Genomic DNA, 70,853 nt, shown 5'->3' on the forward strand with positions numbered 1-70,853 from the left:
CATATTTATGCCAGTTCTAGATGTTTAGGAAGTTTCTCCAATATTTTACGCAATTTCTAATTCAATTCTACTGAATGAAAAAGGGGAAACTTTAAGTGCAGATTCCGGGAAATAGAGTTGTCCCCGAGGCTCGTACCCAACTTATTACGTTTAAGACATGCCATAGAAGGAAGGGTAAAGCCTTACATACCTTTTTCGCTTCATACACGTCTCCAAAATCAAGTTTCAAGTTCGCCAAAATCTACAATTTGGTCACAATTACCAAATGTTAATTGTAAGGCTTTAAGATTTCAATCTTAACCAATACTTGTCTACAAAAATTTGGGCAGCATCTCCCCTATAAATACACCATCCCCAAAATTCAACTTAGCCAATTTTTTATCAACAACAATCCGGGAATTCAACCCGGCCAAACTATCAACACAATGACAACAACCATGACTACAAAACACAATATAACACAACTAGTCTTCTTTCCAACATAATGCAATAGCTTTCATTCCAACTTCACATTTCCAAACCAATCTCAATGTTTTTACATTCATTACTAATCAAGATCATTACAATATAATGTACGTAAATTTGGTACGCCGCCTCATTTGACCCGAGGTGGGCCCATTGTTCCCGGATTTTCCCTATTGCTCCGTTTGACTTATTTTGGGAGTAGAATCCAAAGGAAACTTTTGATCCTCGTTCCGATTATCAAACGATAAGTACTGTACCATTCTAATGGAAATATGTATATGTATATAAAATATGTATATGTATATAAGATATGTAAAAGTATATAAGACATGTATATGTATATAAGATATATATATGTTTATAAAATATGTACATGATATACGTATATGTATACGATGAAAGATCCAGAGCGCTATAGACGCTGATATATGTATATGATACACGTATATGTATATGATAAAAGATCCAGAGCGCTATAGTCGCTGATATACGTACATGATACCAGTATATGTATATGATAAAAGATTCAGAGCGCTATAGACGCTGATATATGTACATGATGTATGCATATGTATACGGGGAAGATGGGAATAAGGGCAGAGCGTTATACACGCATATCCACCTGATCAGTTGGCATTACATGACATGATATCGTCCCGGACGCGGGATGCCCGGACGCGGGATGTGTATTTATGGCTAAATGGATCGGCTGCCGACGCCTCGGCAATATGACATGTTCTATTTTTATATATATATGAACAAGAAAAGATTTTCAACGGAAAGCTAAGCTATGATATGATACGCTATGATACGCTATGCCATGATATGCTACGCTACGACAAGCTATGCTATGATATGATAAGCTATGCTATGATATGACAAGTTACGCTATGGCATGATACACTATGACACACTATACTATGACATTGACATGATATAACACGATACGACATGCTGTAGTAAGACATGACATTACACGATATAATATGCCATGATAAGACACGATAGGATACGACCTGATATGCCACGATAGGATACGATAGGGCACGATAGGACACGATACGACAAGATACGACATAATATAAGTTCTATTTTCTACGTTCATGGAGGGGAAACGTTTTTAAAAGGGAAAGACGAGCCATGCATGATAGCCGCCCAAAAAGGGGCCTTCCTATGTACAGGTTACTTTCTTGCCTCGTTATATGTCCTGTGACTCCATGATATTATTAATCGCACTCTATGTTATTGCTTGCATTGTCTTCCATGCCTTACATACTCGGTACACTATTCGTACTGACGTCCCCTCTTGTGGACGCTGCGTTTCATGCCGCGCAGGTCAGCAGACAGGTGGACGTGATCCTTAGAAGCTCTACCAGCCACACTTGACAGCGCTCCAGTTGTTCCGGAGCCTCACTCCAGCGGTACTATTTTATGCATATACATTCGGGCTTGGTAGCACCCCGGCCCTTTCTATGTATAAGTGTACTATGTCTAGAGGCTCGTAGACAGATACGTACAGTCAGTCAGGTACAGATATATGTATAGTGTTTTGGCATGTTAATATTGTTGTACAAGGTAATAACGGAGTTTATTAGTTTATGTTCAAGGAAAAAAAAATGGCTCGGTTTACACGGCTTGCTAAGAGGTACAGGTAATACGATAGATAAGGGGTGCTCGGTACAAGTATCGGGTACTCGTCACGGCCCCTCACACTGATTGTATATATAAATCAATTTTTTAAGGAGGAAAGTTCAGTAAGGAGAAAGAAAAAGAAGGGCTTGTTTGAAAACTCTCTTTGATTACAAGTGTGTTAGTTCGAATATATGAATCCTCCTTTATTCATTTAACCCAACTCAAATCATCGCATTCTATAAGGTATATCATATTTTTAATGCAGATAAAGGATTCTCTAAGTTAGAGACTTGTCGCTACACCGACCCCTCCAAGTATACGCAATAATTTTGAAGACAAAAGTTTGCTCCTTAGAACTTGCGCACGAATTTATGTAGCAATGAACTTCGTATTAGCTGCATTTCAAAAACTAGTGTAGCCAACAACCATAAGAAAGAATACAAAGTAATGTGATTACAACATAAGCAGCCAAGTATTATCTTTTGCCGCAATCTCTCCTAGTCAACCTCTCATGACCAGTAAAACAAAAGCCGATATATATAGGACTCATCCCAATTAAGGATGTCGACCAGCAGCTTTGCCACAAAGAAGAGCATTAGTAGGTATGTCATATTCATTAGCTAGACTTTGGGTTGGGTTGTACACCCTCAGGTACACCTGCTGCCCAAGATATTGTTTATCCCACATAGCTGACCTCAAATTCCACATTCCTTGGTTGTCCATTGACACCAATATAGCAGTCCAAGATTTTGGATATACCTGCAAGAACCATTTCGTGTCATACTTAGAACTATAATTTAAGTTATATACATGTCAGTGCAAAGAGTTGTTTTTACAAGATCATTGTAGTTTAACCTATTATAATAAGTTAGTTACCATTCGTATGTTATTTCCAATCAATGCCCTTATAAGTTGACACAATTGTGCAAATACTTTTTACAATATTCATGCATAGAACTTAAAACTCTGAAATTGAAGTTACCTGTGTAGTATGTCTAGTCAGAGCATCAACAAGATTGTACTTATTTCTACTTGCTTGTGTCCATGTGCCAGCTCCGAAACTGCAGATTTTTAGCAATAGTTAAGGATTAGAACAGTTTTCCCCAATGATCACTAGGAGAAATGAAAAACTTTGAAGTATTATGACATACCCTGCAACCCAGAAATCATAGCCATCAAGATGCCAGGACTGCATGGTGGCTTCATTGTTTTGGAAAACAATTTCGATGAAATCATGGTGAGAAGCTGGAAAAACAGCTGTGGCTAAGTAAGGTGATCCGCCAGAGGGAAAAGCTTGAATGGAGTTCAAGCTGAATACTCCAGGGATGTTGAAGTGATCAGCAAGCTTTAGTGGAGTATCAGGATTAACATAAGAGACACTATTGACAGCATATCTCAACTTTCCGTTGATAATAGGTGCTGAATTAGCCATCACAAAAGTCCTTGATATTGTAATTTTTCCATAATGGAAAGTACCCTGAGGATTTGGCCTAGCTGCATTTGCTGTCAGATTCCACCTTCAATTCAGACAAAAAGAGAATTAGGCCATGGAGAACTATAAACAGTCCTAGCTATCAAGTGTCAGCTGTTCTTGAAATGCTTCCTAATCATATGTTAATTACATTTTTGAACCGCTCAAAAAAATAGCCAGCAAATGTATATGTTTTGTATATTAAGTAATAATACATATAATATACATATTGTATACATTTAATATACAAGTAATGTACATAATGAGTGTATATTTTTGTATGGTTAGTGCCTTCAATTAATTTCGGCCAATGGGCCAAAAATGAAACAAACCCTAATTTCCTCTAATCTTAACTTAACCAAGACTCTATTATATGTTAATTGTTTAATTCATCAATGTACTAGTGCAACAAACCAGTGAATATGCATGACCATTCTTGTGGATAAAAGGTACCTGAATGTTCGGGCTTGCAACATAGACCAATGCATTTGGCCGGTTGGAGCAGGTGGCACAGGTCCAGAGACAGGCGTCCGAGAGTTAGTGTAGTGGAGAACTGAAGTGGCAGTAAGAGCTATCCTGGAGAACCTAGTAGACGCAACAATGTAGTAGTCCTTTGGAGGTTGGTCCAATGTAACAAGGACAGACAAAGATTGACCAACATGGACATCAATAGAATCATAGATGTTCTGCAAGACGTGGGATCCTTCAACCTCGACAACCCTCATCTTGTGGCCCTGAATTCTGAAGTTAATGGAATTTTTCAAACCTACATTTGAAATCCTGAACATATATGTTTTTCCTGAAGATGGAAAGACACATGGTGTTAACGAGTTGTTCTAATTGAGGATTAGTAACCATTCAGTAAATCAAAGACCACAGCAGAAAATTTCAAGAAATGCTGAGAATGACCTTGATCACCAGCAAAGGTAGACTGCTTTTGTCCATTTATGAGGAGACCATTTGGGTATGGAAGAGACTTCCCTGAGTCCAATAATTGCCTCAATACCTACAAATACCAAAGAGAACATATTGAAAACATCACGAAATTGGACAATAAACTCTTCTACAGTCAGACCTCTCTATAACAGTCATCCTTTATAACAACATTTCACTTATTATGTTATATTATATTATATGTTCTCTATAACAACATTTCTCTATAATAGCCAAAAAATTATCCAGACAAATGATGCCTATTATAGACTTTAGACTAACTAAATTACTATCTAATATGAGAAAATGCAAGAAACAGGCCAGAGGCTCTCACCTTATGGCTGCTCTTGTACCAATCACCAATAAGTAAACTGAAATCTCCAGCAGGTTTAGCATATGGAACTGGGATTACGGATCTTGCATACACATTAAGTGCACCGAAACCTCCAACAGCTCTGTGCAATTGAGTTGAAGGGAAGTATGTATAGCTTCCAATCTGGTCTTTCGTTTGGAACTTGTAAGTGTAATTTGAATTTGGAGGAATGGGACAGTTAGTTCCCAAAACTCCATCTTGCCAAGAGTTCTTCCTTTGTTTGATCCCATTCCTAAACAGGAAAGACATGGAAGACTTTATACTCTTATCCCAACATATCTATCACTATGACTATTAAAAAAAAAAAGCCTCAAGACAGTATATTCCTAAGCTCATAGAACAAATATGTCAACAAATTACTACTCTTTTGGAATGTCTATAAGATTAATAAGAAATATCTACACCAAATTCAAGCAATCATACATTTTGGGAACAGATTTGAAAAGAGACTCACCATGTCAAGAGAAGAGGTTCATCCAACTTATTAATCAGATTGAGGATTACATTGTCATTTGTGACAAGATCGAGTCTTGGACCAGGAAATTGACCATTAATGAGGATCACCTATAAGTTCAAACACAGAAACTCATCAGAAATTCAAGTTCTTGATTAACCATACAGCTAGCTGTAGAAAAAGGGAAACAGTAAGAACCTGCTGACGAACACCAAGAGGAGAAGCAGTTCCATAAGAAACAGTCCATGTGAAATATTTATAAGCATCCTCTGCTTTTACAACAGAGACACTCCAAAAGACCAAGACTCCACAAAGCAGATGAAGCAGAGCAACTTTCCCCATTGCAGCAATGCTTAAAGAATGAACACTCAAAACCCTTATACCTGCAAATTCCCAATTCACATAATAATTACTCAAACTGATCAAATGTACATTAACAGATTTCAGTAACCATAGTTATAGAGAAAAGGAAATAATACCAGGTTTGAGTGGGGATGAGCTAAGTATACTTCTAAAAATAGAAAGAATGAACAAATCAAGAATGTATCTGTGTTATAGATCTAGAAAGGATTGTGTAAGCAGCACATAAATAATAATGTGAGGAAGTTGCCAAAAAAAGAGCTTCAGTTGATGGGCCTATATAGACAATGCCTACTTCATATTCGGCGCACTTCACGCGATTCCGCGTTATTATTACTACTAGACATTACCCGGTTTATTTTCCTTTTGATTCACTTTTGTTTTTTTGTTTTTTTTGCTAGTTGTAAAGAAGACTGGAAAAACAAGATTAGTGGAAGTTGAAAGTTAACTACCCCAGAAATCTCGCCGCCCATCCTGTCAAATATTAGACCTTTTTCTTAAGGATTTCATGTAAAATTGTTTAATAGTATCATATTTTACCATGGTAAAAATTTCTAGGCGTTCTCACCTCTCTCTTTTTTTTTCCACTTACTAATGGTTAATTTCTATGTATTCTCACACCTTATTTTTTCACTTAATTATGGATGCGTTCATATATATACTATCTAAGAAATGTGAATAAGCACACAGCTGGGCGTCAACATGCCAGCTTGTGCTGTGTGCTTATTCAAAAGTAATTTTGGTGTTTCTGCTCAGGCTCCGCCACATCAGCACGTCTATGTTTGTGTGCGTATGTGATTTCCACATTTTGCCATTGTGGACCCTCTTTTGTCTTTCCTTTTCACATCTCTTTGGTTCTCTGCCTCAAAATAGGCTTTGAGCTTTTCTTTCTCTTACTGTGTAAAAATATTGCCCACATTTTTAATAGAAAGAACCCAATCAACAGAACATGTAATATTATCATACCTATAAACTGAACATGTAATATTGATATATTTTTTAAGGAATATTCCACACTTAGCTCTCTATTGATTTAATTGGGTTGGCTAATGATGAAATTAACATTATATTTTTAGGAAAAAGTCCTGAATAAAATTTTAAATTATTTTTAAAAAAATAAAATATCTGGAAATATTAATAGAGTAAAAACCTGTTTCTCAAAGGATAATCACATACTCAAAATTTATACTCCTATAATACCAAATAAAAATTATTTTGTATATCAATTCAATATTCATACAAAAATTAACCATCAATTTTAACATTGTCACCTGCGCTTGGGCCCGTGCACAACACGGGATTATATAACTAGCAGGTAACTTTGTGCCTTATAACATTTGACTATGTGATAGCAGTACTTATCAGTTTTATCAATTGATGTTTATTGGAGAGATTTTACTTGTTACTAGTTGGTATCATTTTTTACGAACTGTTATTCAACGTAGAGATATACATGTGTTTGTTGGTTAAGATTTATCTAAAATTATTTTTTAAGCAATCTAATAGTATAAATATCTTTTATGTCATCAGTGCATAAAATTTAAATATATTTAATAAGAAAAAGGAGTTTCAACTTGAAGAACAGTTGTCAAGATAGTCCATAGAATTTAAAGTCGTAACTTTGAAGTTTGAATTGCAAATTGCGCTATCAAAATTAGAAACTTAAAATTTTATTTTTAAACTTTATTTCTAAATGTATTTCACTTTTTTTTCTTGCCTTTAATATGTGAAGTGTGTAAGTATAGTAGGGGTTGAGTTGGATCTGTTGTTTAATTGGGACTGTTGAGTGTTGAGAGATTTGAATACCGGGACGTGAGCCCTCTGAAATTTTTTAAAGCAATCCAGCATGCTATTGGCTTAATTTCCTGGGGTAGCCGACACTACCACTTGCTAGTTTCTTTTCTCCTTTAGTTTTTTCTTTTTAATCTTTTATTGCTAGTTTTTTTTTTTTTTTTTTTTTTTTTGCTCTCGCTTTAGTGCGGCTGAAAAGTTATATATTTTAAAAGATGTAGTCAGTTAATTGCTGAGAATCGATGTCAGCTTTCACATGTATATTGTATGGTCAGAAATCAGAATCCAAAAAGCTTCATTATCCTTTTTTGAAAAAAAAATAATCATTTTCTTCCTATAATACTACTACTACTTCTTTTTAAAATTTTATCAAATTAATGTCCATATAGCTAAAAACTTACTTTTGAGCCTAAATTTAGGCAATTATAGAGATCCAAAAAAAATGTTAGTAATACTATTTGTTTTGAGAACAACTCATTAATGAACACCAACATCCAAGAAGATTGTTATGACTTCAAAATAGAATATTTGTCGAATCTAACAATGACTCTTGAAATTTAAGCGACCCCCATACGTCCAGAGGCAGTGATAGTGCAATACTTACGCTTTCTTTTCGTTCATTTTTATTTGTTCATTATATTAAAAAAAATTATTTATTTTTACATGTTTAACTTAAAAATTAAAAAATAATTTATCATGTTATATCTATTTTACTTTTATTATTAAATATTATAAATATTTCTAACTCAATTCCTAAGATATAATAATTAGGAATGATATTATAAAATTATCATTGTAGTATTACCATTTATTATTTTTATTTAATGGGTGTGTCACGTCAGAACAAATAAGCACTGAAAGAGGGAGTATCAAGTTGATCTTAGTAAAGTCAAAGCAATCAATGCCCAAGTAAAATAACAATTTCTCCTAGCACTTTCTAATTTTGTTATTTAAAACTGTCCACAAATAGTCGAAAAATAATTGTCTACAACTAATCACTATATATTTTCTTTATTTTAGTGTCAACAAAGTAAGTATAGGTTCCATTTTATTGGAACAATTGTCAACTTCTTTAAAAAATAATTTGCTTGAACCTGTTTCTATTTAAAAAAATACAACAAGCATTGTTTTAAATAGCGAGCCTAATTTGGGATGAGAATAACATATTATACAGTTACTAGTAACGAGAAATAACAATTTGAATTGAGTCCATATTTGTTTGATAGAATAAATTATCATACGGCAAGTAGGAAACTTCCTATGCTTGGAATTTAACAAATGATGTAACAAATAACAAAAAACAACAGTTGCCTTTAATTTCTTTTCAGCTTTAGACAGAACTTAAAGTCAAAGCCACTCTAGAAATGAAGTTTCCATAGTGGTACTAACCAATACTGCTCTCAAATTGCGTGTATATCTCAATTATTTATCGTTTTAGAAATTCAAAAGAAAACAAAAAAGGAGTAGTTTGGTGCACAAAATATTTCACGTTATTAAGGCACAAAATATTTCACTTTATTGACTGTTTTCACGGGTCGAACCCGTGACCTATAAGTCACGGAGACAACTAATTATATTTTTTCCTAGTTGCCTTAGTAATTGTTCTTAGAAGACTGCAATCACCTCAATTATGGGCAGATAACGCATAAATAGAGCAAACATTCAATGAAGATATACTATATCTTATTCCATCTGTCCATGTTTGACTTGACACATCCCTTAAAAGAAACTATAAATAAAATAATAATTTACTATATCACCCTTAATTATTATAAGTCATCTCACTCATTGAGAAATGAATTGAAAATAATTAGTTCTTAATAATAAGGATAAAATATATATAAAATGATAAATTATCTCTTGGTTTTTCAAATTGAATAAGTAAAAGTGGACATCTATTTTTGGTATACTGGACAAATAAAAATGGACGAAGAGAGTAAGTAGGCGTTTGGCCATGAAATCAAATATTTTTCACTTTATTTGGAATTTTGAGTTGGAGTTGAAGATGGAATTGTGTTTGGTTATAGTTTTTGCGAAGAATATTTAATTATTTGAATGTATTAAAAGTGAAAAAAATAAAAACATGATTTAAGTGTTTTTCAAATTTTAAATACAACTTCAAGTTGTATTTGAAATCTTCATGGCTAAACAATTATTTTCAAATAAAGTGGGAAAAAAAATTGAAAAAAAATAAAAAAAAATCACGGCCAAACAGGTCCTGAGACATAAGTAAGTGTGGAATAGTTAAAATCTCCCGATTAATATTTTTTTAAGGGCTTGTAAAAGATTAACGGAACAAATAATTTGAGACGGATTGGAATATATCCTTTGGATACGGACACGTTTTAACTCAATATAATTACTGGCAAATGACAATCATCAGCAATAATTAAGTGGGCCCTAAAACAACTATCGAGTTCATGGAATCTTGTAAAACAAGGAAGATAAAGAAGCTGAATAAGAGCCCGTTTGAATGGATGAGCTTATAAGTTATTTTTAATTTTTTTGGGTGTTTGATAAAATAAAAAATAGCTTAAAATAAGTTAAAAAATACTTAAAAGAAGTTAAAAATAATAAATTTACACTTTTATCCCTTACATTTTTTTATAATTTCAATATTACCCTCACTACTAAAAACCCTAAACTATCATTTTTTCCCTCTTTCTTCGATTATCACCCTATCTCTTCCTATTCTCTTTTTTTTTTTCTTCCTATTCTCTTCTTTCCTCTTCCTCTTCCTTTATCCTTGCATAAATTAACTTAAATAATCAGTTTATATTGGAACTGAATTAAAATATAAATTAATTTAATTTGAACCAATTTAAAATTAAAAATCATATAGTAATCAACTTTTTTATAGTGTTATAGCTTTAAGGGTATTTCAGTCACTTTTATAGAAAAAATGTTTAACAACACTTGTGTACCAAACACATCAACTTATTTTCAGCTTAAATACTTTTATCCAAACATGTAACTACTTATTTATGAAATAACTTTCAAACAACTAAAAAATATTTTAAGCACTTATGCTTAAAAGTCACTAACTAACTGATACTTAGTTGGCCAAAAATAATGATGATTTAGTATAACATTAAAAATGAATATTACTCCATAGTCAATAGAGAAAGAAGGAATATATGCTAATAATGATGGGGAGCCATGTGAGGTGGGTGGTTGATTTGTATGTGTGTGTTTAATTGATCGGAAAATATAGAGTGGAGTGGGGTACCACACGGAATAGGCTTTTCCGTGTGAGCCACCGCCATGCCTCCAATTAAGGGGGCACATCAAATTCCTTTTTCTTTTAAAATGAAAAAAAAAAAAAAAAAACTAGAAGAGGTAGAAAATTGAGGAATAATTTTTGAGACTCCATTTTAAGTTTGATTTAGTAATATTAACTTTCTTTTTAATTTATGTTGTTATGTTAATTTTTTTTATAATAATTCTTTTACTACTAGCTGACTCCATTTCATGTACCTACAAATATATTTACGATGTAGTTGGTATGAGTTTGGGTTGTTCTTTAAAATGCTCATTATTAGGTATTAGTAGCTAGTGCTACAAGCATGCGGATATGATCCCTCTTCGCTTCCTTTATGCATCAAAGTATCGGATTACAAAAAGTTTAACGTACAAATGGGAGACACCAAATGATCTTTCGGTCTTATGGCTCCTTTACGTCAAGATTACTTGACATATTTCGAGTGCCCAAACTAAAGAACAAGGGATAGTTTAATTAGTCCGATTATTAAGTACGATCAGTGCAAGTTCAAAAGGTAAAATTTGGAAATAATACTATGCTAGTGTGTTAATTTATGTTATTCATAATTAAGTAAATAAAAGTACGTTATATACCCCATCCATCAAATTTTTAGATGAAAAAGTTACATTTATGTATGTTCTCCTAAGTGAATTCATAGTATACGATGAACGATGTCTTAAAAGTTTGAATTCAACCTTCTAACTTCTTAACAGAAGGTTCTCCAGCAGCATAACCTATTGATTCGCCATCCCAAGTAATTAAAATAACGTGAGATAGAAATTGAACCTTGAGAAGAGCAACCACATGGAAATATAAATAACTAAAATGCATGGCGGCATAAATACGCTATAGTCTTTGTTCCTCAAACAGATGAAAAGGAGAAAAGAAAAACATATAATGCATTCCTATAACTTTGATCATGTGACATCTGTTTCTTATCTTCTCCTTTCCGCTAATTGTTTTTTCCACACATTGTATTGGCAACTACAATTCGGCTTTCTTTAAGCAATTGGAAATGCATCATGTGCTAGTGGGCAACAGGGACTATTCATTTTGAGGAAGAAAACAAAACCATGGAGAATAAAAGATCTTGAGAAAGTAATCAACCTGTTTTCTCGAATTGGAGTTGTGGAATTGTGCATTGTACCACTTTGGCGCAAAAATCACAATTGCGTTAAGAAAAAAAAAACGCCTTCACGTTATTTACTATTAATAGTCTTACAAAAAGAAATCTACCTGTTTTAATAAGAAAATTCCAATCAGATTCTAGCAAAATTTTCTAACTGCTCATACACATAATTATTCAAACTCCGTTGATACAGCTTTGGGATCTAAGAGCCTGTTTGGATGGGCTTATGCCTATAAGGTGTTTGCAGCTTATAAGCTAAAAAAAAATAAGTTGGGTAGTCTAACTTTTTTTTTTGGCTTATAAGTTGTTTTCGGCTTATAAGCTGCTTTAGATAAGCTAAGTCAAATGGGCCTAATTATTTTTTTGGGCTTATTTTAAGCACAAAATGATTTTAAAATAACCAGTCAAACACTCAAAAAAACTGAAAACGGCTTATAAGCAACTTATAAGCCAATCCAAACGGGCTCTAAGCCTTGTACAGACCTTTTGGAATTGGAAAACCATTACTATCTAGGGCCTGGGCTTTTAGTTATCAGAATGTCAAGCCCAATTAGTCTTGCAAATTCTTGCCCATTGTCTTTTGGGAAAAGAACACAAATGACCATTCGAGTGAAACTATTGCATTTTTTGTGCGGATTGCCCTTCTTTTGAGGTGGTCTTTAATTTTTTCCCTTCGCCTAACCTGAGGTTCTGGGTTCGAACCCCAGCTTAGTAAAAAAAAGAAGGATTTCGCAAAACAGAGGTTTGGATTCACAAGGCATAATTTTGCCTTCAAAACTCTGCTTTAAGGCAAAGTTTTAAGGTAGAGTTTGCTAAGGCATAGTTTGCCTGCAAAACTCTACCTCAAGGCATAGTTTGTAGGCAACCTCTGCCAAGAAATTTTTTTTTTAAAATTTCGCCTGAGCAGGGGTTCGAACCCGGAACCTTGAGGTTTTAGGCGAAGAGCAAAAGTTAAATACTTTCATTTTGATGGACCAAAATAAGGGCATTCCTGCGAATTACACCCGGTGGCCCAAGAACCTTAAAAGCCATTTTTTAGTCTTTTCAAAATAATTTCATTTTCTAGTCATTTTTCAACTAATTCCAACATATGTTGTATATAAATTGTATCGTTGTTGTATATGTATCACTATTGAATATGTATAGAAAATGTATCATACGTATAAAAACTGTATCATTGCTGTATAGAATATGTATCACTCCCGTATATGTATAGAAAATGTATCATACGTATCGAAACTGTATGATTATCGTGTAAAATATGTATCCCTACAGTATATGTATAGATAATATATCATTGTTGTATAATTTGTGTATAATAAATGTATAATCAACGTATAATAATATAATAATGTATACACGCTAATGATACATATATTATAAACTATTTACACAGATTTACAGCGGCAATCAAGGATTATAGGACAAAAAAAGGAGACTGCCAAAAAATGAAGGAACACAGTTGCATAATTAGCATGTGAATCTCGAAAGACCGTAAACTGGAAACTATGGCGGCTCTCTTATTCCGACCGAACAACCATGGCACCATAGGGAAACTTTTCTTCAGTTACAACTCCAAATTCCTATATATGATAGACATACCGAGCAACATGTTAATCTATCCTTCTAATTTTCGAGTTACCAAAATTTAGATTAGCATAAAAGCTAAATTTTACAGATAATTGAACAGACAAAATGTCTAACCGGAGAAAATCGAAGGAACAAAATGTGAGAATTTTCAATTATGTATGAATATCAAAGCCCTAAATTTGAATGAATGAATATTCATATGTAAGTGTATATATTTTGTAAAGAGATATAGAGAGATCCGAAGAATATTAGCGGATTCAGGGGTTTTTGCCGTCAACTTCTTTATGTATCACCATATCGATCATTGATGCTTGGGTTCCTTCAAGTGTCCGTCCTTCGTTTCAAGTTTTGGCTATCATTGGCGATGGCTAGGAAAAAGTGAGAGGGAAAAATGGGAGAGAGAGGGTAAAGTGATATTTTAGATTTTGGCTAGAATTTGTCTTTATTTTGGCCCTAAGAGCTATTTCAGATCATTTGCTTAAAATGAAGCTTTTTTGGGCCTTTTCTTTTTGTTGGTGGTCACACCATGTTTTCCCTTGTTTTTTGGACTATTTTAAACTTTTTCTTTCTTTTATAACTTATAAAACTTTTAGAGCACGAGTAATAATTTATTTTGATTAATTTTTTTGAAAAATATTATAATTTAAAGTAACAAATTATTATAAAGTTAAACAAAGTTCAATAGTTTGTCCGTAAAATTATTGCGTAATATCTTTAATAAATAATAGACTCAAGTAAAATATTATCCAGAATATTAACCTTTCAAAGGTTATATTTATAGAATCTAAATAATATTTTTAGAAAGAGCATTTGCCTAAATGAGATTTTAATTTTTGGGCAATTAGTTTAGCGCATTGAGATAACGATCATTGCTTCGTGGCGCGACCCTGCATGACCTCCACGTTTCGTTCACTTGAGCGCCATGTGTTTATCTCAAGTGACTTTCTCAATTCTTTGACTCTCTCTGCCTTCCTTCACATTTCTCCTCACCGTCTCTTCACCCTTTTCTTGAACACACACAATTCCTATCTCAAATTCCTCCTACAGAGCACACAATTATTATTCCCTTCATAACCCCCTTTTTGTCCATCAGCTTGCTTTGTTTGCAGCCTTCAATATGCAGAGTACTTCAGCAGATTCTCTGCCACCTTCACCAACTCATGAACTTGACAATAATTCAGGTTTCTCCGTAACTCTTTAAGAACCCCCCGTGAAATATATACACCCTTTTTGAAGTGCCTTTTTGTCTTATAATGTTTGCTTTATTTGCAGAACCTATCCTGCAGACTTCAACAGACTCTCCAACACCTTCACCAACTTCTGATGTTGGCAACAGTACAGGTTTAATCCAAGAGTTTATGTTTTCGGCACTAATATTAGTGTAGTTTTTTTTTAAAACACATTCAGGCTATCATAATGTGATTTCAAGTATATCTCTATGTTAAGCTCTAATCCATAGCCGGATAAAAACGATGACAATGGTAATAATTAACCTGATGGAAATGATAACTAACATATAGCCATAGGTTGAATTATATTTTAACTATACTATCATTTTATATAGCTTAATCACTAATCAGATCGGATCCAAAATTTGAACTTCATTAGTTATGGATTCTAGGGCAACGGCCTCAAGTGTTAGTAATTGGATTTTGGATTTAATATTTGTACATGTTTAGTACGCGGTTTGGGCAAATTAAAGCTACCATGTGTTAAAGCCTACCTTTGTCCCTGATCCTAATGTTATGATTTGAATCCCAAATCCGACCTTTGTAAGCAGGTTCCCATGAAAGATTGGAGGGTCACAGCTGGACCACTTAAATACCAACCTCCTTAGACAGAACCTACTTACGTCGTAATGTAAGCGAAGAATAAATAGCACACACAGATTTATAGTGGTTCACCCTCAATGTGAGAGCTACGTCCACGTTGCTGCTGCAGATCTTATTAAAGAAGAAATATTACAAGTGTTTACAACACTCAATCTCACAACCCCAATCCCAATTACACTCAAGAATTTTTGAGATGTGTTTTCTTCTTCAATTTTTGGTATGTTTAGAATGAGAAGAAGTGCCTCTATTTATAGTTGAGATTTCAAGCAAAAGAAAAAAAAAATCTCTACTTTCACTTTCGGCCAACATCGTTATGATGTCTCCACTTTCACTTTCGGCCGACATTGTTATGATGTCTCAACTTTCACTTTCGGCCGATTTTCTTCTTTCCCACATGGGTGGACCTCAACCCAACACCTAATTAATCCATTAGCCCTTCACAACCCTCTTGGCTTCTCTCTTCTTCGATCACCTCGGCTGGTGCAATTAAAGTTGCTAATGCGAATGTTTTACATTTTTCAGGTATAGTCAGAGATGTAATTTTATGGAAGAGGAAGAGTTATAGTGTTGGGGCACTATTAGCAGCTACAACGATATGGTTGGCACTTGAAGTCTATGGATTGACGTTTATAACGCTGGGTTCTTGGATCGCCATGTTCGTGATTGCTTTCATCTTTCTTTGGGGAAACATACATATGCTCCTGGGAAAGTAAGCTACTGCGCGAAAGTTTTTCTTTCGCGTTTCCTTCATGTCATTTTGGTGTTATGGTTTATCAATTTCACATATTACAGAATTAGTTTTTGTAATGTTACTTAAGTTAACTGCACTTTACCCACCTTATAACAATACTCTACATCTCTGTCAGAGCCAAACCTGGAATTAGTTCACTGTTGCATAGCTAGTTGTGTATTCTAGTTTGGCAGTTGTTAGGGTCGTTTCTTTTGATTTTCCTTGTATGTTGAGCCTGTTTGTGTTGATGTAAGATAGCCAGTTGAATCCCAAGTCAGGTTATGGTCCTGCATCCTTGTAGTGCTTCATTGGTGATTAATGAAAATGTTAGTTACCCAAAAAGAAGGAGAATACTCTAAAAAAATAGAAGTAAAATACAGTAATTATTTTTACCATATTAAAAATATTGGACCTTATCCAATAGAATAATGAAATCCCAAACCTTTTCCTCTGTAGAGACTAAAATTTAGTGATTTAATTTTACTGTTAATTAATTACTGTGGTGTCACAAAACTTAAACTATAAGTGTAGTTTTCTGATTTGTATGTTATCTTTTTTGTTATCAGCTGGTCACTTACTCGCTGTTCTTACCTCCGTTAGTTGTTTCTGTAAGGATTGACACGAAGTGTGTTTTTTCCTCTTTTGATCCCTATTGAGAAGCAGCTAATAGTACTGCGGTGATTATTTTTGCAGAGAGCCCCTGGACATGTCAAGGATGTACATAAGCGATGAATCAGCTCTAGAAGCGGACACCAAACTTCGTGAATGGGTTGAAAAAAGCGCAAGGCTTTTGTTCAGCGTGAGTGCTGAGAGAGAGTGGTTCGTCTTTGCCGGAACTGTAGCTTCTTTGGACTTGCTTTCGGTCTTGGCTAACCACTTTGATTTACTTACGCTTCTCTACATTGGTAATTACTACTATTACTTAACTAAGCCTCTCTACATGGTAATTACTAGTACATAATTAATCAGTCTTGTACTAATTTACCTATGTTCGAATATATTAATTGTGTGTTTAAGGAGTATATATGGTAATGCAGGAGTTCTGGTGGGGCTGACTTTACCAGTGGTATATGTGAGATATGAAGATAGGATTAAGGAGTTGGGGCAGCGACTAAGGGGCCGATCTCACACATATTACAGCGCCGTGACGGAGAGATGTCACACATATTACAGCACCGTGGCAGAGAGATGTCGCACATACTACAAGATCATGGCGGAGAGGGCGAAGAAAATGAAGAGCAACCTGCAGGAGAAGAAAATGAAAAAAACCGAGTAGTAAGTAATTTGGGTTTGTTTTCACTTGATCATTTGTAATAAATTGGTGTGGAGTTTTATAAAATGTACCGAAAAATGGGATGGAGTAGTCTGTTTACTCCTGCTGTAATTAGGTATCTCTGCTTGAGGAAATATACTAAAGCATATGTAATAAACGTTAGTTGTATAAATTTTAACTTATGGATTGTTTACTCTGTGGATCTGTGGCGCAATGGTAGCGCGTCTGACTCCAGATCAGAAAGTTGCGTGTTCGATTCACATCAGGTTCAATTTCATTTCATTTTGGTTTTCGATTCTTGAGATATGGCAGGTTGGTGCCATGAAAAATTTAAGTAAATTAAAGCTGATTTACTTTTTTTAAGTAAATTTAAAAATTTCCGATACATATCACTTACAAAAATTTCAGAGATCGATAACCATTATTCTTTTTGAGCAGACCGGAAAGTTCTTTCTGTAATTAGCAAAACTCTTGAGTTATGTGAATAATTGATTTAGAGGCAGAGTATTCTTGCTATAATTGTTATCTTCATAATTACATTATGAATAAAAACATGTACCTAAATAATTTTTTTGTTATGGATTTCTTTGTTCTGCTTTTTTTTTTTTGTTCTTGTAATTTGCCGATTTAATGAGATTAATTCAATACAATTGTCGGGCGATGAAGATGATGAGCGGTCTAAGGAAGATCAAGAATACGGAAGGTTATTGGCAATTCATTTAGGAGTAGTTTACCTAATAAGGGAAGGTTATTGGCAATTCATTCAGGAGTAGTTTACCTAATAAGAACGTGTCACGTAATAAATGAAATTTTAAATTATATTTTTAGGGCCTTACAATAAGGACAATTTAGGGTCAATAGGTTGACATCAAGGACATTTTAGAGCAGGTTGACATCGAGGACATTTTAGAGCGAATAGGTAATAGAGGACATTTTTATACCAAATTCGATAATTTAAGGACATTCTAGGTCTTTTTCCGTTTATGTAAGTCTATAATTAATAGGAGTTTAGGCCCACGGGGCTGGGTCGTGACATTTGCTCCTACTATTAGCATGTCGTCGACATAGAGTAGCAGTATCATGTACGAGTCTTCAAATTTCTTGAAGTAACAACAGTGATCTACCTCGCACCTTGAAAAATCAGCTTTCTTCATAAAGTTGTCAAACTTTAAATACCACTGTCTTGGAACCTGTTTTAGTCCGTACAGACTCTTTTGAAGTTTGCACACCAGATTCTCCTTTCCTTTGAATTTGAATCCCTCCGGCTGTCGCATGTAGATTTCCTCGTTTAGATCACCATGAAGAAATGTAATTTTCACGTCCATCTGTTGTAGATGTAGATTTTCCTTTGCTACGTAATGACCTGGATATATTAGCATAGTGAAGAATAAAGAAGCGACGAATAGAATTATAACACGTGGACGTACGAGATTAAATCTGAGTTAATGAAGGTGAAGGGTTGTGATTGCACGTGAGAATCTTATAAATAGACACCGAAAGGAAGATTAGTTTGGGTATGTTTCTCACCTCTTCAATTCTCTCTCTACTCCTCTTCTCTTTCCTCACGTGTTCTTCCCTTCCTCTTCTCTTCTTCTTCTTCTTCTTCTTCATGACAGATTCATGATCACATTAATGGATTCTCCATTTATCTAGTATCATTTTATTAAGCTTTCAATTTTATTGTATTTGAGTACCATTTAGTGATATAAAACTGAAAATTGTCCTAAAATTTATTTACTTTTCGCAATTTACTTAGTTTGAGTTTAGATCCATATTTGGATCATTACAATTGGTATCAGAGCCTTGTGGTATCACTGTGACAATCAAGTAGGTGCAAAAACAATCAGATTGGTTGATCGAAATGCTGAAAAAATTCCAGGAGCGTGAAATTTGTGTACATAGCATCGATTGTGACTGCGACATATGTATCGGAAGTGAAGGTTTTAACTACGATGAAACTGTATTTTGTGTATGCAGCCTCGATTGTGAGTGCGTCATCTGTATCGGAAGTGTTTGCTTTAATTCCAACTCTAGTTCAACTGGAAAAGACAAGTGCGCTTTAGTCGAAGACAAGGTGTTCGATGAAATTTCTCAGAGGGATGAACCTGCTCTGCCTTGTCATTGTGCAAGCGATGAAGTACTCCTTGTCCCTCTTATTGGACATGATCATCTTGTACCTAGTGGAATCGAGCCAGTGACATTTTCTGAGAGTTTGTCTGAAGAGCTTTCGGATGCAACAACTCTTACCTCTACGATGAAAGCTGATTTGGAAACTGAACAAGTCGGGGAGGCGCAAGTGTTTTCTAAGAGTCCTCACCAAAATAACAACCAGCAACTCAGTCAATTTGCAACTATAGTTATGGATCCTTTTGCTAGCTTGGTCCTAGGTGGTAAGTTTCCTTTTGGTCAAATACTCGTTGTGCATGTTAGTGTCAATTTGGATGATGGTCATATGCTCGAGACTTATTATTGCTGTCATATGGGAGCTTGCACATATTTCTTCTATGCGTCTGAATCATCAACTGGGACTAGCCCATTTTGTAGTTTTGTTGACAATTGGTTCGACACTGGGCAGAATTTCGAAGGCAAATTGATCGACTATTTGGTGAAGTCTAACAATTGGTTCGATACTGGGCAGAATTCCAATGGGAAATATAGCAATTATTTGGTGAAGTCTAAAGAATCGACTTATGAAGACCAATGCAGCTTTTGTGTTGTCGATTGCTTGAGCAGGGGGTATCATAGTCGAAAACATGAAGGTTTTGACTTATGCTTGCAGTGCTTCCAAAATGATAAGTTCGACCTTGAAACTTGTTGTTTAGATTTCATCCTAATTGAGAGTGCTGAAGTTTTGGAAGATATGTTTTTAAATTCATTCTCTATGAAGAACCAGAGTGATATATATGTTATTGCAGAAACATACCTGGTTGAATTGTTTAGGGATGATGAGCATAGGGATGATGCTTGTAAGTTGTTCAAAAAATTGACAGAGAGGTATATAGATGCAAATCTCCCTGTTTTTGGCTAATAAACGAATCCCTGGCTTTGAGATTATTGAGGGTCTAGATCATGGTAATCTGCCCATGAAAGACAAAAAGCAGCTCTATAAGAAGCATGCATCTACTGCTTTTGGATTTTACTTGGAGGATGGGAGCGTGAATTTGCAGCTTTATGCTCATCTCTTCTCAAAGTTTATTGTTTATCTCAACTTTTCAGATCTCCCACTTGATCCTGGTATACATAATGACCATATAATCAATGGTATCATCATAAGTATGTTTAAAAATAGAATTTCTTCTCATGAATTAGTAGCTACATTGTGGGGTAAGCAAGTTCCTGACCTTGTGATGAAAGATGGAGGTAGAGTTGAATCTCAAAATTTTGTTAGAAAGATGATGGATGTTTTATGTGGAGCTTCTGAAATATGTATTCCTGCTCTTATTTTGCTGCATAATTGCACTCATTTCCCTCCTGTTATCTCTAAATCCAAAGGTGGTTATGAAAGGGAGGATCAAGTACATGAGCAAGCTACAAATATCCTCGGTGTTTTAAATTCCGAGCCTATGGATAGGTCTGAAGAGAGATATGATGAGACCAACTTAAAAATGAATCTGTTCTTAAGATCATCTATATACCATAAGGATGAGGATACTCAGCTCCTCTATAGTTTTAATTTCATGGTCTTAAATACTGCTGAGTTTGTTGTTCTGTGCATATCCAAAAGCTTTGGGACAATGCTGATTTTAAAGGTGGACCAAAGGTATAATCACATTGTTGAACTGATACAACAGAGTGCTCAAAAGATAAGGAGAGTTCTTATGATGTATAATTTGTTTCATTTTCCATTTGATCCTAGTTCAAATGTGCTTACTAGCATCTCTAGTAATAAAGGAATGAACTATGCAGTCAAGTTGTTTAAAAGAGTACCTCACAAAATTGTTGTTTTCTGGAAAGTGGTGATCTCTTGCTATACCGAAGGGTTATGGTCTCATGATGCTGTGAGTGCATTTTCTGATTATTCTGGCTATATCCAGACAAATACAAGTGAGATTCAAAAGATTCGGCAAAATTTGGAAAAGAAATGGCTTGAGCATTTGGTGAAGTTTGTAGATTCAGATTTCGAGTATTATTGTGATTCCGGGCATAGTGATTGTCCAGAATATAGCTATGATAATAAAAAACACGGAGACTTTAATCCGTGTAATGAGTGTTTCGGCTACAACAAATTTGAACCTGAGATGGCTCTTTCGGTCTTCACCATCTTTGAAGAAATTAATTCTGCAGTAGCTGCAAGCAGGAAGGCTTGGCATATTAGGGATAATAAGTGGCACAATTGCTGGGTAAAATCTGAAGAATCAGCTTCTTGGGACCACTACAATTCATGTCTAACTGGTTGCTCACGAGTGGGTTGCCATAGCCAAACACATGAAGCTTTTGATTTGTGTGGTAAATGCTTCATCAGTGGCAAATTTGAAATTGGCATGATTCCTTCAGATCTCATCTTTGTTGAACTGGTTGAGGAAGAACTTATGAAGGGGATTTTTCTCAATTTCCATATGACCCCGGTGGTAGTCTTTCTTGGGCATATTATTGTCTAATTGCTTACGACGATTTTCATTCCTCAACAGCCACTACACCTTCGTTGAGTTTCAATAAAGTGCTTGAACTCATCATTGCAGAGGATAGTTATCTAAGGCAAAAACCAGATCATGTGTCACTGGAGTTATAGTCCCAAAGGAGCAGAGGCTACAAATAGAAGAAGCTGCTTATAATTCTCAAAGAACAGAGACTATAGATGATAGATATATAGCATTCTTAAGTCTTCTCCTTGTTGGTTCCACGTATATTCTTGTGAGTAACAAGTTTCCGTCTGATCCCATAGGTATTAGTGTTCTATTGGTGGCCTTTCACATCAATTCCAATTCGATCCTGGTGGCTTCCTCTATGTATCAACACCTTGAGGGCAAGGGTGTTATTCAACAAGGGGTATAGATAAACAAAAATGTAATGATTTTCAAATTTCCAGATTTTTGAGATCATCCTTGAGGTCAAGGATTATTTGAAGCAGCAGGGAATGTAATGACCTGGATATATTAGCACAGTGAAGAATAAAGAAGCGACAAATAGAATTATAACACGTGGACGCACGAGATTAAATCTGAGTTAATGAAGGTGAAGGGTTGTGATTGCACGTGAGAATCTTATAAATAGACACCGAAAAGGCAACAAGAGGAACGATTAGTTTGGGTATGTTTCTCACCTCTTCGATTCTCTCTCTACTCCTCTTCTCTTTCCTCACGTGTTCTTCCCTTCCTCTTCTCTTCTTCTTTCTCCTCTAAATCTTAACTTCTTCCTTCTTCTTCTTCATGACAGATTCATGATCACATTAATGCATTCTCCATTTATCTAGTATCATTTTATTAAGCTTTCAATTTTATTGTATTTGAGTACCATTTAGTGATATAAAACTGAAAATTGTCCTAAAATTTATTTACTTTTCGCAATTTACTTAGTTTGAGTTTAGATCCATATTTGGATCATTACATGCTACCAGTCCAAGAACAGTTCTGATAGTCACCATCTTGACTACGGGAGAGAAGATCTCCGTATAGTCTATGCCTTCTTTCTGTTGAAATCCCTTTGCAACCAGCCTTGCTTTATAACACTTGCTTCCATTGGGTTCTTCCTTTATCCGATAAACCCATTTGTTTTGCAATGCCCTCTTATCCTTTGGCAACTCGGCTAACTCCCATGTATGATTTGCCGATAGTGAATCCATCTCATCCTTCATTGCCAGCTCCCACTTAGTCGATTCATCGACTTGCATTGCTTCTTCATAACATTCCGGCTCCCCTCTATCAGTGAGTAGAATGTAGTTGAGGGATGGAGAGTACCTGTGAATCGGCTTCCTGATCCTGGATGATCTACGCAGTTCTGTGATTGGCGTCTGTTTATTTGTTTCAGAATCAACACTTTCATCAGCACCTTCTCGGATTGTTTGTTCCTCTGCCTCGGCTGTACCTGGCTGCGGCTCAGGTGTCGGGAATTCCCTCAAATCGACTATTTCTGATTCCTTGTCCTGACATTCTGAATTTTTTTGCAACTTGTCTTTGTACAGTACCTCTTCGTTGAAGACAACATTCCTGCTTCGGATGATCTTCCGATTTTGTTCATCCCAAAATTGGTAACCAAGCTCGGTGTCACCATAGCCAATAAAGTAACACTTCTTTGATTTTGGATCAAGCTTGCTTCTAGCCTTGTCATCATTATGAACATATGATAAGCAGCCGAACACTTTCAGAAATGAAAGATTTACCTTTTTGCCACTCCAGACTTCTTCTGGAATTCTGGGCAGTGCAGAGTGTATTCTCATACTCCGAGCATGCTCGTTCAACGTTCGGTTCATTCTTTCGGCTATTCCATTTTGTTGCGGCGTTCCAGGAATAGTCTTCATCATCTTGATCCCATTATCGGCACAGTACCGTTTGAAATCACCATCGGTGTATTCTCCGCCGTTGTCGGACCTCAAACACTTGAACTTGAGGTTTGTTTCATTCTCGACCATGGCTTTCCATCTTTTGAATACACTAAACACATCAGATTTATTTTTCATAAATAAACGCATACCTTCCTGGTTGAATCATCAATGAAGGTCACGTAGTAGTGTGATCCTCCAAGAGAGGGGACAGTGGTAGGTCCCCACACGTCTGTGTGCACCAATTCCAGCTTCTCGACCTTCAACTCCCTGCCTGCATTTGAGAAGCTTATTCGCTTTTGTTTTCCGAGAATGCAGCTCTCACACGTATGAAGGTCCACCGTCTTCAGCTCCGGAATTAAGCCATTTGTCACCAACAGCTTCATCCCCTTCTGGCTGATATGCCCCAGCCGACAATGCCACAAATCTGTCTTCTTTGTGTTGTCAACCACAGCAACAGTATCACGACAACTAGTCGTCATGTAGAGAGTGCCAATCTTCTTTCCTTGGCCAACTACCATAGCACCTTTCGCCACCTTCCAAGACTCATTACTAAAGTTGAGATCATATCCCTCATCATCAAGCTGACCTACTGAGATCAGGTTTCGCATCAGCTTTGGAACATGTCTAACTTTTGTAATCTTCCACGAGGATCCATTTGACATCTTCAAATTAATGTCTCCCGTGCCAACAACGTCTAGCGGTTCTCCATCGGCTAAATAAACTTTACCGAGATTCCCAGCCACGTAGTTTGTCATTATATCATGATGTGGGGTGGTATGAAAGGACGCTCCTGAGTCAAGCACCCAAGAGTCATCGGGCTGTCAACCGATAGCAACAACACATCGCCAATGTCTTCCGTAGCAGCGTTGATTCCAGCCCCCTTGTTGTCCTCATTCTTTGGCCCCCTGCAGTTCTTCTTGAGGTGACCTGGTTTTCCACAGTTCCAACACTCAAGTGTTCGTCCTGGTCTGGATTGACCCCTGCCATTCCTTGACTTCGATCTGCCCCTATTTCGGTTGTAGTTTCTGTCATAATTTCTGCTTCTGTTTTCAACATTAAAAGCAGAACTCGTCGATGCCTCTCCAGAATCTGTCTTGCGCACCTCCTCAGCAAGGATACGATCCCTAACATCGTTGAACTTTAGTTTGTCACTGCCGACAGAATTACTAACCGCTGCTCTCTTTGGCTCCCAGCTATTTGGTAGGGATGCCAACAAAATTAGAGCTTGCACTTCATCATCGAAATCAATTTTTACCGATGACAATTGATTTACAATGGTATTGAATTCATTTACGTGTGCAGCAACATGAGCATTTTCCATCATTTTTAGATGAAATAGTTTCTTCATGAGAAATACCTTATTATTTGCCGAAGGTTTCTCATATATGTCAGACAATACCTTCATCATATCTGCGGTGGTCTTCTCCTTTGCCACGTTGTGAGCAGCGTTCTTTGACAGCGTCAGCCGAATGACTCACAGAACTTGTCTGTCGAGGAGATCCCAATCTGATTGCTTCATCTCCTCTGGTTTCGGACTCAAAGGTTCATGAAGCTTTCTGCCATATAAATAATCTTCAATTTGCATTCTCAAGAACGCAAAATCTGTACCATCGAATTTACCGATGTCGTGCGTCGTACCATATTCGCTTCCCATCATTTCTAAAATCACAACACAACCTGTTGCTCTGATACTAGTTGTTAGGATTTGAATCCCAAATCCGACCTTTGTAAGCAGGTTACCAGGAAAGATTGGAGGGTCACAGCTGGACCATTTAAATACCAACCTCCTTAGACAGAACCTACTTACGTCGTAATGTAAGCGAAGAATAAATAGCACACACAGATTTATAGTGGTTCACCCTCAATGTGAGAGCTACGTCCACGTTGCTGCTGCAGATCTTATTAAAGAAGAAATATTACAAGTGTTTACAACACTCAACCTCACAACCCCAATCCCAATTACACTCAAGAATTTTTGGGATGTGTTGTCTTCTTCAATTTTTGGTATGTTTAGAATGAGAAGAAGTGCCTCTATTTATAGTTGAGATTTCAAGCAAAAGAAAAAAAAATCTCTACTTTCACTTTCGGCCAACATCGTTATGATGTTTCCACTTTCACTTTCGGCCGACATCGTTATGATGTCTCAACTTTCACTTTCGGCCGCTTTTCTTCTTTCCCACATGGGTGGACCTCAACCCAACACCTAATTAATCCATTAGCCCTTCACATCCCTCTTGGCTTCTCCCTTCTTCGATCACCTCGGCTGGTGCAATTAAAGTTGCTAATGTGAATGTTTTACATTTTTCAGGTATAGTCAGAGATGTAATTTTATGGAAGAGGAAGAGTTATAGTGTTGGGGCACTATTAGCAGCTACAGCGATATGGTTGGCACTTGAAGTCTGTGGATTGACGTTTATAACGCTGGGTTCTTGGATCGCCATGTTCGTGATTGCTTTCATCTTTCTTTGGGGAAACATACATATGCTCCTGGGAAAGTAAGCTACTGCGCGAAAGTTTTTCTTTCGCGTTTCCTTCATGTCATTTTGGTGTTATGGTTTATCAATTTCACATATTACAGAATTAGTTTTTGTAATGTTACTTAAGTTAACTGCACTTTACCCACCTTATAACAATACTCTACATCTCTGTCAGAGCCAAACCTGGAATTAGTTCACTGTTGCATAGCTAGTTGTGTATTCTAGTTTGGCAGTTGTTAGCGTCGTTTCTTTTGATTTTCCTTGTATGTTGAGCCTGTTTGTGTTGATGTAAGATAGCCAGCTGAATCCCAAGTCAGGTTATGGTCCTGCATCCTTGTACTACTTCATTGGTGATTAATGAAAATGTTAGTTACCCAAAAAGAAGGAGAATACTCTAAAAAAATAGAAGTCAAATACAGTAATTATTTTTACCATATTAAAAATATTGGACCTTATCCAATAGAATAATGAAATCCCAAACCTTTTCCTCTGTAGAGACTAAAATTTAGTGATTTAATTTTACTGTTAATTAATTACTGTGGTGTCACAAAACTTAAACTATAAGTGTAGTTTTCTGATTTGTATGTTATCTTTTTTGTTACCAGCTGGTCACTTACTCGCTGTTCTTACCTCCGTTAGTTGTTTCTGTAAGGATTGACACGAAGTGTGTTTTTTCCTCTTCTGATCCCTATTGAGAAGCAGCTAATAGTACTGCGGTGATTATTTTTGCAGAGAGCCCCTGGACATGTCAAGGATGTACATAAGCGATGAATCAGCTCTAGAAGCGGGCACCAAACTTCGTGAATGGGTTGAAAAAAGCGCAAGGCTTTTGTTCAGCGTGAGTGCTGAGAGAGAGTGGTTCGTCTTTGCCGGAACTGTAGCTTCTTTGGACTTGCTTTCGGTTTTGGCCAGCCACTTTGATTTACTTACGCTTCTCTACATTGGTAATTACTACTATTACTTAACTAAGCCTCTCTACATGGTAATTACTAGTACATAATTAATCAGTCTTGTACTAATTTACCTATGTTCGAATATATTAATTGTGTGTTTAAGGAGTATATATGGTAATGCAGGAGTTCTGGTGGGGCTGACTTTACCAGTGGTATATGTGAGATATGAAGATAGGATTAAGGAGTTGGGGCAACGACTAAGGGGCCGATCTCACACATATTACAGCGCCGTGACGGAGAGATGTCACACATATTACAGCACCGTGGCAGAGAGATGTCGCACATACTACAACATCATGGTGGAGAGGGGCGAAGAAAATGAAGAGCAACCTGCAGGAGAAGAAAATGAAAAAAACCGAGTAGTAAGTAAGTTGGGTTTGTTTTCACTTGATCATTTGTAATAAATTGGTGTGGAGTTTTATAAAATGTACCGAAAAATGGGATGGAGTAGTCTGTTTACTCCTGCTGTAATTAGGTATCTCTGCTTGAGGAAATATACTAAAGCATATGTAATAAACGTTAGTTGTATAAATTTTAACTTATGGATTGTTTACTCTGTGGATCTGTGGCGCAATGGTAGCGCGTCTGACTCCAGATCAGAAAGTTGCGTGTTTGATTCACGTCAGGTTCAATTTCATTTCATTTTGGTTTTCGATTCTTGAGATATGGCAGGTTGGTGCCATGAAAAATTTAAGTAAATTAAAGCTGATTTACTTGTTCATGTAAGAATGCTTATTTAATTTTTTTGATAACTAATAGTTAGTCTAAAATTGTTAAAAGCATCTTGTAAGTATCACTTACAAAAATTTCAGAGATCGATAACCATTATTCTTTTTGAGCAGACCGGAAAGTTCTTTCTGTAATTAGCAAAACTCTTGAGTTATGTGAATAATTGATTTAGAGGCAGAGTATTTTTGCTATAATTGTCATCTTCATAATTACATTATGAATAAAAACATGTACCTAAATAATTTTTTTGTTATGGATTTCTTTGTTCTGCTTTTTTTTTTTTGTTCTTGTAATTTGCCGATTTAATGAGATTAATTCAATACAATTGGCGGGCGATGAAGATGATGAGCGGCCTAAGGAAGATCAAGAATACGGAAGGTTATTGGCAATTCATTTAGGAGTAGTTTACCTAATAAGGGAAGGTTATTGGCAATTCATTCCGGAGTAGTTTACCTAATAAGAACGTGTCACGTAATAAATGAAATTTTAAATTATATTTTTAGGGTCTTACAATAAGGACAATTTAGGGTCAACAGGTTGACATCGAGGACATTTTAAAGCGAATAGGTAATAGAGGACATTTTTATACCAAATTCGATAATTTAAGGACATTCTAGGTCTTTTTCCGTTTATGTAATTACTATAAGTCTATAATTAATTAGGAGTTTAGGACACATTTTTTGGCCCTCCAGTACTTTATTGTCCAGTAATGCTCAATGCATTATTACTAGATGCATGACACGCGGACAATTGAAGATCAAAAGTGTAGAATCAATGCCTCACACAAGTATGACTTGGCATGCGTCACACATAGTAAAATTTTTGATTTTGTTTTGTTATTTTTTTTTTATTCATTAAGTAGCCTTTAAAAGATACTTAATAGAAGCATAATCTCTCAATTTCCCAAGAACTAACGTCATCATAGCATATGCCAGTAAACATTCCAATAGAAAAAATTAGGAAAATCCATTGAATCGGTTTTTTTAATAGTTTCTGGTGAAAACTCAGATATGCAATACGGAAAAAAAGAGGAAATAAGGTCTGGCTATTTTGAATCTGAACAAAGTGAGGTAAATTAAGTTTTTGTTTTTGGTTGCTCTTCTCCTGTTGGTGATGGCAAGGAACTGAAGGAGTGTGTCAAGGATGAGAAAAGAAGGTTTAAGAAATGACCTTCTTGAACTGCTTGCGCAAAGATCTTTGGAGCTAGGTGTGACTTAAAGGAAATAAGTAAAGAAGTTTAATGATATATCTAGGAGTCCCTCGTGAATTCTTGGTGAAAACCCAGAGACATGCTGCATAACATATTCTTTTTGCTAATTTTATTGAAGTTCTATAAAGGTAATAAAAAATTAAATAAAAGACAAGTGATCAACAAATGATTCTACACTGTTGATCTTCAATTGTCCACGTTTCCATCCCACAATTTCCTTTGTCCAAAAAGCATGATATACTCTCTTTCAAAGAAGTATCCACTTAGTTATTTGCACGTCACCTAAGAAAATACTAACTTCTAAAAAAATTAAGTAATTTGATTAAATTATCCCTAATTAAATAGATATTGAGATTTGGTCACTCAACACTTAATAAAGGCAATTATGAAAAATGGGGTTAACTTTTTTTTTATTTGATAAATGGACACTCTTTTTAATTAAAAATAAAAGCTAAGTAGACATTATTTTTTAACAGGAGGGAAAAGTAAACTTGCTTGAGAGTTTGATTGTGATTCCCTAGACACCGTATTGCTTTTTTTGTAAATGTATTTTCTTCATTAATATAAACAAGCTTTTCACTCGCTCTCTTTTGAGTTCTCTTATTACTCATTGTGGAAGAGGCTCCCCTCCAGTAGGCTTTGTGTCCAGTTTGTTCAGTGCTGTCCTAATCTACTTACACCTGTACATAATTAAATCTAAGGGTCAAAATATGCTTAACTAAATTACCTCATAAATCATGGTTAAACAAGACTTATTTTATTCTTTACTAAGTTAAGTATAGTTTTTGAATATATAAATTTTAATTTTAAAACAATCTAATCCAATAGTTAAACTAAGAGTACAACAAAATTTTCCAATCTTTTTCCGGAAAGAAATACCCACAACAATATTTTCGGATATTTCATCTTGCCATACAGAACTCTTAGTTTAACTTTAATCATGGTTTAGGAGGTATTTTAGTTAAGCATATTTTAACCCTTAGATTTAATTGTGTACATATGTAAGTAGATTAGGACTGCACTGGACAACTGGACACAAAGCCTACTGGAGGGGAGCCTCTTCCACTCATTGTAATCATGACATCGGTATGCTACAGTAATCTAATCTAGCATGATATGGGGGAGGCTTCCTGTTGGCGGATCGTAATTATTCGGACATCTATTGCTTAGCTTTATGTCACCCTTCGAAGAAATTTAGGAATGCGTCTCGTGGTAGTTTTTTTTTTGACAGAACATAAATATTCATTAATATTAAACAGTCGTTACATAGGACGAGATAACACTAAGATTACCTAACTTAGCTAGAACATTACAAGCATTAGAAGACACTTTTTACTAGTACAGTGTCCTTAATTGTTTATCTACTAACATATTATACGCCAAAGGTTAATATAGAGTGAGCAAAACAAGAAGCTGATTTGGTGTTGCTTTCTTCATTCCTTCTTGTCCCAAAAGATGTGCAATTTAGTTGGCTTCCCTAAATGAGTGGCAGACCACTGGATTACCCAGTTCCCTCATCCAGAACCTGCATTCAGAACAAATATTAGCAAATAAGAGAGTCCGAGTGTTAAGCAAAGTGATGACTTCGGTCGAGTCAGTTTCAATCTCCAGCATCAGGTATTTGTGATGATAAGCATATTTGAGTCCCTGAAGATAAACTTTGAGTTCCATATGGTATGGTTTATAGTTGAGGTTGCTCCATAAAAACCTAATATCCAGTTACTTTTATGATCGCGAATGATTCCTCCAATGCCTCATGTCTTAGAAGAAACATTAAAAGCACCATCTCTGTTAAGTTTTAAAGGACCTATGGAAGGTGGAAACAATTTAATATGGATAATGTTTGTAGAAGTATTACGGGTAGGGGAGTTGGTGGTGTAGGTAAATTCAATCACTCGCGCTTCAACCAGTTCAGTGGATAGGTATGAGGATTTATTGTTGAAGGAGTTATTGTTACGATTAAGCCAAATATGCCAAAGGGCAAAAGGAAAAAAGACATCCCATTGGAGAAGATGGTTCTGAAGATTGGGGTTTAAATCTTTCGGTAAGATCAGCCAATAGTTGTTTGCATTGACATTTTGCCAATTGATCCCATAGTTATTCCAGAAAGTAGTAGCAATGGGGCATTCTACAAAGATGTGTTTAGTATTCTCAATCTGATGACAGATAGTGCAAAGATTATTAGTGGATATGGATAACCTATGGAGGTAGCTTTTGGTTGGGAGTATCATGAAGACATTGCCATAGGAAGAACTTAATCTTGTTGAGAGTATGATGGTGCTAGATTCAAAGGAAATCAACAATCATAGGAGTGGGAGGATTGGTATGCTGATACACAGAGGAGATAGAAAAGATTCCACTAGAGTTTAGAGCCCAAATGGGAGTGTCTTGGCCTATAGTGTCATCAGGGATGTAGGTGCCATTTAATTTTTCTTGAATCTCGGCAGGGAAAGCAAAAGACATTTTATCCCAATTCCAACCGGTGTCAGTCCTATATCAGTTATAGTGGATTAAGATCAGTGTGGTGGAGAGGGCCTTGGATTAGGGATCGAAGGGCAGTGGAAGGTTCGATCCAGGAAGAGTACCAGAAGCTCACATTTTCCATTACCTATTGACCATCTAAAATTACTTTTACAACAATTCCATCCTTTAAGAAGATTCTGCCAGATGAAGGAGCAGTTGGCAGCGGATGTACGAGTGTTATATGGATTTATTAAGCAGGAGGACCAGATATGAGTAGGATTAGTAAAGAGTTGCCAAGCCAGGCTAGTGAGAATGGCAAGGTTTTTATGGCGAGCTTGAGTGATTCCTAGGCCTCATTCTTTTGTAGGTTTCGTTATAGACGACCAGTTCAAGTAATGGAACTTTTTTTCTAATGGAATTGGTACCCCAAAGGAAATCTCTTTGAACCTTATCAATTCGCTTAAGAGTCTTTTGAGGGAGGAAAAGTATTGCATGGGATAGGAAGAAATAGCATTATGAGTGGCCTTTGTAAGGGTTATCTTACCAGTAGAGAAGACGAAGTTAACTTTCCAACTGGTAAGCTTTTTACGCATATTGTCATTAATATAAGTAAAGTCTCTGGGTTTAGGCTTGTGAGAGAGGATTGAAAAACCCAAGTACTTACCAAAATGTGAAGCTGAAGCAATTTGAAGGTGTTGGACCGTATAATCAATGAAGTTGGGTGAACATTGGGGGAAAAAATAATTTTGGATTTAGCCTTGTTTAAAAGTATTAAGGCAAGTGGAAATGGTGTCGGTAGTGTTAGTGTTGGCTTTAGCCATAAGAGTTAGATCGTCAGCGTAGAAAAGATGGGAAAAGGAAGGGCCCTTGGAATTAATTTGTACAGGGTGCCAAAGATTAATATCAACTAGGTGATTTATATAAGTTGATAGGAGCTCCATGCTTAAAATGAAAATGCAGGGGAGACATTGGATCCCCTTGACTGATTCCTCTTGAAGGGTTAAAGAAGTTGGTTTTAATACCATTCACTAAAATATAGAAATAGAGGAGGAAGAGATACAGTGCATTATTTGTTTGATACTTTTAGGGGGGAGTTTGAAGAAAATAAAGGCATGACGGATAAAAGGCCATTCTAATTTATCGGAAGCCTTTTCTAAATCAATTTTTATAATAAGATTACCAGTTCTAATGTGAGAGCTTTTAAGATAATTCATCACATGTAGAATCCACAGTTCTTTTCTATTCAAATTGAGACTTTGTTAGTCAATATCCTTTTTTCCTTGTTTTTTTTAGAAAGCAAAACTTTTTTTTTTTAATTCAAAGAGGATTAGATTTGATTAGAATCAATACTACAAATTTGGTATAGTTAGCAGTCTCCGGTGGTGGTGACACTCTAAAATTCGAAGTGTGACAAAATCTTGGTTGATTTGAAAGTTTAGTACAATTTAACGAGTTCGATATCACTAGATAATCTAGTGAAAGGATAGAAGGAAACCTATATACAATTGTCTCGTGATAGTTTCTATCCCTTATGAGTTGTTTGGTGCACAATATTTTGGAATTACAATCCAACATACGTAAATAACGTACGTAAATAATGCAAAAAAGATGATATAAAATTTATATTGATTTTAGCTAATTCCAACAATGAAAAACGTCATAAATGTAATTTTAAATTTTATATTGAAACTAATATGATATCTTAGTCCTGGTAACCGAAAGGTCCCCTAATGAGCTATTAGTAGCCCAAAATGTACTCTTATAATTTAGAAAATATTCTTTTCTTAAATTTCTTAAATTCTATATCAATCAAATACCATCATGTACGGAGTATAAAAATTGAAGGGAGGAAGTAGTAATAAATACAAGGTTGTTTCCAAACAACAGCCAAGGTGCAGGTAGGAACATTACGGGCCTATTTGGAAAGCCACCTGGTAATTGGAATTGGGTAGTAATTACACAGCCTAGTAATTACACTACTGTGTAATTACAACGATCTGTTTGTTTGTCATAACGTAATTACAGTGTAATTACAAGCGTGCTGTTTGGTTGCACAAGTGTAATTACACAGTCAGTTTAATTTGAAAATAAAATTTAATTATAAAAAATTTAAAATTAATATTTAAAAAATATTGCCTTTATAAATGATATTAAATTAGTTATTTAATAACACATTGTTTCTTGAAAATATATTAATTAATAATCATATATTTGTAATTAATATTGTAATAAAAATAATTGATATATATTTTTCAAATTAATATTTAATTTTAATTAATTATAAAACTTAAAAGAAGACTTTTTTTTTTGTGAGAACGTCATGGATTGGATGTTTGACAAAAAAATAATATTAATAAATATAATGCCATAACATTATTCAAATGTTTGACACAAAAAATCCGTCAAATGTAAGTGAAAAATAAACAACATGCAATGTGAAAGCAAATAACTTAAAATTGAAAATATAACCTAAATTCACAATCCAAAAGAAAAAGTTCAACATAATACTCTTATTTCAAATTCCAACATTACATAAGTAAGCTCCAACGTAACTTAAGTAAATAATTCAAAAGAAAGGAAGAATATAAGTCTATAACCCCATTCACAATAAAATTCTACTTTAATAACGTCACCCGTTATATGTCAAGTTTGTTAATAACTCATTCTTTCTAATATTAACAGGTGTAGTTTCAAATATTAAAATAATAACACGATTATGCTAAATGAATAAAATAAAAAAATACGAGCAATTACATGGAATCACAAGAAATAAAGATTGGAATGAAAAGAAAGAAAATGAAAAATAAATAATATAAAAATAAAAATAATAAAAAAGTAAAAATCAAAAAGAAATAAAAATAATATTAAAAATAAAAAAAATTAAAATAATAGAAATAAAAAAATATTAAAAATTAAAGTAAAAACAATAAACAAACTAAAAAGTAACCCTGTAATTACAGGGTGTAATTACACCCAATTCTCAGCCCCCCTTGAAAATTGGAGAGTCTAATTACACCTAATTACACTCAATTCCAACTAACTGTGTAATTACTTGATCAAACAAACAGGTCAGTGTAATTACATCCAATTCCACCCAATTCCAATTCGCGTAAAATCTAAAACTGTTGAGGACGAAACTTCCGACCGATTGCCATCTCTTTCTTTCTCAGTACCACTATCAACTCTTAACCTCTACACTCTGTTCACCTAGAATTAGGGCACTTTGCGTAGTACGTGGCAATGGCCGGTAGTGCTTTGTGTCCACATTTTGACATACTATACAAAGCAGTTCTTGATATCGGTATAAACATCCCCACTTTCCGTTCCAAATTCCTCAGCTTAAAGCAGACATTAATGGACATCGAACCTGTTTTCGCTGATATTGAGAGGCTAAGCAAAGCTCTAGATGGCCGAGACGAAGAAGTAGAGATGTTTAGGAAGCGCCTGATGAAAGGCGAAGAACTAGTTCGCAAGTGTTCCAAGACTAAATGCTACGACGCGTTGAAGAAGTGGAGTTACTCCAAGGATCTGACCAAGTTGGAAAGTTCACTGGTTAAGTTCTGCCAGATGCACGGGTTAATTCAGGTGTCTAGAGATACTAAAAAGATTCTGGTTGAGTTTTAAAAACATGGTAAGAAATTGGACGAGATTCACTCAATGATGAGAAATATGTCGTTGATGGGGTCGGGTAGTAGTATCAGATTGACAAATTCGAATGGATCTGACGTGCCTCAAGTTCCTGATTCTGTGATTGGGTTTGAAGTGCCACTTCAAGAATTGAAATTGAAGCTGCTTGATGAGAAAGATCAAGTTGTGGTTCTTTCTGCTCCTACTGGCTGTGGAAAGACTACTTTGGAACCAATGGTTTGTCAAGAGGATGATATCAAAGGTATTGCATATTTATTTTTTGTCATTAAAATGTATCTTACACTGTTATTGCTGTTAATTAGTCCTGGCTACGCCCTCCGTTGTAATTTATGTGACACTTTTTATTTCTCGAGGGTCAATTTGAATAATCTTTGAAGCTAAAATGGATTAGATCAACTCAATATTTTATAATTTAGATTTAGATATTAAAAAACAATAAGAAAAGTACTCTAAGTTCCAATCAGTCTCATGTCAATATGATTAGAAAAAAAAATACATTTTCAAATATTGATCAAAGTTTACATAATTTAATTAGGCCATTTTGCTGTGTGGTAATGACCACAAATCTCTTGGGAGGAGCTGCTCTGCGTCCTGTTTTTGACATACTATACAAAGCAGTTCTTGATGTTGGTATAAACATCCCCACTTTCCGTTCCAAATTCCTCAGCTTGAAGCAGGCATTAATTGATATCGAACCAGTGTTCACTGACATTCACACGCTAAGCAAAGTCCTAGAAGGCCGAGAACAAGAGATAGAGATGTTCAAGAAACGGTTAATGGAAGGTGAAGAACTAGTTCGCAAGTGTTCCAAGACTAAATCCTACTACGCGTTGAAGATATGGAATTACTCCAGGAAACTCACCAAGTTGGAAGATTCACTGGTGAAGTTCTGCCAGATGCATGGTTTAATTCAGCCGTGTAAGGATAGTAAAAAGATTCTGGTCAAGGTAAAAGAACATGGTAAGAAATTGGACGAGATTCACTCGATGTTAAGAGATATTTTGCTGACAGGATCGGGGAGTAGTATCAGATTGACAAATTAGAATGGATCTGAGGTGCCCCAAGTTCCTGATTCTGTGATTGGATTTGAAGTGCCACTTCAAGAATTGAAGTTGAAGCTACTTGATGAGAAAGCTCAAGTTGTGGTTCTTTCTGCTCCTGGTGGCTGTGGAAAGACTACTTTGGCACCAATGGTTTGTCAAGAGGATGATATCAAAGGTATTGCATATTTATTTTTTGTCATTAAAATGTATCTTACACTGTTATTGCTGTTAATTAGTCCTGGTTACGCCCTCCGTGGCAATTTATGTGACACTTTTCGTTTCTCGAGGGTCAATTTGAATAATCTTTGAAGCTAAATTGGATTAGATCAACTCCATATTTTAAATTTAAGATTTAGATATTAAAAAACTATAAGAAAAGTACTCTAAGTTGCAATCAGTCTCATGTCAATATGATTAGAAAAAAAATATACATTTTCAAATATTGATCAAAGTTTACATAGTTTAATTAGGCCATTTTGCTGTGTAGTAATTGTCACGACCCAACCCCGTAGGCCGTGACTAGTGCCCGAGTTGAGCACCCTGACATACCTATCCATATCTGATCACAAGCAAATAGCATATACGGCCATAAGTACTATGTGCCGTCTCAAACTATATCAAACTGTTTCAAACACATTTCAACGCAACCATATGCGGACATATAAACATCAAAAAGCCGGCAAGGCTATCAAATGTATCAAAAGCCGATAAGGTTACCAAATGTATCAAAAGCCGACAAGGCTATCAAATGGCGCAACGGCCCAAAACATATACAAATGCACGCCGACAAGGCTGCCATAACGAGTAGAATCATATAAACACAACTGTACAGAAGTAGGCACACACACCCACCAATACGTCTACAGACCTCTAAACAGACCAACCGAATCATATGGCGGGACAGGGCCCCGCCGTGCCCCTGAACGAATATATACATACATAGCGAACAAAATATGTATACCAAAAGTGTATGCTCTGAAATGAGAAGAGCACTCCAAACAGCAGAAGAGGGTGTCCTAAACTGGTGGATCACCAAACTGTGCGTCTGTACCTGCGGGCATGAAACGCAGCCCCCGAAGAAAGGGGGTCAGTACGAAATATGTACTGAGTATGCAAAGCGGAATATACAGAAAGCAAATCTGAGACATAAACGAAAGGGAAGTACCAAACATAAGTGCAAATCCAACATATCAAAATGTTTAGTCCAAAAATGTAAGTCATGCATAGGGTACAGAAGAATATGGTTGCCCGCCTGTCAATGGCGCCAATACACAGCATAACACCAGAAAGTTTCAATTCTCCGTATCCCCGTCACATATCATAACACAGCATAACGCCATACGCAGCATAACACCAAATATAAGTGGAACCCGACCCTCTTTAGCGAGTAGCTCGGTGAACCATAAACACAGCATAACTCCGGAGTATATCAAAATGCCCACGATAACAGAACCGGCCCGGGACTCGGCGAAAGGAATAACAGAATGCACGAATAGAGTCGTGAGTAGTCATATGCATAAAATCATTATCATAACTTCAAACATAAGTAAAATGATCATATTTGAAATCGGAATAATGGTCATACCAAATTCTTTCAAAGATTCTCCGAATTACATAAAGGAAGGTCGCGGGACCCACAGACGGGTATCGACCCGAATCAGGCCCGCTTATGGAAAACATACTCATTATACATCATGCAAACTCTTATAAAAATGTTGGAACAATCCGAGCCTTTATGCGAAAGATATGACATTCAAAAATTACGAAATTCATTAAAGTGAAACCTTTTTGTACAAAGTTTGGAAATCACTTCTTTCAAAAACATAATGGTTCATTTTTCATCAAATCATTCATAAGAGTGCCAAGGAATATATATAGATCATATCATGCTCGGATTTCGGATTTGAAATTTCCTTAAGGCTCTAATCTAGCCTATGTGAAACTAAGGCATGCCAAGAAAAGAAGGTTGCTTTACATACCTCGTACGCACTCCAAGATAGCCAATCTAAAGTAAATCCCAATCTACGCCTCGGGCTCCCCAAGGTCTTCAAATACGCCAACGAATACCAAACATTAGCTAAGGGCACTTAAGCCATTCATTCCAACTATTCATTAAATTCTACAGAAAATTCGGCAGCATTTCCCCTGTAAATAGGCCATCCCGAGAATTTAACTCGCTCAAAATCAACAACAACAATCACAATAACCAACCTAGCAACATCGATAATCAATTCGAAAGGCAAAATAATAATAGTAGCTCTCTTTTACACCATTCGACAACTTTCCAATCATTCAATTCAATGGCTTACTTTCAAGCCACAATATCGTTCGTACATTCGATTATTAACCCAAACCCATACTAACAACATTCAAGAACATTCTAAACAATTCACATAATATTTCCAACAATCCACAATTTTTCCAAAAGTGGCCGAAAACAGCCCCCTAGCCGTGAGCAGCCCCTAAAACCGAAACAGCCCTCTTTTCACGTTCCTCGATTTCAATTCATGTTTTGTATCACAATCCACAATATAACGATATCATTCTCATAAAATATACGAATTACATCAAACGTACAATAAGCCTTAAATCAGCCCACAAAATCTCAACGTCAATCTTGAGTCATTAAATGTTCAATTCCAACTAGAATTCATAACGACGACAATTAAAATGCTAAGCGATATTAATGCGATCTTCGACATATTATATGACCCACATTCGTCCACACTACACATATACATATGTTCATGGTTCTCATATATAAAGATTGCATTAAGTGCACAAAGTTCTCCAAATCAGTCCGCACATTTACCATATCAATTTTGGGACATTTAACTCTCATTTCCAACACAAAAGTCATCACAGCAACCATTACGATGCTAAGCGACATTAAGGTGCCCTTTGGCATATAGCGTGACTCATGTTCATCTATCACTACTCAAATATATATATATGATTCTTAGTGTTACGTCCCGTATTTTTACATATTGGGACAACCCGGACGAACTATGATAATTTAAGGCCAAGATTATTTCGGGATTTGAAGTCGGGACTTTTGACCATTTGATTTTATTTTGAGATATAAGTTATGTATGCAATTGATGGCATTGAACACTTAGGAAAAATTGGGACCACAATTCATAAAATTGGAATTAAAAATGTTGTGCAAAAATCCCTTGGTGGCCGTGTAAGTTGAAATGGTCCCACACCTTGTGTGGCCAATTTTAATTGGTCCAACACATTGTGTGGGCCAAAGACAACTAAGGGAAATATGTGGACTTAAAAGGATGACTCTAAGTCATCTTTCCCTCATTTACACTTCAACACTTGAACAAAAGAAAGACAAGAACTTGGGAGCTCCTCTTTCCCACTGTTTTCGGCCAAACCTCAAGAAAACCAAATCAATTTCTAGCTTCCCCAAAATTATTTATTTGGTACAAACCCACTATATTGAGGTCCCTAAGTAGCGTGGAAGTATCGTTTGGATCATTTAACCATTCATTGTGTCCAATTGCAAAACCCTAGCCAATTGTGGTATTGAAGAAGAAAGGTATGTTTCGCTCTTGTTTATGCGTTGTGAACGTTTATTTCATGTTGAAGTATATTAATATGGAAGAAAATCATGAAATATAGAATGTTGAAGTTGGGTCTTGTGTTTGGTATGTGGGCCGTGTGGGGTGTAGGTGTGTGTTGTGTGATTGAGTTGATAAATTGGTTCCTTGTAGCTTGTTAATTGTTGTAGAGTGGAGAAGAGAATACAAATCGTCAATATGTGTATACATGGATGTAATGTAGCCGTGTGTAGCCCCAAATGTTTGGCAAAGAATGAATTTATATCGCTTAGCGTCGTAATGGTTATTGTGATGACTTGTAGGTTGGAAATGAGAAATTAATGTCCCAAATTGACATAGTAAGTGCTGCGGACTGATTTGGAGAACTTTATGCATTTAATGCAATCCTTATATATGAGAACCATTAACATATATATATATATATATATATATATATATATATATATATATGTGTAGTGTGGACGAATGTGAGCCTATAATATGTTGAAGATCGCATTAATATCGCTTAACGTTTCAATTGTCGTCGTTATGGATTCTAGTTGGGGATGAGCAATTAACAACTCAAGATTGATGTTGAGAATTTGTGGGTTGTTTTGAGGCTAGTTGTGCGTTTGACGTAAATTGTATATTTTATGAAAATCATATCGTTATATTGTGGGTTGCGATACAAATCATGACTTGAAAATGAGGAATGGAAAAGAGGGGCTGTTCTCGGGTAAAGGGGACTGTTTTCGGCCACTTTTGAAAAATAAATAAATTGTGGATTGCTGGAAATATTATGCGAATCGTTTAGAATGTTCTTGAATGTTGTTAGTATGGGTTTGGGTTAATAATCGAATATACGAACGATATTGTGGCTTTAAAGTAAGCCATTAAAGTGAATAATTGGAAAGTTGTCGAATGGTGTAAAAGAGAGCTACTAATGTTGTTTTGCCTTTCGGATTGATTATTGATGATACTAGGTTGGTTATTGTGGTTGTTGTTGTTGATTTTGAGCGAGTTAAATTCTCGGGATGGCCTATTTACAGGGGAAATGTTGTCGAATTTTCTGTAGAATTTAATGATTAGTTTGGAATGAATGGCTTAAGTGCCCTTAGCTAATGTTTGGTATTCGTTGGCGTAATTGTAGACCTTGGGGAGCCCGAGGTGTAGATTTGGATTAGCTTTAGATTGGCTAGCTTGGAGTGTGTACGAGGTATGTAAAGCAACCTCCTTTCTTTTTGGCATGTCTTAGTTTTACATAGGCTAGATTAGAGCCTTAAGGAAATTCCAAATCCGAAATCCGAGCATGATATGATTTATATATACTCCTTGGCACTCTTATGTATGATTTGATGTAATACGAACCATTATGTTTTTGAAAGAAGTGATTTCCAAACTTTGTACAAAAAGGTTTCACTTTAATGAATTTCGTAATTTTTGAATGCCATATCTTTCGCATAAAGGCTCGGATTGTTCCAATATTTTCATAAGAGTTTGCATGCTGTATAATGAGTATGTTTTCCATAAGCGGGCCTGATTCGGGTCCATACCCGTCCGTGGGTCCCGCGACCTTCCTTTATGTAATTCGGAGAATCTTTGAAAGAATTTGTTAAGGCTATTATTTCGATTTTCAAATATGATCACTTTACTTATGTTTGAATTTATGATAAGGATTTTATGCATATGACTACTCACGACTCTATTCGTGCATTTTGTTATTCCCTTCGCCGAGTCCCGGCCGATCCTGTTATCGTGCGCGCTTTGATATGCTCCGGAGTTATGCTGTGTTTATGGTTCTCCGAGCTACTCGCTAATGAGGGTCGGGTTCCACTTATGTTTGGTGTTATGCTGTATATGGCGTTATGTTGGGTTATGATATGTGACGGGGATTCGGAGAATTTAAACTTACATCTGGAGTATGCTGTGTATTGACGCCATTGACAGGCGGGCGACCATATTCTTCTGTACCCTATGCATTACTTACATATTTTTGAAAGTAAACATATTTGATATGTTGGATTTGCGCTTATGTTTGATACTCCCCTTTTATTTAAAGTCTCACATTTGCTTTCTGTATATTCTGCTTTGCATACTCAATTCATATTTCGTACTGACCCCCTTTCTTCGGGGGGGGGGGGGGGGGGGGGGCTGCGTTTCATGCCCGCAGGTACAGACGCACAGTTCGGTGATCCCCCAGTGTAGGATACCCCTTTTGCTGTTGGAGTGCTCTTCTCCTTTCAGAGCATATCTTTTGGTATACACTTTTGTTCGCTATGTTTGTATTTATTCGTTCGGGGGTACGGCGGGGCCCTGTCCCGCCATATGATTCGTTTGGTCTGTTTAGAGGTCTGTAGACGTATTTGTGGGTGTGTGTGCCTACTTTTGTATAGTGGGGTTTGTATGATCTCATTTGTTATGGCCGCCTTGTCGGCGTGCATTTTGTATACGTGTTTTGGGCCATTGTGCCATTTGATAGCCTTGTCGGCTTTTTGACATCTTTGATAGCCTTGTTGGCTCTTGATACATTTGACAGCCTTGCCGGCTTTTTGATATATATATATGTGTCCGCACATGGTTGCGTTGAAATGCGTCTGATGCAGTTTGATATAGTTTGAGACGGCATATAGCATTTTAGCCGCATATACTATTTGGATGTGATTCGATACGTACAGGTATGTCAGGGTGCCCAAGTAGGGCACTAGTCACGGCCTACGGGGTTGGGTCGTGACACTTAGCCATCCTACACACTACAACGATTTAACACACTACAAGAATCAATTCATCAATCCAATTCAACACCCAAATACACGGCTAGAACACCAAACACACGGCCCAACTTCATCACACCATATTTCATGATTTATATCCATGTTAACATACTACAACATGAATTAAACATTCACAACACAAAAACAAGAGCAAAACATACCTTTCTTCTCCAATTCCACACTTTGGTTAGGGTTTGCAAATGGGTATAATGAGTAGTTAGATGACCCAAACAATACTTCCACGCTACTTAGGGATCTCAATATAGTGGGTTTGTATCAAGGAATAAATTTTAGAGAGGCTAAAAATGGAGTTGGTTTTCCTCCACTTTGGCCGAGAACCATGGAGTAGTTGCTCCTCACTTCTTGCTTTATTTTTGCTAAGTATAGAATGAGGAGAGATGATTTGAAAGTCATCTTTTAGTCCCACAAAAATATCTCCAAGTGTCTTGGCCCACACAATGTGTTGGACCATTTAAGATTGGCCACACATTGTGTGGGACCCTCTTCCCATACACACGGCCACAATGGCCCCTTTGCACAATATTTTTAATTCCAATTTTATGAATTGTGGTCCCAATTTTTTCTAAGTGTTCAATGCCCACAACTTTATATATAACTTATGTCTCAAAATAAAATCAAATGTCAAAAGTCCCGACTTCAAATCCCGGAATGGTCTTGGCCTTAATTATCATAGTTAATTCGGGTTGTCCCAATGTATAAAAATACGGGACGTAACAGTAATGACCGCAAATCTCTTGGGAGGAGCTGCTCTGCGTCCTGTTTTTGACATACTCTTCAAAGCCGTTCTTCATGTTGTCATAAACATCACCAGTTTCCGTTCCAAATTCCTCAGCTTGAAGCAGACATTAGTTGATATTGAACCAGTATTCGCTGACATGGAGAGGCTAAGCAAAGCCCTAAATGGCCGAGACAGAAATAGAGATGTTCAAGAAGCAGCTGATGGAAGGTGAAGAGCTAGTTCTCAAGTGTTCCAAGACTAAATGCTACGAAGCGATGAAAATATGGATTTACTCCAGGAAACTGACCAAGTTGGAAATTTCACTGGTGAAGTTCTGCCAGATGCATGGTTTAATTCTGGTGTGTAGGGTTAGTAAAAAGATTCTGGTCAAGGTAAATGAACATGGTAAGAAATTGGACGAGATTCACTCGATGTTAAGAGATATTTTGCTGACAGGATCGGGGAGTGGTATTGGACTTGTTTCAGGAGCTCTCAAGTAGGAAGGTGATGGGGACTTGTTTCAGGAGCTCTCAAGTAGGAAGGCGATGGGGCTTCATAAGGAGGACCAATGTCTCTACATCTTGAAGACTGAGGGAAATGAACCCACAGTAGAAACCAAGCATTCATCTCATAACTCATCAGTGAATGTTTTTTCTAGTGATTTGTGTATGGATGCTAATTACAGTGTTAATAATTCTGATGTTACTGCTTTATGGCATAGAAGACTAGGCATGCCCCTTTAAAAGTTATGAGGAGAATAAATGTTCTGAATTTCATACAGATGAGAGGTCATACTTGTACTGTTTGTCCTATTGCTATGCAATCAATAATGCCTTTTACTCTTAAGTACTTCTTCTTCTGTTGCTTCATTTGATCTTCTACATGCTAATATTTGGGGGGCTATATAGAGTTTCAACTCGTGATGGTAGGAGATATTTTCTAACTTTGGTAGGTACACTTGACTCGAGGACTCTGCCTGTCTGAAGAACAGACCATTAGCACTGTATGAACCTTCCCTTATTCTGCACTTTCCTCAATGGCCATATACTGTTCAAAATGAAATCTGTCTTGATCCAAACAAACATGTCAGATTTAGACGCAGCCACGGCTTGGTGGTGATAGGATATTAGGTATTACAGAGCGTTACAGGTTAATTCGACGAGTGAAGTGACTACTATTCTAATCTTATATGGTCTTCCTAGATAAATGGTCTAAAAAACCATACCTCAAGAATTTTTTTACTTCACTCTATCTGAAGACAAATTTACTCATAGCTCAAGACTTTTCCAGGTTATTGACTGGCCAATTCTGGCTCACGAAATGTTACATGCATGGCTGCGGCTTAAAGGTGGATCTTTTATTCCAAAAACACTTGTATATGATGTCCTTTTCTCTTTCTGAAGATAAGTTTTTCATTTTAATGATTACAGGCTATCCGAGTTTAAGTCCAGAAGTGGAAGAAGGTACCTGCCAAGTATTAGCTCACATATGGTTGGACTCTGAAATAATAGCTGGTTCTGGTAGTAGTTCGACTTCTGCATCTTCCTCTGCATCCTCATCATCATCTACTTCATCAAAGAAAGGGAATTGTTCCGAGTTTGAGAAGAAACTGGGTGATTTTTTCAAGCACCAATTGAATCAGATACCTCAGCAGCTTATGGGGATGGATTCAGAAGAGGTAATAAGGCAGTGCTCAAGTGTGTCTCAAGACGACACTTGATCATATCCGGCTTACAGGAACCTTCCCGTGTTAAATTTTTCAGTCATGCTGAGTGTTTCCACGTCGACTGGGATATTCAAAACAAACCTTCTATACTAGTTTTGTAGGACCAAATAGCGCATACAATTATAATCATAATCATAACACAATAATGAAAAGGTAAAAGTAAATGCACCAATAAGATGCAGATACGTTTAATATAACTTGTGTCTACTTCAAGTTGTATACTTGTTCATATAAAGGAAAACCAAACACAGTGATGCACGAGTATATATACCTTTCTTCCCGTCCCCCAAAGGTGCTTTAACGTGTTTTCTTGAAGAAGAGGAAGATTGGTCGTGTAGGGCTAATTGACTCTATATATGTATGAAGCAGCAACAACTGTATTGTATTTGCCTGCTCCTGTAATTACATGGCGGTATCCTCTTAATTTTCATCTTACTCAAGAGAACTTTTTTTTGGTTGATTTGCTTCCTTCAAGTGTGTGAGTTTCGGATAGATTGTTCTAAGTTCGAAGAAAAGAGGAGGAATGGATTAGGTTGACAGTCGAGGAGGAATGCATTAGGTTGACAGTAAAAATAGTTTTAACTATGATGAATCACTAAATTCATTGGATTGAGCAAAGCAGACAAAGAGGATTCATATCCGACAAGAGAATCATACAAACAAAGCTACAGTAATGTAAAATATGCAATTGGAACGATGAGTTCTCTCCACAACATACTCCATATTGCAGTCCCCGCGTCCAATTATTCCCTGCATTTTTCTTGCAGTTAATACAGTTGATGTTGTATATTCTGTTGAATTGCGTCCTATCAAGAATTAATATTTTGCATTCAGAGCCCATTGAGAGAAAAAAAAAAAAAAAAGACCAAAGGAAGGGAAGGGGAACTAAATATAAAGGCCACAGCTAAGTCTTAACTTTACATTTAAGAAACAAAAGTTCACTGCTGGGACCTGTCTGAACATAACATATGAGCTATTGTTCATTATGTTAGCAAGTTCTCTAGTTTTGTACATCTGTCTGGATTTTGATTAAGACAGATATTGACTTCTCGCTTCCATTCATTGACCTTCAACCCTGATATTAATATTCATCTGACACGGTCAAATAAATCATTTTCACATATCTTTTGTGGCAGGTATGTTGATTTAAGTGAATCAATCAAAACATAACAGAAGGGTTTGAACACAATGAAATGATGGACAAAAGAAGTCTGTGATGCTCTTTGACTATTCTGTAAGAAAGCAAAGTTTCAATAACAATAACCTACTCCAAGACTTCAAGTCTATTGGGCTTTTAATGTGCAGCTTCGCTGCAATTTCTTAGAGGGTAGACTATTCTGCCTCAAGTTGTCGATTTTTCCCACTTCTACTTCGAACAATCAGTGCCTCTTTCACCCACCCACAACTGAACATGTTGCTCTCTCAGCTATTCATTCTCTCAATGTTTATGTTTATCCATCAAGTGATCATCTCTGCCACTAACATTGATGGAAACGTTGCCATTTCATGTGGTGCCTCTGGCGATTTCCCTGCACCAGATGGACGAGTATGGGTTGGTGATGCCAGTTTCAGCTCTTCATTGCTACAGTTAAGGGGAAAATCTATAAAGTCAAGAGTCCCCCATCAGTTTGCTGGTTTGTCGGATCCAGTTCCTTATAAGTCAGCTCGAACGTCTCGCCATGGGTTTACTTACCAGTTTTCAGTGAAACCAGGGCAAAAGTTCATACGCTTACACTTCAAGCCAGCTTCATACAAAGGTTTCAAGAAGTCCAAAGCCATTTTTACTGTCAAAACTGGTCAGCATACCCTGCTCAGTGACTTCATCCCTACCCTTGCTGCTGATGCTCTGGGCATAAACTATTTCAAGAAGGAATTTTGCATCACTGTACAAGAAAGTGAAACATTGAGCATAACATTCATACCATCTCGCTTTTTGGAAGACACTTATGCTTTTGTAAATGCAATCGAGATTGTTTCCATGCCTGCTGGTCTGTATTTCACACCAGATGGCAATCAGGGAGTCCGTGTTGTTGGGCGAAAGCACAGATTCTACATTGACAATAGCACAGCACTGGAAACAATTCAGCGAATAAATGTTGGCGGAAACTCTATTTCATCTTTGGAAGATGCAACCATGTTCCGGGACTGGGAAGATGACTCTAATTACCTGATAGAAGTTGGTGCCTTTTCTATCAACAGCGCCGTTCCAATCAGATTTACTTCCTCAGCAACTCAAAGTGCACCAAAAGAAGTTTACCAAACGGCCAGGTCAGTGGGTGCACACTGCCATTCTAATGTCTGTAATCTCACTTGGAACATCCCACTTGATTTGGGATTCAGATACCTTGTTAGGCTCCACTTTTGTGAAATTGAACCTGCGATGACAAATAAAGGTGAAAGAAATTTCACTATTGTCATAAATAATCATAATGCTGAAGATGAAGCTGATGTGATCAAATGGAGTGGAGGACATGGAATTTCTGTATACAGGGACTATGTTGCCATTATGGAGGGTGATAGAAGGGAAGGTAAGCATAAACTTTCTATAGTTTTGCAGCCAAAGCTTGCTACAATCAGTAATCAGAGTAACGCCATCTTGAATGGGCTAGAAGTATTCAAGATAAGCAACCCTGACAACAATCTTGGCAGTGTGAGCCCTGCGCATCCTGTTACTACTTCAACACCAGAGCAATTTGTTTCGTTTACTACAAAGAATAAAATTGCAACTGTACTGACACTGATAGTCACTTTGATCAATGTCGTTGTTTATTACATTACGTGTAATTCAGAGATAAACTCTGGCAAGATGAACAATAGAATATCTTGCGGGGAGCATCAGTGTCGTCAATTCTCGCTGGATGAGATGGTAAGATCAACCAACAATTTTGATCCACAGCTTGTCATTGGGAGCGGTGGATATGGCACAGTATACAAAGGTGATATTGATGGCGGAGAGACCACTGTAGCAGTTAAGCGATTGAAATCAGGATCTAGCCAGGGGCAGAATGAATTTTGGACCGAAATCAAAATGTTATCTACGCACCGCCATGAGAACCTTCTATCCCTAATTGGTTACTGCAATGAAGGTCCTGAGATGTTATTAGTTTATGATTATATGTCTCGAGGATCACTTGCTGACCACCTCTTCAAAAAGGACACAAGTAGCTCCTCTCTCTCTTGGGAACAAAGGCTCAAAATTGCTATAGGTGCTGCACGTGGACTGGATTTCCTTCATACATCTCAAAATAGAGTTATACATCGTGATGTCAAAAGCTCAAATATTCTGTTGGATGAAAATTGGGTGAGTAAGATTTCAGATTTTGGGTTGTCCAAAATGGGACCTGGAAATGAATCAGCTACTCATGTTAGTACACAAGTCAAAGGCACATTTGGGTACCTCGATCCAGAGTACTTCCTGACTAATAGATTAACATGGAAAACTGATGTGTATGCTTTTGGAGTAGTACTATTTGAAGTGCTCTCAGGAAGGCCGGCAGTCAATCTAAAACTGCCTGAGGAGCAACATGGACTTGTAGCATGGGCCAAACAATGCATCAAGGAAAGAGAAGTTAGTAAGCTTATTGATCAGAATCTGGCCGGGTCTATCTCCTCAACTTGTTTAAAGGTGTTTGTAGGAATTTCTGTTGAATGCTTCAATGGTCATCCACATCAACGGCCTGGAATGTCTGAAGTGGTGAAAAGCCTGGAATTAGCATTAGTATCTCAGCAGAATGCAGGTGAAGACATCATTTCATTTGATGACACATCAACATCTCAGTTAAAGGTTGAAGCAAAGAGGGCATCCATCAAAGAGGATTGTAATGGCGTTGATATAGCAGAAAGGAGTGCCATTTCAAGGACAAAGGTAAAATCTGAGGATAAAAGTCTCTACATCGCTTCACCAAGATGGTGGGATTTTTTTGGCCTTTTCAGAAAAGCACCACCAAAGCCATGGAATCTTGTTCATCCAAATAGCCAGATATTACCGCATCCCAATTTACGGATGTTTTCTTTTGCTGAACTCAAGGCCGCCACCAGAAAATTTAACAATGATACGGTGCTGGGAGATGGTGGTTTTGGGAAAGTTTACAAGGGTTGGCTTGATGAGCGGGCTTCTTCTAAGAGTGGCCGCACTGTAATTGCTGTTAAGAAATTGAATTCTGAAAGCTTACAAGGATTTGAAGAGTTCCAGGTGACTCCTCTGTCCTAAATATGTAAACTCCTTTAAGTTTTATAATTGGAGTTATTTCTATTTTATGCCAGGCGCTAGCTTGCTTCGTTTTAATATAGCTGCAATGGCTCTCCTCTTTATTGTCTGCGTGAGCGACGTGACAAATTGCATAGAAGCGCTTGGCATTGATTTATTACTTGATAGTAACTCATTGCTGGGAAATGTTGGGCTGTCCGAGGTTTTTATTGTCCCATTGAGTTGAATTTCTTTGACTACTTTCAGTGGGAAAGTGAGAATTCAGAGAGTAACATATTATATATGCAGTTTAACACACGGTGTTTTCTCTAAACTTTGGCAAAGAGCAATTCCTTGAACTCTCTGGCACTTCTTGTCGTTCTCCAGAAATATGATTATGCTAATATTCAGTTGGGTGAATGGTCTAGGATCTTTGTTTGCAGTCTTGTTTTGTTGTGCAAACTTTGTGTTACATATTTTCTAAAGCACCTTTCTACTTGCTCATTCGGCAGGTTTAGTGAATAACCAATTTTGGACGCCGGCAGCTCTCTACCATCTATCCCATTGCATTTCCTTGTCTCTCTTTTTTAATTCTTATACCGTCCAATTTCATTGAAACTTGTGATCTTATGTCTTCTGCTAGCTTTAGCAGATTGATTACGATCATTATTCATTATTACCAACATCTTTGTGCACAGGTTTTGCTTTCTGCTAAGTTACTCAACTTTAGTTGGTCATTCACTAGACCTGGAATTTATTCTGAATATTTAAATGTGAAAAATTATTCCATAGTTCTGAGACACTGAGTTTTGTTGCTTGTATCTGCTAATTTTTTTCCAAGGTTCTCTTGTGAATTTCATTTCATTTGTTTATGCAGTCTGAGGTGAGCTTTCTTGGAAGACTTTCTCACCCTAACTTGGTCAAACTCTTGGGATACTGCCAGGAAGATAAAGAACTACTGCTTGTCTATGAGTTTATGCAAAAAGGATCCTTGGCAAACCATCTTTTTGGAAGTAAGAGATTATCTATATGTTTCTCAATTATATATAAGATATTCTAGATTAAAGCATCGAGGAATGTGCCTACTTCATTCTCCACCTAAACATATTTGTTCTATTTGGTTTTCTTAGGGCGCTCTGCTGCTTTGTCACTTCCATGGAATGTAAGGCTTAAAATTATGATAGGCGCAGCTCGAGGCTTGGCATTCCTACATGCATCAGAGAAGCAAGTTATCTACAGAAACATTAAAGCCTCGAATATATTACTTGATGGCGTACGTTTCCTTTTCTTCTCCCTCTGACTATTGTCACATAGAGTCTTAGCGCAAGTAATATAGAGACCACAAACCTTTTTCTTACTCGGCACCTTTCTAGTTTACAGCCAAAAGCCTAAAGTTTTGGAGCTCTTGATCACCGTATGATAAAACCTGACTAGCTAACCTATAACAGTGAGAAAAAAATATTGGAGAAAAGGCTGTTATTAATAAAACTGTTTCATGACATTCTTTAATTCCTTTTGTTTCAGTCTTACAATGCGAAGATAGCAGATTTTGGCATGGCAAAACTAGGTCCTTCGGCTACTCAATCACATGTGTCAACACGGGTAATGGGAACGTATGGTTATGCTGCTCCCGAGTATGTTGCAACAGGTAAACTTGGAGTCTGTTGGGCTTCTGCACTTGGCAATTCTATTTCTCTTGAATCACATATTGTGAGGTTTAAACATACAGAGTCAAGTCAGAATAAATATTTGTTCATACTTCTATTGTCATTTTTCTACAGGACACTTGTACGTGAAGAGCGATGTCTATGGTTTTGGTGTCTTTTTGTTGGAAATGCTAACAGGTCTACAGGCAGCAGACTCAAACCGCCCAAGCAACCAGCATAATCTGGTTGAATGGATTAAGCCACATTTATCTGATAGAAGGAAGTTGAAAGACAAGATAGATTCGCGGCTTGGAGGAAAATATCCATCCAGAGCTGCAGTTCAAATAGCACAACTCGCACTGTCATGTCTTGAAAATGAACCTAAAACCAGACCATCAATGAAGGAAGTAGTGGAGAAACTAGAACATATTGAGGCTGCCAATGAAAGACTCAACAAGGAGCCTAGAATAAGTTCGAAACATCAGACTGCTGAATATGGTCAGCAACCTTTGCACCATCCTTCTCCATATAATCCGAGGCACGATGTGAACCGAGCCTATCCACTCCCTAGAAGAGCAGAATGAATATGTTACTACTTTTTATGTATGTAAATAAAACAATATATGAAGAAACTATGATAGCTTAGTTATCCAAATACAGACAATTTCTTCTTCTTCTTTTGTCGTGACCTCTTGTATGTCTAGTTGGTGCTGTAATCTTAGTTTGTGAGGTGAATTTGTAAGGCCCTGTGTGGCTTTGGGTTGTGATTGTTTTAGTGATGCGTAAAGAGTTCATTATTTTGTACATTTAAGGAGATTCAAATTTTGAGTCAGTAACTTGTTACTATCTTATGTTATGGATATCATTGAATAGGGAGATGCCGTGGTGGTGATCCATGAAATAATACACCTGATTCTAAATGATTGCAATTTCAAATCTTTGTTGCATTCAAGCAGTCTACTTGTCACGACCCAACCCCATAGGCCGTGACTAGTGCCCGATCTGGGCACCCAAACCCATCTATCAAATGCATTCAAGTATATACCAGAAGCCGACGAGGCTATATTCTAAATTTAGACAACTCCCAGAAAAAATTCGGCAGAATTTCCTCTGTTTTACAGACTATCCAAAATAACCCTGTACACAGCAACACCAACAAAGGCCACACAGGGCTAGCAAAGCAACGTATAAACATATGCGGACCGGCCGCCTCGGCGTATGGGATCGCCCAAACAACATATACACCTATCCATACAGAAAGACCCTAACCCACAAACATGTCCACAGACCTCTAAACAGACCGACAGAATCATATGACGGGACAGGGCCCCGCCGTACCCATGAACGAATATATACAAATGCACTAATAAATATATATACCAAAAGTATAAGCTCCGGAAAGAGAGGAGCACTCCGAATAGCAGAAAGGGTGTCCTAAACAGGTGGATCACCAGGCTGTGCGTCCGTACCTGCGGGCATGAAACGCAGCCCCCGGAGAAGGGGGTCAGTACGAAATATGTACTGAGTATGCAAAGCAGAAGGTACAGAAATAAATCTGAACAATAATCGAATCAGATATATAGAAAATAATACATATCAAAAAAAAAATATCAAAATGTTTATTTCCAAAGTATAAATTATGCATAGGGCACAGGAAAATGTGGTCGCCCGCCTGTCGATGGCGCCACAACACAGCATAACACCAGAAAGTTTCAAATCTCCGAATCCCCGTCACACATCACAACACAGCATAACGCCAAACACAGCATAACGCCAAACATAAGTGGAACCCGGCCCTCGAGCGAGGAGCACGGTGAACCATAATCACAGCATAACACCGGAATGTATCACAAAGCGCACGACAACAGAACCGGCCCGGGAACCGGTGAACGATATCACAGTATGCACGAGCGGAGTAGTGAGGAATCATATGCATAAAATCATTATTATAAATCTGAAGGATAAGTAAAATAGTCATATTCGAAATCGGAATAATAATTATCACTTTTTGTTTCAAAGTTGTCGAATTTCAAAAAGGGCGTCGCGGGACCCACGGACGAGTATAGACCCGAACTGAGCCCGCCTATGAAAAACATACTCATTTTATATCATACAAACTCCTACGAAAATTTCAAAGCAATCCGAGCTTTTCTGAGGAAATTATGGGCGTTTGAAGTTTTGGAATCGCTAAAGAATGAACTTTAAAACAAAAATCAGCTTTCATGTAATCTTTACAAATTATGGATTCCAAGAACATAAGGATCAATGTTTTGCCATGACAAGGCAAGGATGCCAAAGAACAAATGCGATTCATAAACATGCTCGGATTGTGAGAATAGAGTTTCCTCGAGGCTTATATCATAGCCTATTTTAACTAAGGCATGCCGAAGAAGGAAGATTACTTTACATACCTCAAACGCTCTCCAATACGATCCAAACTCAAGCTAAATCCAACCTATGATTCGGGCTGCCCACGATCTATAAACAAGCCATAAAATGCCAAACATTAGCTAAAGACTCTTTGGGCATTAAATTCCAATTTCGCCCTTAATTCTACAGAAATTTGGGCAGCATTTCCCCTGTAAATAGGCTACCCCGAGAATTTAACTCGGCCGTATCAATCAACAACAACAACAACAACCAACCTAACAACATTAATGATCAATCCGAAAGGTAATACAACAATAATAACTCTCTTTTCCATCATTCATCAACTTTCATAAATTCAATTCGACGACTTACCTTCAAGCCAAAATCGACGCTTATACGCTCACATACTAACCCGAACCCATACCAAAAACATTTCAAGACATTCTAAGCAATTTATACAATTTTTCCAACAATCCATAAATTTTCCCAAGCTACCCGAAACAGCCCCTAACCGAGACAGCCCCCCTAACTTTTTCTTCATTTCCAAATCATGGTTCGTATCTACAATTTACATTCTAACAATGCTATTTTCATCAATACACAATTTACATTAAATGTACAACAACTTCCAAATCAGTCCGCAATATTTACAACATCAATTTGAGTCAATAAACTTTCATTTCCAACATAGAATTCATGGCGACGACGAATAAACAATAAGCGATACTAATTCAATTCTTGGCACATAAGGTGACCCATTTTCGGCTAACACTACACATATACATATATGGATGATTCTCAATTGTTCTTCACCTTACAATGATCATAATCAACTAACTAGGCATTAATTCATAATTTCAATCACAACACAACAACACCCATTTACACGGCTCAAGCTCCACATACACAACTCACCTCCAACATTTCATATTTCATGATTTTCCTCCATTATAACATACTACAAGATACAAACAACCTTTATAACACAAAAGCAAGATCAACTCTTACCTATCCTCTTCAATTCCACAAAATGCTAGGGTTTCCAATGGATGAAAAATAATGGGTTGATCGCTCCAACGACACTCCCACGCTACTTAGGGACCTCAAAATAGTGGGTTTGTACCAAAGAAATAATTTTGGAAGAGCAAGAAATGGGGGGGGGGGGGGGGGGGGGATTTTTCCTTGGGCTGGCCGAGAGCCCCCTTATTGTGGTGCTCTTCAATTCCTTCTTTTTTTTTAAGAGTTGGAGTGAAGTGAAATGAAGTGGTCATCTTTTTAACAATGCAAGACTTAGTCAAGGGTGCCTTGGCCCACATAATGAGTTGTTCCACTTAGAAGATGACACAAAGTTGTGTGGGCACCACATGGAATTTGTGGATGACTTTCCACTTCAAATTTTATCACCTTTTGTCCCAAATTTTCCTAATTGTTTCATACCAATAAATTCATGCACAACTTATATCTCAAAATAAATTCGAAGGTCAAGAATCCCGACTTTGTATCCCAAAATAATTTTGTCCTTAGCTTATCATAAATAAATCCGGATTATTTCACTGTATAAAAATACGGGTTCTAACATCCTTCCCCCCTTTAGAACATTCATCCTCGAATGTCAGATTAACCTTACCGGTCATACAACAATTTAGGGGAGTTTCCTTACTAACTGTCACAACAATACAATCATTGATCAACGATTCATTTATCAAACAACATAGTCAAATAGAGAATTGGATTACCTGTAGGCTCTGAAAATAAATGAGGATACTTCTTCTTCATATGCTCCTCAGCTTCCCAGGTCATTTCCTCTCAGTTATTGTTCCGCCACAGCACTTTAACAGAAGCCATATCTTTGTTCCGCAACCTTTTTACCTGGCGATCCAATATGGCTATAGGCTGCTCCTCATAAGATAGCTCCTCGGTGACCTGAATATCATCTACAGGAAAGACTCTGGAAGGGTCACCAATACACTTACGAAGCATAGAAACATGAAATACTGGGTGTACCGCTCCTAAGTCAGCTGGAAAATCCAATTCGTAGGCCACCTTGCCTATTTTGCGAATAATCAGATAGGGCCCAATATATCTCGGACTGAGCTTTCCTTTCTTGCCAAATCGCATAACACCTTTCATCGGTGACACTTTCAGGAACACCCAATCGCCAATCTGAAACTCTAACGGTCGACGTCGCTTATCGGCATAAGATTTCTGTCGGCTCTGGGCTGCCAACAATCTTTCTCGAATAAGTTTCACCTTATCCACGGCCTGCTGGACCACATCTGGGCCAATCAACTCAGTCTCCCCAACATCAAACCAACCGATCGGTGATCTACACTTCCTGCCATACAAAGCCTCATATGGTGCCATCTGAATACTGGAGTGGTAGCTGTTATTACACGCAAACTCAACAAGCGGTAAATGGTCGTCCCAGCTACCCCTGAAATCAATAACACAGGCACGCAACATATCTTCCAATGTCTGAATAGTGCGCTCGGCCTGTCCGTCGGACTGGGGATGGAAGGCTGTACTCAGGCTCACCTGGGTCCCCAATCCCTCCTGAAACGATCTCCAGAACTTAGCTGTAAACTGGGCACCTCTATCGGAAATAACAGACACAGGAACTCCATGAAGTCGTACAATCTCCCTGACATAAAGCCTGGCATAATCCTCAGTTGAATAGGTGGTCCGAACCGGAAGAAAATGGGCTGATTTCGTCAGCCGATCAACAATAACCCAAATAGAATCATACCTCCGTGGAGTGCGAGGTAGACCTGTAATAAAGTCCATATTAATGATCTCCCACTTCCACGTCGGTATCTTCATCTCCTGCAATAGCCCACCGGGCTTCTGGTGCTCAATCTTAACCTGCTGGCAATTTGGACACTGAGCAACGAACTCTGCTATATCTCTTTTCATACCGTCCCACCAATATAGGCATCTGATATCATGGTACATCTTCGTCGACCCTGGGTGAACAGAATATCGGGAGTAATGTGCCTCGCCCATAACCTGTCGCCGCAACCCTGCAACGTCAGGTACACACAATCTGCCTCTGTGAAATAACACTCCATCAGGTGAAATATCAAACGGAGTCTTCTCCTGTGCCAGCGCTGCGTCTCTGTACTGTGCCAGAATAGGATCCTCATACTGATGCCGCTTAATATCTTCTGTAATAGAGGACTCAGCAATACCTCGAACAGAAACCCCAACATCTCCAGAATCAGCCAAGCGAACTCCAAGACTAGCCAACTGATGAATATCGCGAACCATTTCTTTACTCTCTGATGGCACGTCTGCTAGGCTGCCCATAGACTTGCGGCTGAGTGCATCCGCCACAACATTAGCTTTCCCAGGATGGTAGAGAATGTCAACATCATAATCTTTCAGCAACTCTAACCACCTCCGCTGCCGCAAGTTCAGCTCCTTTTGCCTAAAGATGTACTGAAGGCTCTTATGATCTGTATAAATGTCAACGTGAACCCCATATAAATAATGTCTCCACATCTTCAAAGCATGAATGACCGCGGCCAGCTCCAAATCGTGAGTAGGATAATTCTTTTCATGTTTTCTGAGCTGCCGGGAAGCATAAGCTATCACCCTGCCGTGCTGCATCAACACATATCCCAAACCAATACCAGAGGCATCACAATAAATCACATACCCATCTGGACCCTCCGGAAGAGTCAGGACTGGAGTCGTAGTCAACTTCTCTTTCAGCAACTGAAAGCTACGCTCGCAAGCATCTGACCACTGAAACTTAGCTCCCTTCTGAGTCAGCCTTGTCAAAGGCGCTGAAATGGAAGCAAACTTCTCCACGAATCTCCGATAATAACCAGCCAATCCCAGAAAGCTACACACCTCTGTCGGCGTCGTAGGTCTAGGCCAATTCTTTACGGCCTCGATCTTCTGGGTATCCACCCGGACGCCATCAGCCCCAATAATATGTCCCAGAAATGCCACTGAAGATAACCAGAATTCACACTTAGAAAATTTAGCATATAATTCCTGGTGCCGAAGTGTGCCAAGTACCGTCCTCAAATGGTCCGCATGCTCTGCCTCTGACCGAGAATAAACCAGAATATCATCGATAAATACGATCACAAACATATCCAAGAACGGTCTGAATAACCGATTCATCAGGTCCATAAATACTGCTAGGGCATTTGTCAGCCCAAAAGACATAACTCTGAACTCATAGTGCCCATATCGGGTCCTGAATGTTGTCTTGGGAATATCAGCCTCTCGTACCCGTACCTGATGGTAACCCGATCGCAGGTCTATCTTCGAGAAATACCTGGCACCCTGCAGCTGATCAAACAAATCATCAATCCTGGGGAGGGGATATTTATTCTTGATGGTTACCTTATTCAACTGCCGATAATCAATGCACATCCGCAGCGAGCCGTCTTTCTTCCTCACAAATAATACCGGAGCTCCCCAGGGTGACGCACTAGGCCGAATGAAACCCTTCTCCAATAAATCTCTCAGCTGCTCTTTCAATTCTTTCAATTCTGCAGGTGCCATTCTGTACGGAGGAATAGAGATAGGCTGAGTGTCTGGCAACAGATCAATAGCAAACTCTATCTCCCGTTCGGGAGGAAGACCTGGAAGCTCATCTGGGAATACATCTACAAATTCATTAACCACTGGGACTGACTGAAGAGTCGGTGCCTCTGCCTCTAAATCATGAACACGAACCAGATGATAAATATACCCCTTTCTGATCATTTTCTCAGCCTTGAGGTATGAAATAAACTTACCCCTCGGCGATACTGTATTACCTGCCCACTCTATAACTGGCTCCCCTGGGAATTGGAATCGGACTATCTTTTTTTGACAATCAACATTAGCATAGCAAGAAGCTAGCCAATCCATACCCATAATCACGTCAAACTCGATCATATCTAACTCCACCAAATCCTCCTTAGTGCAGCGGCCACAGATAATCACGGAACAATCTCTATAAATATGACTGGCTATAACAGAGTCCCCTACTGGTGTAGCTACCTCAAAAGGCTCTATCGGTTCGGATTCTATCCCAATTGTATCAGCAACGAGTGGAGATATAAATGATAATGTAGAACCAGGATCAATCAATGCATACACATCACGAGAGAAAACCAGTAATATACCTGTGAAGACATTAGGCGAAGCCTCCTGGTCCTGTCTGCTGGCTAAGGCATAAATGCGGTTCAAAGGACCGCTAGAACCTGAAGCACTGCCACGACCTCGACCGCGTCCCGCCGGTGCAGGCATACCTCGCCCCGCATGGCGTGCAACTGATGGAGCAGATGATGAACCAGCGGCTGACCCCGTCGGCTGAGCCACACTACTAGAACCGATCGCCAACGGACAATCTCGCATAAGATGGCCCTGACCACCGCATGAAAAACAGGCTCCAGTAAGTCGATAACACTCTCCCGGGTGCGATTTCCCGTAATGGGAACAACGGGGCCTGGGTGGTCTGGACTGGCTGGGACCTCTAGCTATCTGTGACCCTGATGCTCTGGAGCTCTGACCGGCCCCAGACTGTCCTGCACTGTCAAATCTCCTACCGGCTGGCTGTGTACCCCGGCCTGACGGAGGAGGATGTCTGCCTGACTGCTGCTGCTGAGGCTGTCCGCCTCGAGAATCTCCAGAATAACCTGCGAATCTGGCCCTCTTGGGCGGCCTCCTGTCCCGATCTCTACTAGAATAATCAACTCTATGTCGGTCCTCCATACCCAGGGCATAAGCCTGTAGTCGGGCAATATCAATGTCTGCCTGCAATGCCACCGCCATACATCCATCAATCAAATAGCGGTCTAACCCCATCACGTATCTGTGCATCCGATCGTCCATATCTGCTACTATGGCAGGTGCATACCGGGCCAAAGAATCAAACTCCATATTATACTCACGGACGCTCCGACCCCTCTGCTGCAGATGCAAAAATCGGTCAACCCGCGCCCGCCGTAACTCTGGGGGCAAAAAGTGGTGAGTGAAAGCAGTCACGAACTCGTCCCAAGTAGCTGGGGTAGCACCCTCACCCCTGGATAGCTCCCAGGACTCATACCAGTGAGCAGCAACATCCCGTAGTCTATGCAAAGCCAACTCAACAGATTCAGTCTCTGAAGCCCTGACCAAATCTAGTGAGCGCCGCATCCCCCGAATAAAGTCATGGGGGTCCTCGTCGGGCTTAGACCCGTAAAACTCTGGAGGGCCACATAATAGAAACTCTCGAACCCTCAGGCTGTCACGCCTATCGTCATCATCATCATCTCTCCGCCCGCGTCTGTGAGCCTGTCCCGCTACCAGAGTGGTCAATAACTGCATAGCCTCTCTCAGTGTCCTGTCCTCCGCCCCTGGCTGAGGAGCTGGAGGCGCGGGAGCTGGAGCCCCTGGAGCTAATGGTGAAGCTGCTCCAAACTCCTCTGACGATGAAGACGTAGCAGAGTCGGCTGGCCGGGACGTAATATCACGCATCATCTGAGCAAGGGTCTGAGTATCCTTCTGAGCCCGGCTGGTCTCTCCTACTACGCCCTTTTTCTTCTGGGCGGCCGTCGCCTTTTTCGGAGGCATCACTGAAAGAAAAACAACAACAGATCAGAACAGAATCATCCTAATAGATCAGCTCTATCGCACGATCTAAGATTCAAAGAAAGGAAACATCCTAAATGTCCTGTAGCTTCCTGTTTATAGATGTGGTGCACAACACACCGATAAACAAGACTCTACTAGACACGGTCTGTAGACATTCCGAGGACAAACCGCTCTGATACCGCTTTTGTCACGACCCAACCCCGTAGGCCGTGACTAGTGCCCGATCTGGGCACCCAAACCCATCTATCAAATGCATTCAAGTATATACCAGAAGCCGATGAGGCTATATTCTAAATTTAGACAACTCCCAGAAAAATTTCGGCAGAATTTCCTCTGTTTTTACAGACTATCCAAAATAACCCTGTACACAGCAACACCAACAAAGGCCACACAGGGCTAGCAAAGCAACGTATAAACATATGCGGACCGGCCGCCTCGGCGTATGGGATCGCCCAAACAACATATACACCTATCCATACAGAAAGACCCTAACCCACAAACATGTCCACAGACCTCTAAACAGACCGACACAATCATATGACGGGCCAGGGCCCCGCCGTACCCATGAACGAATATATACAAATGCACTAATAAATATATATACCAAAAGTATAAGCTCCGGAAAGAGAGGAGCACTCCGAATAGCAGAAAGGGTGTCCTAAACAGGTGGATCACCAGGCTGTGCGTCCGTACCTGCGGGCATGAAATGCAGCCCCCGGAGAAGGGGGTCAGTACGAAATATGTACTGAGTATGCAAAGCAGAAGGTACAGAAATAAATCTGAACAATAATCGAATCAGATATATAGAAAATAATACATATCAAAAAAAAAATATCAAAATGTTTATTTCCAAAGTATAAATTATGCATAGGGCACAGGAAAATGTGGTCGCCCGCCTGTCGATGGTGCCACAACACAGCATAACACCAGAAAGTTTCAAATCTCCGAATCCCCGTCACACATCACAACACAGCATAACGCCAAACACAGCATAACGCCAAACATAAGTGGAACCCGGCCCTCGAGCGAGGAGCACGGTGAACCATAATCACAGCATAACACCGGAATGTATCACAAAGCGCACGACAACAGAACCGGCCCGGGAACCGGTGAACGATATCACAGTATGCACGAGCGGAGTAGTGAGGAATCATATGCATAAAATCATTATTATAAATCTGAAGGATAAGTAAAATAGTCATATTCGAAATCGGAATAATAATTATCACTTTTTGTTTCAAAGTTGTCGAATTTCAAAAAGGGCGTCGCGGGACCCACGGACGAGTATAGACCCGAACTGAGCCCGCCTATGAAAAACATACTCATTTTATATCATACAAACTCCTACGAAAATTTCAAAGCAATCCGAGCTTTTCTGAGGAAATTATGGGCGTTTGAAGTTTTGGAATCGCTAAAGAATGAACTTTAAAACAAAAATCAGCTTTCATGTAATCTTTACAAATTATGGATTCCAAGAACATAAGGATCAATGTTTTGCCATGACAAGGCAAGGATGCCAAAGAACAAATGCGATTCATAAACATGCTCGGATTGTGAGAATAGAGTTTCCTCGAGGCTTATATCATAGCCTATTTTAACTAAGGCATGCCGAAGAAGGAAGATTACTTTACATACCTCAAACGCTCTCCAATACGATCCAAACTCAAGCTAAATCCAACCTATGATTCGGGCTGCCCACGATCTATAAACAAGCCATAAAATGCCAAACATTAGCTAAAGACTCTTTGGGCATTAAATTCCAATTTCGCCCTTAATTCTACAGAAATTTGGGCAGCATTTCCCCTGTAAATAGGCTACCCCGAGAATTTAACTCGGCCGTATCAATCAACAACAACAACAACAACCAACCTAACAACATTAATAATCAATCTGAAAGGTAATACAACAATAATAACTCTCTTTTCCATCATTCATCAACTTTCATAAATTCAATTCGACGACTTACCTTCAAGCCAAAATCGACGCTTATACGCTCACATACTAACCCGAACCCATACCAAAAACATTTCAAGACATTCTAAGCAATTTATACAATTTTTCCAACAATCCATAAATTTTCCCAAGCTACCCGAAATAGCCCCTAACCGAGACAGCCCCCCTAACTTTTTCTTCATTTCCAAATCATGGTTCGTATCTACAATTTACATTCTAACAATGCTATTTTCATCAATACACAATTTACATTAAATGTACAACAACTTCCAAATCAGTCCGCAATATTTACAACATCAATTTGAGTCAATAAACTTTCATTTCCAACATAGAATTCATGGCGACGACGACTAAACAATAAGCGATACTAATTCAATTCTTAGCACATAAGGTGACCCATTTTCGGCTAACACTACACATATACATATATGGATGATTCTCAATTGTTCTTCACCTTACAATGATCATAATCAACTAACTAGGCATTAATTCATAATTTCAATCACAACACAACAACACCCATTTACACGGCTCAAGCTCCACATACACAACTCACCTCCAACATTTCATATTTCATGATTTTCCTCCATTATAACATACTACAAGATACAAACAACCTTTATAACACAAAAGCAAGATCAACTCTTACCTATCCTCTTCAATTCCACAAAATGCTAGGGTTTCCAATGGATGAAAAATAATGGGTTGATCGCTCCAACGACACTCCCACGCTACTTAGGGACCTCAAAATAGTGGGTTTGTACCAAGGAAATAATTTTGGAAGAGCAAGAAATGGGAGTGGATTTTTCCTTGGGCTGGCCGAGAGCCCCCTTATTGTGGTGCTCTTCAATTCCTTTTTTTTTTAAGAGTTGGAGTGAAGTGAAATGAAGTGGTCATCTTTTTAACAATGCAAGACTTAGTCAAGGGTGCCTTGGCCCACATAATGAGTTGTTCCACTTAGAAGATGACACAAAGTTGTGTGGGCACCACATGGAATTTGTGGATGACTTTCCACTTCAAATTTTATCACCTTTTGTACCAAATTTTCCTAATTGTTCCATACCAATAAATTCATGCACAACTTATATCTCAAAATAAATTCGAAGGTCAAGAATCCCGACTTTGTATCCCAAAATAATTTTGTCCTTAGCTTATCATAAATAAATTCGGATTATTCCACTTATAAAAATACGGGTTCTAACACTACTAATTCTGGTTGAAGGCAAAGATCAGGTAAAAAGAAAAGAAAAGAGATGGCGAAGCAACTAGCTAGAATTGCTAATCTTATAGATCGATATGAGCAAAAGCGAGCCCTTAATTTAATTTCCGCCCGACTCATGTAATCCTCAGGGAGATGCCTTATGTTTCGTTATACATCTGGAGCTTTCTGGAAATCATTCCTTTTTTTTTTTTTTTTTTGTGAGATTGACATTTTATTATTGTGGTATTGCATGATGAACTTTACTGTACCTAACAGCTTCTTTGTCTGGTAAAATATGACTAACCATATTTTGCATATTTGCTGTTCTTTTTTTATGAATTTAGATACAAATTCGGCTGGTCTAATTGAATATAGGGCTCATCCTTCTGGTTTCAGAAGTATTGCCCATCACATGAAAAAGATGGGACACCTCGTTGTTGCAGTTGTGAGAGAATGGAGATTAGTTGCTACTATACTACTGCTACATTTTTCATTTTGGGTTTTGACATGGTTTTTAAGGATGTAATGTGCATATCCGTCTTAGCAGAATGAATAGGAAAATTATAAGACATGAATATTTTTTTTCTTGTTCTTGTTGAATGATGTTAGGATTTCTAATTTTGGTAGCCCGTAGATGCCAGATATCTGATACTTGATGTCGATGATGATAGGAAACTGTGTCAAGAGTGCTCTCTGCAATAATGGATATAAACTATATGGGTTCAATCTTAAGATTCTTAGCATTGCACCTATTATATTTTTAAAGGTTATATCTACTATTTAGTGCAATTTTAGCAATTTTTAACACATAATTTATGCTCCGCATCAAAAGTTAGGGGTTCTCCTACCTAGAGTGCTAGATACGCTAACTCATGAATGTCAACCCCTTTGTCTTGAGATACAAGAATTCTACGAAGGTTTAAATAAGAAAGTAGAGTAGCAAATTCCTTTGCTTATAGTTGAAAGACAAGCCTTAAATGAAGCAATCGAAGGAGGAAAGAATGCGAGACATATGCTCATTTTATCTATTTCCTAAGACACTTTACAATCACAGGTCGAGAAAAGCTGTTATTTAACCTCCAACTTTCATTCATTTGTCTTGAAAGGGGTCATCATCACATGCCTTAGACTCGAGGAAATAAATGAACAGTACAGAGGCCACAGCTAAGTCTAAACTTTAGAAATAAGAAACAAAAAGTTCACTGCAGGAACTAGTCTAAACATAACATATAAGCACTAAATCATTTTTTTTCGAAGTTCTCTAGTTTTGTACATCTGACTGGATTTTGATTAAGGTAGATATAATTTCTGCTGCACTTGGTCTTCTTTCAGGTTCCGTCACCAAGCAAGCTACACACAGTTTCACCAATCGAAGCACGAGATCAGTTTGTTGAATTATGTAACCAAGGGGGTGCTTAACTTCTAGCCTTGTATCTGTTAGTTCTTGAATCTTAGATTGTTCATCCATAATTCCAAGCACTGTCTCTGATAAGAGTAATTCTTTTCCATCCTGCTCGAAAACTGCCCCTTTTCCTGTAATTATCTCCAACAGAACGATTCCAAATGCATAGATATCTATCTTGGGAGTAACCTGACCAGTTTGAAGGTACTCAGGTGCCAAGTAGCCATTTCTTCCCTCGGCGAATTTCATAGATGAACTTGTCTTTCCCTCACAGTCAGCTGATCTTGCCAAGCTAAAATTTGAAATCTTGGCCCTTAGATCTCTGTTAAGTAAGATTCTGTTACTGCTAATGTTATTGTGCACATAAGCTGGAGCTGTGAAGTTATGAATGTAATCTAGACCATCAGCGATATCTAAGGCAATACAAATTCTGCAGTTCCAGCTCTGAGCCTCCAGGTTATCATCCTTGAAAAGCCATTCTTTTAAAGATCCATTTTCCATGAACTCAAAAACAAGATAGGATAGTTGATGATGCTTACATACACCAGTGAGGCTGATTAAATTGAAATGATTGATCTTTGCATGGAATTTAACCTCTTTATATATGTCTGTCCTCATCTCCTTGATGGCCAGCAGTTTTCCTCTAAGGACCCCTTTATAAACATAATTACTAAGTCTTCTTCGCGAGCTGAAGTTTTCAGTTGCAGCCACCAGTTCTTCAAATTCATAGACTTTAATCATTTGATCCATACCAACTATATTTTCCAGGACATGTTCTGGTAAATTCCAGTTTTGTTTCCCTTCTCTTCCTTTCCCAAGCACTTCACATCTTTCGTTCTCCTTTTTGTGTTTTAAGACAATGAACAAGGTAAAACAGAGAACTGCAAGGGAAACACCAATTCCTACCCCAATAAAAAGACTGATGTACGATATTTTGTGCTTAGAAGGGTAAAAGATTTCAGTCTGTGCTCTCTTAATAGTCCTTGTTTGGAAGCTTGAAGGTTCTTTTGGTAGAGGAATCAATATAGTTGTGAAAGGATTAAGAACTGAATTTTCAGATAATCCATTTGCATATGCTGTACTTTGACTACTGACACTGAACTGCGCGCTAATGGTAGAAACGTTGCCCCCCCAAGTAACCAAATAAGTTACCAGATATTTCACACCATTTCTTGTTTGATCCCTTGTAGGACAGGCACATCTGAGTGGTACCCGCAAATTTAGACCCAGAACCAGATCCAGTGTATTGTAGATATTTTCATGTACAAGGGCACTGCAAGTAGACAACCCCTGATACGTGTTGTTCGCGATAGTAAAATAGGTATCATATTTGCTTGGTATAACATAAGAGGTGTCAGCCCGATAGTACTGACCTGAACATGAACAATTTACTGGAACTATAAGTTCTTGGTTCTGATCCAAGAATTCAGACCTTGAGATGTTGTTGATGTGGACAATCTCATCAGGGTCCGAAGATAGGAGTTTTGAGATGGAAGAAACTGAATTATAAGGAGTGTGTGATCTAAAAATCAGGAATGCTCGACAGGAGTGCTTTTCACCATTGCAAGAATACAGAAACGAAGCTGTAGTTCCTGTTCCATTGATTCCTTTACAACTCATGACAGTATTGCCCGTATAATTTTGTTGGGCATAGATAATTGAAGCTACAATGGTGAAAATTATGAAAACGATAAGCAGAAAATCACCCATGGTATGCTATTGGCTCAGAGTGACCCAATGGCATCTGAGAAAGTTGAGGAATGGTTACTGTAATTCAAGTGAAAACATAAAATTTCTTCAATGTAAAGTCAACATCATATGTCATTGACATATGAAGCCACCACATTGATGCAGACCACTTATGAAGTGAAGCAATATTCTAGTTAAATGACCCTTTCATCTAACAACTATTGCAGCCTTCCACATTTAACAACTATTAAATAATTAGCATATAACGGAAGTTTGAAAACGGTGATTCATGCAATATTTGCAAATTGCACTATTGTCTAATACAATTTGTATGGCATCATCAACTGTTGACCTTGCTTGATGAGCGGGTGTATAGTGTGTAATTTTTGCTTTATATAGTCTTGCAAGAAACTAAGATGCAGCTGCTTATAAAGGTGTTGTCCATCATAAGTTGAGGAATAAACAATTTATCCTGAAAATTGAATATGCCACAATAAATTGTTTACTTAAGCAAACTAAGATAGCAAGCTGTAACTTGATCACAAACTTAATCTAGACAACAACTACTATGCCCAATTCTAAGCAAGTTGGATCGACTATTTGAGTCCTCATTGTCCATATTACTCCATTTAACCAGATTTTAGTCAAAAATTGATCACAACTTAATATACCAATCGTAAATCATTTGATTACAAGAAGCTGAGTATACGTTAATCGCATTATCCCAGGGATACTTGCTTTCTATTCAAGGGCCAAAAAATAAACAATAAGAATAATAATAATACTAGCCTGTTGGCCTTTTTAAACAAGTCAAATTAGATTAAATTAAATAAGTAGCCAGCCGGCCTTGCCTTCATTTTGCTCCCAGATATGTATTTAATCATTGGGTTTGAATGCTACTAGTCAACGTTTCCACTTTTATCATCTTCTTGACCACGTACCCATGCCATCATCATCATCATCATGTGCAAAAGCCTTCATATACTTTATGGTTATTGATCAGTGAATTCTAGAACTCAACGATGATTTTATTAATAATTAGTTTTCAGCCGGCTAGACTAGTCAATGTTGCGGCATCAGTAGGAGCATACAAATAGGTATATTCCTTCAATCAGTTATCTTTTGCTTGATACTTGATTGATTTTCAGCTGAATCTACAGCTTCAACATGACATTATAAAACAGGTTACACAGCACACAATTGCTTGTTAACCTGTTGTGTTCACAAGTTGTATAGCTACCATCAGTATGAGATTCAAAAACAAAAGACAGGGCCAGTGATCCATTGTCACTGTAAAGTGAAGCCACCAACTTGCCGCCTTGATCCATGGTAGGTTTACTCCTGTTTCATATATTGTTTGAGAGGTTTACCAGTTACCAGGATCTTTATTATGTAGAAAATCGCTTTGTTTATTAGTTAAAGCAAGGACGTGTTTACCGCCTTGAATATACCTGGAGCATAAGGAGGACTACAGGCATTACACAAAACAAGTAAGAACATAACTAAGAGAACTCAAGTGGCTTGAGTGAAATCTTAAGCTGAATGGTGCAGTAGCTCTTGAATATTCATAAACAAGGTAAAAACATTATGCACATAGCAAATCGTGCTAGACGTAGGAGGAGGAAACCCCAAAGAAAAAAGAAAAAAAAACACAAAAAGAAAATCCTACAATCATTGATCTAGGGCAATCTATGTGCTGATCCTGAAGTGCTAAATGACATTTCCCAAGAGTGTGTAGCTGTCATAATTCTTGAAAGAGATTGGACAATCTCATCTGTACTAGGGCGACGTGAAGGATCTTTTCTTATGCAGTTATCGATTAATCTGACCATGGCAATGGCAAGTTCTGCAGGGTACTTCCCTTGAAGGGAAGGGTCGATGAAGTTGCCCAAATTCTCCTTTGCATCTTCGTCATGAAGCACAGGGATCAACACCTCAGCCAAGTGTGTATTTGAGCCTTCATATAAAGCAGAAACCTCTTTCCCAGTGAGAATCTCCAGCAACAGAACTCCAAATGCATAAACATCTAGCTTTGGGGACACTAGCCCATTCTCCAAATACTCAGGTGCCATGTAACCTTGGGTCCCAATTATGTGCCTTGTCAAGGCAAACTCTCCTTCTTGTCCATCCGCTGACCTTGCTAGACCAAAATTCGCAATCTTGGCTCTTAAATCACCATCCAGAAGAATATTACTACCGTTTAAATCCTTGTGAACATGAGGAGGGGATGTGTAACTATGCAGATAGTTAAGCCCTGTGGCCACATCAAGAGAAATCTGTACTCTTTGTGTCCAATTAAGTGACCTTTGATCACCATCATCGTGGCATATCCAATCACTTAATGCTCCGTTGGCAGCATATTCATAAACAAGATGCCAGTGGCCATCATGAAAACAAATTCCTGAGAGACTAATAAGATTAAAATGGTTGATCTTGCTCAACAAATTAATTTCCTTGGATACATCACCACTAATTTTCTTTATAGCAGCAAAATCCCCATTGATCTTGCCCCGATAAACAGAACCCTTAATCAAACATGTAGGACTGAAATTTTCTGTGGCTGCTTTAACCTCTTCAAACTTGTAAACCTTAACAGATTGAGCTATACTTGATAAACTTTCCAAGAACTCCTCCGATTCATCTTCAACTTTCTTATTCAACGGTTTCTCAACTGCTTCAAAGCTTTCAGAAACAAACTGTGGATCAGCTTTCTTTTGCCTTTTCCTGAAGAACAAGAAGAAAATAACCACCCCTAGAAGAGACACAGCGACAAGTCCTCCAACAACACCAGCCACAATATATTTCCAAGTTTTCTTCGAGCTGTTATCCGGTACAGGTACACCAGGTGGTGTCAATGTTGTCGAAGGAGGCGGTGGTGGAGAATTTCCTACAACTTGGGAACTCAAAGGTGGATTAAATAAAGGAACTAATAGAGTAGTATTTGCAAGGATAGTAGAATCATCTAGTGATAGTCCATTGGCAGCAAGAGTTGCATTAGTATTCACCCCAAATTTACCACTAATGAGGGAAACAAATTCTCCAGAAGCAATCAAATAAGTAAGCAGATATTTTGTACCATCATCAGTTTGGTTCTTTGTAGGACAAGCACATCGTAGAGGAACGTTAATTCTTGAACCAAGAATCAGATTATTAGCTTGTTGTTTGTTCTCAGCGCTGATAGCATGGCAAGTTGACAATCCTTGGAGGGTATTAATTGCAATGTTTAAGTAAGTATCATCCTTTCTAATAACATAAGATGTATTTGACTGGTAAAACTGACCTGAACAAGAACAAGTAACAGGAACAAGAACCATTTGATTTGCATCAAAGGTAGAATTTTGAGAGACTGAATTGAGCTGAGAGAGTTCTAAAGGGTTAGCACCCAATAGAGAAGAGATTGAGGACACTGAATTGAAAGGCGATTGAGACCTGAAGGTCAAATAAGATTGGCAAGTACGGTTAAGTCCATTGCAAAAGTAGCCAAAAGCAGAATTGGAGGTCTCTTGGCTATTACAGGCATTTGTTCCTGTTCCAAAGTAAGGTTGTTGTGCAAGAATTGAAACAGAGGAAGAAGCAAGAATAACGGTAAACACACAGATGATATGAGAATAATTCATTTTCAGCTCAGAAGTTCAAGAAATTTTCGTTTGTATAAGCATTTAAAAGTTGGAGACAAATGATGAAACACCAACGCGGCAATAATAATGTTTTGATGGATGGGAGGTTGGAGCTTTTAATTGGAAGAAGAAATATTCAACGTGAATGCGTGTAGGAATATTATGTGAGAAAGAGAAGACAAGGTTTGTGGTAAAAGTCAAACAAGAATAATGGATCAACCACGAGATATAGAGCCCGTTTGGATTGGCTTATCAGTTGGCTTATAAGCTGTTTTCAGCTTTTTTGAGTGTTTGGCTGGCCAGCTTAAAGTCATTTTATGCTTAAAATAAGCTCAAAAAAATAATTGAACCCATTTGACTTAGTTTATCTAAAGCAGCTTATAAGCTGAAAACAGCTTATAAGCCAAAAAAAATAAGTTGGACTACCCCAACTTATTTTTTTCAGCTTATAAGCTGCAAACAGCTTTAAGCTGTAAGCCAATCCAAACGGGCTCATAATATTTAATCACTAAATCATTTGGTAGGTTGACCCTTCAAAATTAAATATTGTGTCTCCTGCCAGACCCATCGCTATTGGACGGGTACAGGAATATATCTAGCTACAAAAAAATAAAATTAGGCGTTCCATATGGACATTCCGAAAAACCGGAGAATGATTAAAACCCACTGCCTTTTTTCAATTTTTTTTTAAAAAGAATTGAATTCTTCATTCGTGATCTTTATGATCTCTTTATCTTTTTTAATAATTATGATATTTGAGTCAGCTTTAAATCATTTTAAGGTTAAATGCAAAGGATAGTTATTACCTTAGTGATCTCTGTTGGTTATCCAAAAAAAGGTCGACGTTCAAGTCATGTCGCAAAGTAAAAAAATAAAAGGAAAATCACTTCTAATTATTAAGGGTAGAGAGGAATTTAAAATAAAAAAAGGAGGAAAAATCCAAGAGTTAAGCAACAATGGAAAGAAATGGAGCAGTTGGTATTGGTAATTTGGTACGAACAGTCGCTAGCTGAATTTCCAAAATCTATGAACTCCAAAAGTCACGCACTCTCTCATCTGTTTTCCTTGTCATATTTGTTTTTGGACCCTCTTAAAAAAAGTAACTAAAAAAGTAATTTGACTATACT

The 70,853-nt window shown here is 37.7% G+C and overlaps 7 protein-coding genes, 2 long non-coding RNA genes and 2 other non-coding genes across 13 annotated transcripts; 6 read left to right on the forward strand and 5 right to left on the reverse strand.

Moving 5' to 3' along the window:
- Positions 1–2,465: 2,465 nt before the first annotated feature.
- LOC132625227 (L-ascorbate oxidase homolog) lies at positions 2,466–5,961 on the reverse strand. Its single transcript, XM_060340071.1, has 9 exons — positions 5,808–5,961; positions 5,527–5,711; positions 5,329–5,438; positions 4,836–5,106; positions 4,478–4,574; positions 4,022–4,367; positions 3,249–3,614; positions 3,080–3,158; positions 2,466–2,856 (listed from the first exon to the last, which is right to left on the reverse strand). Exons 2-9 carry the CDS (start codon positions 5,668–5,670, stop codon positions 2,653–2,655), a joined length of 1,617 nt encoding a protein of 538 aa, XP_060196054.1. The 5' UTR covers positions 5,671–5,711; positions 5,808–5,961; the 3' UTR covers positions 2,466–2,652.
- Positions 5,962–14,419: 8,458 nt separating this feature from the next.
- Positions 14,420–17,488, forward strand: LOC132625228 (reticulon-like protein B13). Its single transcript, XM_060340073.1, has 5 exons — positions 14,420–14,641; positions 14,733–14,801; positions 15,815–16,001; positions 16,716–16,927; positions 17,060–17,488. Exons 1-5 carry the CDS (start codon positions 14,578–14,580, stop codon positions 17,296–17,298), a joined length of 771 nt encoding a protein of 256 aa, XP_060196056.1. The 5' UTR covers positions 14,420–14,577; the 3' UTR covers positions 17,299–17,488.
- Positions 17,489–17,494: 6 nt separating this feature from the next.
- On the forward strand, positions 17,495–17,566 carry TRNAW-CCA (transfer RNA tryptophan (anticodon CCA)). Its single transcript has one exon. It is a non-coding gene; the product is annotated as a tRNA-Trp (tRNA).
- A 1,254-nt stretch (positions 17,567–18,820) lies between these two features.
- On the forward strand, positions 18,821–27,756 carry LOC132621262 (reticulon-like protein B1). Of its 3 annotated transcripts, none has more exons than XM_060335452.1 (4): positions 18,821–19,685; positions 26,082–26,268; positions 26,983–27,194; positions 27,327–27,756. In XM_060335452.1, exons 1-4 carry the CDS (start codon positions 19,157–19,159, stop codon positions 27,602–27,604), a joined length of 1,206 nt encoding a protein of 401 aa, XP_060191435.1. In that variant the 5' UTR covers positions 18,821–19,156; the 3' UTR covers positions 27,605–27,756. The 3 variants fall into 3 exon arrangements, 2 of the variants coding, with proteins under 2 accessions (XP_060191435.1, XP_060191436.1); XM_060335453.1 differs by having other exon boundaries at positions 26,983–27,232; positions 27,327–27,507; XR_009575474.1 differs by lacking the exons at positions 26,983–27,194; positions 27,327–27,756 and having other exon boundaries at positions 19,542–22,542; positions 26,082–26,221.
- A 6-nt stretch (positions 27,757–27,762) lies between these two features.
- TRNAW-CCA (transfer RNA tryptophan (anticodon CCA)) lies at positions 27,763–27,834 on the forward strand. The gene has a single exon. It is a non-coding gene; the product is annotated as a tRNA-Trp (tRNA).
- A 6,437-nt stretch (positions 27,835–34,271) lies between these two features.
- LOC132623746 (protein DA1-related 1-like) lies at positions 34,272–46,422 on the forward strand. Its single transcript, XM_060338549.1, has 5 exons — positions 34,272–35,494; positions 35,789–36,471; positions 44,648–44,705; positions 44,788–45,035; positions 46,220–46,422. Exons 2-5 carry the CDS (start codon positions 36,379–36,381, stop codon positions 46,226–46,228), a joined length of 408 nt encoding a protein of 135 aa, XP_060194532.1. The 5' UTR covers positions 34,272–35,494; positions 35,789–36,378; the 3' UTR covers positions 46,229–46,422.
- LOC132624729 (receptor-like protein kinase FERONIA) lies at positions 46,300–51,827 on the forward strand. The gene is made up of 6 exons (XM_060339460.1): positions 46,300–46,317; positions 46,408–49,275; positions 50,147–50,282; positions 50,400–50,542; positions 50,794–50,917; positions 51,051–51,827. Exons 1-6 carry the CDS (start codon positions 46,300–46,302, stop codon positions 51,497–51,499), a joined length of 3,738 nt encoding a protein of 1,245 aa, XP_060195443.1. The 3' UTR covers positions 51,500–51,827.
- A 243-nt stretch (positions 51,828–52,070) lies between these two features.
- LOC132623070 (uncharacterized) lies at positions 52,071–54,408 on the reverse strand. Its single transcript, XR_009576087.1, has 3 exons — positions 54,294–54,408; positions 53,327–53,393; positions 52,071–52,384 (listed from the first exon to the last, which is right to left on the reverse strand). It is a non-coding gene; the product is annotated as an uncharacterized LOC132623070 (long non-coding RNA).
- Positions 54,409–60,416: 6,008 nt separating this feature from the next.
- LOC132623808 (uncharacterized) lies at positions 60,417–62,608 on the reverse strand. The gene is made up of 3 exons (XR_009576427.1): positions 62,467–62,608; positions 61,500–61,566; positions 60,417–60,557 (listed from the first exon to the last, which is right to left on the reverse strand). It is a non-coding gene; the product is annotated as an uncharacterized LOC132623808 (long non-coding RNA).
- Positions 62,609–64,279: 1,671 nt separating this feature from the next.
- Positions 64,280–66,144, reverse strand: LOC132623371 (protein LYK5-like). The gene has a single exon (XM_060338120.1). The coding sequence runs from the start codon at positions 66,128–66,130 to the stop codon at positions 64,280–64,282; it is 1,851 nt and encodes a 616-aa protein (XP_060194103.1). The 5' UTR covers positions 66,131–66,144.
- A 1,491-nt stretch (positions 66,145–67,635) lies between these two features.
- On the reverse strand, positions 67,636–69,890 carry LOC132622111 (lysM domain receptor-like kinase 4). The gene has a single exon (XM_060336645.1). The coding sequence runs from the start codon at positions 69,724–69,726 to the stop codon at positions 67,789–67,791; it is 1,938 nt and encodes a 645-aa protein (XP_060192628.1). The 5' UTR covers positions 69,727–69,890; the 3' UTR covers positions 67,636–67,788.
- Positions 69,891–70,853: the final 963 nt, after the last annotated feature.

This window comes from Lycium barbarum, chromosome 12 (genome assembly GCF_019175385.1).
Source record: "Lycium barbarum isolate Lr01 chromosome 12, ASM1917538v2, whole genome shotgun sequence".
Taxonomy (NCBI): domain Eukaryota; kingdom Viridiplantae; phylum Streptophyta; class Magnoliopsida; order Solanales; family Solanaceae; genus Lycium; species Lycium barbarum.

Bases quoted from the DNA above. Each gene is read 5' to 3' on its own strand.
- LOC132624729 (XM_060339460.1), top strand. The intron at 50,543-50,793 runs GTACGTTTCCTT...CTTTTGTTTCAG, and splicing joins CGAATATATTACTTGATGGC to TCTTACAATGCGAAGATAGC. The intron at 50,918-51,050 runs GTAAACTTGGAG...ATTTTTCTACAG, and splicing joins TCCCGAGTATGTTGCAACAG to GACACTTGTACGTGAAGAGC.
- LOC132625227 (XM_060340071.1), bottom strand. From the start codon at position 5,670: ATGGGGAAAGTTGCTCTGCTTCATCTGCTTTGTGGAGTCTTGGTCTTT. The intron at 5,107-5,328 runs GTGAGTCTCTTT...TTTCCTGTTTAG, and splicing joins GAACCTCTTCTCTTGACATG to GAATGGGATCAAACAAAGGA. The intron at 3,159-3,248 runs GTATGTCATAAT...AAAAATCTGCAG, and splicing joins TATGATTTCTGGGTTGCAGG to TTTCGGAGCTGGCACATGGA.
- LOC132621262 (XM_060335452.1), top strand. From the start codon at position 19,157: ATGCTGAAAAAATTCCAGGAGCGTGAAATTTGTGTACATAGCATCGAT. The intron at 26,269-26,982 runs GTAAGCTACTGC...TTATTTTTGCAG, and splicing joins ATACATATGCTCCTGGGAAA to AGAGCCCCTGGACATGTCAA. The intron at 27,195-27,326 runs GTAATTACTACT...ATGGTAATGCAG, and splicing joins ACTTACGCTTCTCTACATTG to GAGTTCTGGTGGGGCTGACT.
- LOC132622111 (XM_060336645.1), bottom strand. From the start codon at position 69,726: ATGAATTATTCTCATATCATCTGTGTGTTTACCGTTATTCTTGCTTCT.
- LOC132623371 (XM_060338120.1), bottom strand. From the start codon at position 66,130: ATGGGTGATTTTCTGCTTATCGTTTTCATAATTTTCACCATTGTAGCT.
- LOC132623746 (XM_060338549.1), top strand. From the start codon at position 36,379: ATGAGAAAGCTCAAGTTGTGGTTCTTTCTGCTCCTGGTGGCTGTGGAA. The intron at 36,472-44,647 runs GTATTGCATATT...AGACTTTTCCAG, and splicing joins TCAAGAGGATGATATCAAAG to GTTATTGACTGGCCAATTCT. The intron at 44,706-44,787 runs GTGGATCTTTTA...TAATGATTACAG, and splicing joins TGCATGGCTGCGGCTTAAAG to GCTATCCGAGTTTAAGTCCA.
- LOC132625228 (XM_060340073.1), top strand. From the start codon at position 14,578: ATGCAGAGTACTTCAGCAGATTCTCTGCCACCTTCACCAACTCATGAA. The intron at 14,802-15,814 runs GTTTAATCCAAG...TACATTTTTCAG, and splicing joins TGATGTTGGCAACAGTACAG to GTATAGTCAGAGATGTAATT. The intron at 16,928-17,059 runs GTAATTACTACT...ATGGTAATGCAG, and splicing joins ACTTACGCTTCTCTACATTG to GAGTTCTGGTGGGGCTGACT.